At 33.2% G+C, this 72,089-nt stretch overlaps 4 protein-coding genes and 1 long non-coding RNA gene across 9 annotated transcripts; 3 read left to right on the top strand and 2 right to left on the bottom strand.

Annotated features, from left to right (window-relative positions):
- Nucleotides 1–317: 317 nt before the first annotated feature.
- Nucleotides 318–19,673, bottom strand: LOC132726558 (TBC1 domain family member 15-like). 2 transcript variants are annotated; one of them, XM_060711896.1, is made up of 13 exons: nt 19,590–19,673; nt 16,645–16,783; nt 15,518–15,632; nt 15,025–15,100; nt 13,530–13,624; nt 12,928–13,175; nt 10,798–10,901; nt 10,142–10,274; nt 9,083–9,164; nt 8,163–8,253; nt 6,837–6,985; nt 4,599–4,740; nt 318–4,224 (listed from the first exon to the last, which is right to left on the bottom strand). In XM_060711896.1, exons 1-13 carry the CDS (start codon nt 19,634–19,636, stop codon nt 4,107–4,109), a joined length of 1,539 nt encoding a protein of 512 aa, XP_060567879.1. In that variant the 5' UTR covers nt 19,637–19,673; the 3' UTR covers nt 318–4,106. The 2 variants fall into 2 exon arrangements, with proteins under 2 accessions (XP_060567879.1, XP_060567878.1); XM_060711895.1 differs by having other exon boundaries at nt 15,518–15,635.
- Nucleotides 19,674–23,393: 3,720 nt separating this feature from the next.
- LOC132726561 (uncharacterized) lies at nt 23,394–27,401 on the bottom strand. Its single transcript, XM_060711898.1, has 3 exons — nt 27,242–27,401; nt 23,844–25,177; nt 23,394–23,496 (listed from the first exon to the last, which is right to left on the bottom strand). The coding sequence occupies exons 1-3, from the start codon at nt 27,333–27,335 to the stop codon at nt 23,416–23,418; spliced, it is 1,509 nt and encodes a 502-aa protein (XP_060567881.1). The 5' UTR covers nt 27,336–27,401; the 3' UTR covers nt 23,394–23,415.
- Nucleotides 27,402–29,822: 2,421 nt separating this feature from the next.
- On the top strand, nt 29,823–60,381 carry LOC132726568 (uncharacterized). 4 transcript variants are annotated; one of them, XM_060711902.1, is made up of 11 exons: nt 29,823–30,065; nt 33,029–33,213; nt 34,579–34,735; nt 38,366–38,448; nt 44,028–44,220; nt 44,794–44,820; nt 46,885–47,052; nt 50,016–50,099; nt 52,289–52,372; nt 55,303–55,386; nt 56,362–60,381. In XM_060711902.1, exons 1-11 carry the CDS (start codon nt 30,041–30,043, stop codon nt 56,526–56,528), a joined length of 1,257 nt encoding a protein of 418 aa, XP_060567885.1. In that variant the 5' UTR covers nt 29,823–30,040; the 3' UTR covers nt 56,529–60,381. The 4 variants fall into 4 exon arrangements, with proteins under 4 accessions (XP_060567885.1, XP_060567887.1, XP_060567886.1 ...); XM_060711904.1 differs by lacking the exon at nt 55,303–55,386; XM_060711903.1 differs by lacking the exon at nt 52,289–52,372 and having other exon boundaries at nt 29,825–30,065.
- LOC132726563 (uncharacterized) lies at nt 41,000–42,110 on the top strand. The gene is made up of 2 exons (XR_009625214.1): nt 41,000–41,797; nt 41,949–42,110. It is a non-coding gene; the product is annotated as an uncharacterized LOC132726563 (long non-coding RNA).
- A 9,007-nt stretch (nt 60,382–69,388) lies between the features above and the next one.
- LOC132726569 (FMRFamide receptor-like) lies at nt 69,389–70,641 on the top strand. The gene has a single exon (XM_060711906.1). It carries the CDS (start codon nt 69,398–69,400, stop codon nt 70,487–70,489), a length of 1,092 nt encoding a protein of 363 aa, XP_060567889.1. The 5' UTR covers nt 69,389–69,397; the 3' UTR covers nt 70,490–70,641.
- Nucleotides 70,642–72,089: the final 1,448 nt, after the last annotated feature.

The raw sequence follows: 72,089 nt of genomic DNA on the forward strand, positions 1-72,089 counted from the left end.
GGTCCTTTAATACGGGAAAAGATACCATTACCTAAAAATCAAATGTTTCACATGTTAACTAACTGACTGCATATATACTAGTAACCTTATTAAAGTCACATGTCACATTCAATAACGTCACATGTCACCTAAATGACGTCAAATGCCATCTTTCATCGGGACAGTTCAGTGTTTGTCACTTCACAATGAATAATAATGCAAAATCAATGAGATGTCAATCAGGATATTTCGGTCATGTTTACTTGTAAGAAACACAAAAAATAATACCCATTAAACATTAAGTTGATTTAAAACAATGCATTTTTCGAATTGACGTGTGATTTTATTGCCTTTTAATTTTTTTATGACACAAATCAATAACAAGTTTAACAAAACAAAAACAATTATATACAAAAATCACTTACAGTGTTCTTGAATAAAGAAGACTGATAACATTGAAATATGCACTGCTTTGATAATCTCCTTTAAATAAACAAAAGCATGTTTACAACATAAAAAACAATAAATAAATATAAATATAACTTAAAAACAAGAGCACGACATGCAGTATTAACGCTCGTCTGTTAAACATTCTAAGTTCAAAAGGCGCATAACTCCGTCAATACAACTGTCAGAATGATGCCCCTTGTCAAACTGCTCTGCCTTGTCATAATAAACAAGTATTCCAAGTTTTATAATGATAGTTTTAAAAATGTTCAAGTAATGGGCTTCATTAAAGATTTTGAACAACGACGTCGCTGCGATCATGAGAGCTCGACTATTTCTTCAAAACAGATGAGCTAATAAGTTAATACTGGCACCCTGTACCTATAATGTTACATACAAAACGTTTAGAACTGTTAAGAACATGGCCAACAAACTCAAGTTTAAACAAATTATCAAAATCGAATTTAAGAAATATTATTGTTCACGATATATATATGTGCATAATAAATCACTTTTGAAATCTTTCAATATTTTGTTTTCCTGAAATATTTCATAAGATTATCCACATGATACTTTTTTATTGCTATTATAGTTGTAGGCCAATTCATTTTAACTTTCAATAGCCATAAATATCTACCAAATAACTAATTTCTATTCTTCTTAAAAAAAAAAATAAAATCTTAAAATGAGGTATTTTCCAAAATACACACCGAGATCATTTGATTAATTAAACGTTTTGATTATTATAATGTTACCCTGAACATTTACATATATCATGTATATAAAAACTGAATCTCTTGAAAATCTATGAAAAAAAAGGGAGCTCCCCTGAGGCCAGAAAGCCTAAAAAACATAGAATTTGAAATTCTTACAAATATCAAGTAAAGTACTTACAATAGAGAAGTCTTCAAAGGTTATAAAAAATATACTCAAAATCAAACTGATAGTCTATTATTGTGCAATTCCTAGCCCCATTTGAGGCTTTCCATTTCTAGGTCAACATTTTTGGCAATAAAAATGATTATTCCAGTAAACAGGGTGAAGGAATGATAAGAAAATTTCCACACGAGATATTGGTCCAGACAGACATCAAATGGAACACAAATCTCGGGACAATATTTCAAGTCCTGTCGTGTCAAAATACTCCAGAGGAGTCCCTTTAAGAAACTGTAGGAAAGGTCTTTAAACAGAATGTTAATTACTACAAGTTTTTAAAAATTATCTAAAATTAAAATAATGGAGATGTTAAGTATCAAAAATTCTGAGCAGAGTATCTCCTGGTGTAGAAAATCATTATAAAAGAAACAGAAAAATTCTGCACTGTAACATTTTCTCTGCTCAAAACTAGTAATTTACATGTCCTGTCTAGAATAAGAAACCTCTGAATTAAATCACAGCTACAAGACTGAAGTGAAATATAAAACATAAACCTCCTGACAATGTATAATGAACTTGTCCAGTTTTTTAATTAGAAACTGACCATTGTGAGTTAGAGGGATTTCAGAATTTTATCATTCAAAATATTAAGAATGTATTCAGACTGAATTGATGTGCATGGCTCTATACTGGTGGCATTTGTATTTCATGTGCTACTGCCAACCTTAATTCCTTTAATGGACTTGTCCATCGAACCATTCATCACTTTTAGGGAAAATTTCAAAATATGCACAGGCTGAATAATCAACGGGGCAGACCATGATCAGATGGCAAAGAACAAGCCCGCATCATTGGTTTGCACTGGTAGGATCAGTTGCTCCCAGCAGGCTATTTCCTCTCAACTTACAGAAGAAAAATAGCCAAATTTTCATAAATTAGCCTAATTGGTTCATATCAAGTTCTAAGACATACACAATAAAATCAATTCTTCAAAAATGAATATAATTTCGAATCAAAGGCTTGTAAAAAAAAACAACTACTGCCTCCATGTGAATAACTTATCTTAATCAATTAATTATACAAAACACATGGCCAAATTAATAATCTTGTACAAAGCACATGGAAGTTAAAGTAATCAATAATTTTTTATATGGCACAAAGTGGAATAATTATTCTTGTACAAAGCACATGAAGGAATCAATAATCTTGTACAAAGCACATGGTGGAATCAAAAATATTGTACATAACACATGGAAGTTAAAGTTATCAATAATATTTTATATAGCACATGGCGGAATTAATAATCTTGTACAAAGCATGATTTTTTAATCAATATTCTTGTACATATCACATTTAGAAATCTATTATCATATACAAAACACACAGTTGAATCTAGTATCTTTAACAAAGCACATTGTTGAGTTCATAATACTATACAACGCACATGGTGGATTAAGTTACCTTGTACATACATTTAACAAAAAATCTTTTACAAAAAACACATGGAGGAATCAAAAAATCTTGTACAAAGTGCATGGTGGAATTCATTAACTTGTACAAAGCACATAGTAAAATAAATAATCTTTCACAAAGCACATGGTGGAATCAATAATCTTTCACAAAGCACATGGTGGAATCAATTACCTTGTACAAAACACATGCTGATATTGATAATCTTATACAAAGCATATATTGGAATAAATTTCTTAAACATTACACTTTAAGGAATCATTTATCACATGCACAACACATGGTTGAATTCATAACCTTATACAAAGCACATGGTGGATTAAGTTACCTTAAAAACACAAAAATTTTTTACAAAGCACATGGAGGAAGAAATTATCTTGTACAAAGCCAACAACAAGTGTTGGAATTAATACTCTTGTAACTAGAACTGTGTCCAAAGGACACGGATGCCCCCACTGTACAGATGTACTCGTAAACAAGAGCATGGATATCATTCTGTATGTAAGATTTTTATGTGGAACTTTTTATAAAAATCTGCCATTCGGTTTAAGAGGAGTTGCGTTCACAAAATTTCTTTATGGTATATAGTGAAAAAATCAACAAAGGGCCATAATTCTGTTAAATTTGGTCGCAGCAAAAATTCCTTCCTTTACTACCATCTACACATTAAGGTTGTTCATCCCTGGAAGTTTAAGCAAAATCTGCCATCCGGTTTAAGAGGAGTTGTATTCACAAAATTTCTATATGGTATATAGTGAAAAAATCAACAAAGGGCCATAATTCTGTTAAATTTGGTCGCAGCAAAAATTCCTTCCTTTACTACCATCTACACATTAAGGTTGTTTATCCCTGGAAGTTTAAGCAAAATCTGCCATCCGGTTTAAGAGGAGTTGCGTTCACAAAATTTCTACATAGTATATAGTGAAAAAATCAACAAAGGGCCATAATTCTGTTAAATTTGGTCGCAGCAAAAATTCCTTCCTTTACTACCATCTACACATTAAGGTTGTTTATCCCTGGAAGTTTAAGCAAACTCTGCCATCCGGTTTAAGAGAAGTTGCGTTCACAAGATTTCGGGACGTACGGACAGACGTACGGACGGACGGACAAGTGCAACGCTATATGCTCCCCACTTTGTGGGGGCATAAAAAGTACATTGCAGAATCAATTAACTTGTAGATAGTGCATGGTGGAACCGCAAATTTTGTTCTTAACAAAATTTTTGCTGACTTGTTTAACAAGTCTACGATGGAATTCAACAACACATTCTGGGCTGTGTAGTTTTCCCTATCATATGTGAACACATATAACATCAGCATAATTTCTGTGTATGGTCATCTGCGTACAAGAGGAGTGTCTACGATTTGAAAACTATTTTCCACTGTCTTTTTACAGTATCTGAAGAACAGCTGTTCCGACTGCTCTAGAATTGAATCCAGATTTATTTCCAAACTGAAACATATAAAACACATATCATTATTAATTATATTTAATAAAACATTCATCAAATTTTACATCTTATTTGTTACCTGTTGTAATAGAAATCTCTTAACTTAATTATTTCCATTCAGTAATAGACCATTATCACGATAAAATTAACTACATTGTAAACATATGTGTGAAAAAATATAATATGTACCTTATACATACGAATTCCTACATTCAAACACTATCATATTTAAACTTAAATATAACTAAGTTTTAGCTCTATTCTTTTATTTCTTTCAAGTTGTAATTTTTAATTATTTCCATTCAGTCCAAAAGACATACATTTGTACGTGTATAGAATTTCTGACAGGAAGTCTTTCATTGAACAAGGTACTTACTTATTTATACACTCAAACACCATCGCAGCATCGTAACATCGGAACAATTTATCTCTACACGTTTCTAGCAATGCTACACACATAAACAGCTCAAACGTGTATTCTGCCTCCGTATCAATAGGCTCTGTCCTGGTTACGCCACCTGGTGGTCATATATACATATACATGTACAATATCTCTTTATTTTTTGTTTTTGTTTTGTTCTTATACTGCACAAACACAGAGGAGGTCATATGGGGACTTCCCAGTTGTATTAGTGCATTTTTTTTTTAATTTCAGTTTAAGTTTAACATAGCATGAACGCAGTACAGGTCATATGGCGACTTTTCAGTTGTACTGGTGGATATCAGTTGGAGGGGGGAGTCCTCAGATGCCCCTCAGTGCATTATTTTACAAGCAAATTCGTTGAATTTATATCCCCCGCCGAGTACTGGTTATTATTAAAACAACAACTGAAGACATAAGGCTTTATTTATATATTAATCATGGCATAAACAGTAATATTCTTTGAACTTGATGAATATTCAGGGCAATAACAGAGCCATAACTTTGTGTTAAATAGTAAAATCTGGAAATGCCAATGAGATGTATGCAAACTACATAACTAATCAAGGGCCATAAATCTGAGTTATAAGTATCTGACTGGAACAAGGCAACTATATGCACATCTCCTCTTAGTATCCCATAAAGTTTCATTGAATTCCAGCCAGTAGTAGCAGAGAAGTAGCGAGGAAACAAATATTTTTCTATATGGATACTGCATAAGTAATCAAGGGACATAACTCTGAGTTACAGTGTCTGACCCTCACAAGCCGACGATATGCGCATCTCCTCTTGGTATTGAAGGTTCCCATAAAGTTTCATTGAATTCCAGCCAGTAGTTGCAGAGAAGTAGCGCGGAAACGATTTTTACTCTATATGCATACTACATAACTAATCAAGGGCCATAACTCTGAGTTAAAGGGTCTGACTAGAACAAGCCGACGATATGCGCATCTCCTCTTGATATTGATGATTCCCATAAAGTTTCGTTGAATTCCAGCCAGTAGTTGCAGAGAACTACTCCGGAAACGATTTTTACTCCATATGCATAACTAATCAAGGGCCATAACTCTGAGTTAAAGTGTCTGACCCAAACAAGCCGACGATATGCGCATCTCCTCTTGGTATTGAAGGTTCCCATAAAGTTTCGTTGAATTCCAGCCAGTAGTTGCAGAGAACTACTTCGGAAACGATTTTTACTCTATATGCATACTACATAACTAATAAAGGGCCATAACTCTGAGTTAAAGGGTCGGACTGAAACAAGCCGACGATATTCGCATCTCCTCTTGATATTGATGATTCCCATAAAGTTTGGTTGAATTCCAGCCAGTAGTTGTAGAGAACTACTCAGGAAACGAAATTCGGACGGACGGACAACGCCAAAACTATATCCCCCTCCCGATTCCATCGGTGGGGGATAATTAGGGGGCACCTGAGGAGAAACATGGATGTTCAGTTAGCTAGCTTCCTCATATGAAAGAATCTAAAGTTTCTGGCAGGATTTGATCTATATTGGTGAGGGGCAAGTGGTTCGAAGTCTACAACCTTTTAACCACTTGGTCTTGCGCGCCCTATTTTCTTATTTTACATGTGTTTAGTAATTAACATTAGAACAGTTACATATTTGCATGACATTGTGTAAATGTACAAATCAAAGTGAAAATTGTACATGTATGTTACATCAAAGTTAAAATTGTACATGTATACATCAAATAAAAAATTTAACATGTATGTTACATCAAAGTGAAAATCGTACATGCATGTTAAATCAAAGTAAAAATTGTACATGTATAAGTATCAAATCAAAAGGAAAGTTGTAAACATGTATAAATCAAATGGAAAATTGTAGCTGTATATTAAAATCAAAGGGAAAACTGTAAACATGTACATGTATAAATCAAAGTTGAAATTGTACAAATTAATCATGTTACCTTATACAGTCTAATACAATTTGAGGAGGTTATTATACATGGTTAAGTACAATACTGAATTATATTTGAGGAATACACAGCCATAAAACCTATATCGGACTTGGCTAGTGCCTTGTTCAATATAGTTTTAAATTGGACGAGGCACTAGTCAAGTCTAATATAGGTTTTACAGCTGTGTATGAGTTTATAAAGGAGTTTAACTACCAACGATAAGGTAGCTTGTCATAGCCAGGTTAAATATTTAAAAGAGCATTTTACTAACCTTGCCTAACAAACTCTTTCATAGCTTGTTTTCTTTTAGCAGTTTCTGCCTCTATAGATGAAAGCTCTAAATGATGACTACTCAAGATCTCAAACACACGTAGTGAGTCCATAAAACTAAACTCTCTCTTAAACCCAAGTAACAACCATCTGTAATATGTATAAACAAAATAAAAAAATTGAAAATCTATATTTTTGTGTTCTTTAAAGTGGATTGGTCTACAAAAAAAATTCTGAAAATCTAAATCTTTGTATACTCTTTAAAGTGGATTGGTCTACAAAAAATCTGAAAATCTATATCTTTGTATTCTTTAAAGTGAATTGGTCTACAAAAAAAAATTGAAAATCTATATCTTTGTATACTTTAAAGTGGATTGGTATACAATGGACGTAATATTCATTGAACATTTCAAATATTGATTAAAAACAATAGAAATGTATCATTTGGATATCATTTATAAAATACTTCTTGAAAAAGGTTTAAGTGATTTAGAATGAACATTACTGAATATTTAATAATTAAAAAATTTTGTTCCAGAACAATTTATTATCATTTATCTGCTATAAAAATTTATACGCATATCAGATCATGTATCTCACATTTGCCAACAACACCCATATATAATTATTCTATGGTTTGTTGTAATGTCTTATACTAATTACTATCAACATTATAATCTATTGTATAACAGACCTTCCAATATAGACCAATTCACTTTAACAATTGTTTAAAACTTATAAAACTTAAAAGTGCAAATTCCTCTGGAAATATACAATCCTGCCTGAAATATGTACTCACAACTACTTCCTTACATGCAAACTCTCATATTACTGAGCCTTACCATTCATTCCCTTGACAAAATGATGTGGCAAGGTAATTTTTCTCTGATAAATGATGTTTTCAAGGTAACTTACCTATGACAAAAGAGGTTGGTACAGTAACTTACCTATGACAAAAAAGAGGTAGGCATGGTAACTTACCTATGACAAAAAGAGATTGGCAAGGTAACTTTCCTATGACAAAATGAAGTTGACATGGCAACTTACCTGTGATAGTAACTTACCTATGACAAAAAGAGGTTGTCATAGTAACTTATCTATGACAAAAGAGGTTGTCATAGTAACTTACCTATGACAAAAAGTGATTGCCATAGTAACTTATCTATGACAAAAAGAGGTTGTCATAGTAACTTACCCATGACAAAAAGTGATTGCCATAGTAACTTATCTATGACAAAAAGAGGTTGTCATAGTAACTTACCCATGACAAAAAGTGGTTGTCATAGTAACTTATCTATGACAAAATGAGGTTGGCATGGTAACTTACCTATGACAAAAGAGAAGATCACCAAGATCATGTCTCTGAAGATGTTCAAGTAAAGGTGAGTCCATCTCTAATAACAGCTTTCTCACCAACTCTACAACAAATAAAATGTGCTACACAGTTCAGATCCTGATATTTACAGAGCCATTGACCTTGACACAGGTGATATGGGTGATAAAATATATAGCAAATCAATGAATAATCAAGAAGTCTTTAAGTTTAAATACATGTACATTGTACTTTGTCTGTACAACAACTTAACTTAATCATCATCTAAAAGTGAAACATAGAACTATATTTTTTATAAAACAGCCATAGATGATAAAAGTTAGATCATGTACTAGTTTGTTAATTTGTTTGATTGGGTTTTTACATCGCACCAATACAGTATAGGCCATATGGTGACGTTCCAGCTTTACTGGTGGAGGAAGACCTCAGGTCTTATTTCAGGCACAAACGGGCACCTGAGTAGAACCACCGATGTTGCATAAGCTAGCTAGATAGCTTCATCACATGAAAGAATCCAAAGTCCCTGTCAGGATTCAAACCCACAGCAGTGAGGGGCAAGTGGTTTGAAGTCAACAATCTTAACCACTCGGTCAGGCACCCCACTCATATACTAGTGAGTTAACATTAATCTTAAATGACAATTTTACTTCAATTTTCAAAATGTCCTATACAACTGGCGGCAAATTTTACAAACCATTTTTGGGGGCGATTTTAACTCCAACCTTCAATGTACACTGTAAATGTCATTTGGTGTCTTTCAAGCTATACTGATGGAAGAAGACCTCAGTTGCCCATTTCATTAAACAGGACCTTCTTTTAGACAGGTCAGGCTTTAAATTTGTTTATGTGGTTATTACACAAAGAGATGTTATAATAAGTTCATATTATTGACTGAAGTTACTGAACAAACTTACCTATCTTATTTATCATTCCAACTTCAAGGAAATCTTCTTTTATCTTCTCTAAATAGTTATTAAAACACCAGAATGCCTCAACCTAAATAACGTCAACAAAAATTAAAAAAATTACCCTTTTATTTATTTATTTACAATTTTCTTTAATCTTAGCTTAAGATTTACACTTAAGTCATTTTTTTTTCAATGTCAAGCAGAGCTAATTTGACTATATAATTTACAAGATTGGCCTTTATAATTGTAACTGATCAACAGTTGATATTCAGAAATGTTTCAGATGAAATATAAATCTGCCTAAAATATGAAAAGACTGTCGCACTATTTTAAAATTGAAAGTTACAGGTAAATTACAATGGATATTTATAGAAACTTCCTTGGGCCATGCGAGTATGTACTTGTTCATGCAAAGTACATGAAAGTTATAAAATTGAAAAGAATTATGACAAAAAGTTAACTTATTTTGACTTTCACCTTTTCACTCAATAAATACCAGTGGATGGGCATAATGTCACTTTCAGATTTAAACTTTACTTCAGATTCACTTGCTAAACTGATACAACATACATGTAATCACCTGACAAATATATGACAATACATTTGTATATGGCAAAAAAAAAAACCCCACCAGCAATTATGTAATACGAATGCGGGCAAAAACATTTGCTTCTCTAGAAAATATGTGTACAACATGAGCACCATATTGCCATCTTAGTGCAGTAACAGGTAAAGTCCCTCTAAATTTAATTCAAGTTAACCAGTTATTTCACTATGGAGACAATATGTAATGTTAAACTTGTCTGTTTAAAATTCTTAGTTAAAGAGGGGCATAACTCAAAAAGTATTGCCTTCAGAATTATGCTGCTTGTCTAAAAAATGCACCTTGTCATGATAAAGCAAGTATTTCAAGTTGATAACTCTTAAAATGTTTGAACAATGGGCTATATTGAAGTTTTTGCATGATGGCAGTATTGAAGATGTGACGAAAACAACAACAACATCCCAGTTATCATAATTGCTTGACATTTTCCCCGTAAAAGACGAGCTTAAAATACAGCATACCTCAGAATCAAAGACGTACAAGAATCTGGCGAGTATGTCATTCATACCCTGGGCATAGCCTATGTCCGGATGAAATGTTGCATATGTTATCAAAATATCGCGTAACATGGACAGCTGATTGGAGGTAGATTCCCTGAAAAGATACAGAAAAATGTTTACTATTAGTCAGCTACATTTGAAAGCTATTAAAGCACATAGATTTTGCTAATGTTTATATAAGTATTGCATAATTCCCTTAAGCAGACTTGAGTCTGCATAAAATAAAGCTACAAGTTTTCTTCACAACCGTGTATACTAACCTTTTTCCTGGCTACCAAGCTGTACTGCAAAATCATTATTTTTTCGTGGAATTTTTTGTGGATACATCTATCCACAAATTTAAGTTTAATCACATATTTTGTCTGTTGTAATTTTATTTTGCATTAAATTTTTTGCATTTTACACTTTTTGCAAAAGCAGACAACTCACAAATTCAAAAACACACGAAATTTGTCTTTTTTGTTAAAACCACGAATCACATAGTTCATGCCCATGAAATTTAAGTGAATTCACAGTATATATTTGAAATATCCATATACCCTCATAGCTTAACCTGACTCTTAGTTTTTGTTGAGTTTATTAAATTATAAACAATGATGAGAGAAGGAAAGACTTACTTAAAGTATGGCACATCTCTATCTGTTCTAGGAACATCTTTGTCTATAAGTCGTAAATAATTCTTCATTCCCGTAACATCGATCTTACATCGATTCACATAGACCTGTAACAAAACATATTCTGTGTGTATAATATAAATGCTAAGTGAAAGACAACAGAATATGCAAAAACTTATGCTACTTAACAAAATATGAAATAAAAATGAATTGATTCCAAGCATATAACAAATGGTAACAAGAGCTGTCGGTAGGACAGCAACGCTTGACTATTCTTAGTGCTTGATAGTAAAAAAAAATGCTTAATACAGTTACCTCCTCCTGTTTACAGGTTGGGGTAATGATGGTGAACAAGTGTGCAATGTTTAAAAGCCATAGGTCAATGGACTTTGAAAATATTTGAACTATTACAAAAACTATAACGTAAATTCTAAGTAGAAAAAGGGGCATAATTCTGTCAAAATGCTTGATACAGTTACCTCCTCCTGTTTACAGGTTAGGGTAATGATGGTGAACAAGTGTGCAAAGTTTCAAAGCCATATGTCAATGGACTTTGAAAATATTTGAACTATTACAAAAACTTTAACGTAAATTCTAAGTCGAACAAGAGCTGTCAGTAGGACAGCAACGCTCGACTATTCTTAGTGCTTGATAGTAAAAAAAATGCTTGATACAGTTACCTCCTCCTGTTTACAGGTTGGGGTCATGATGGTGAACAAGTGTGCAAAGTTTCAAAGCCATATGTCAATGGACTTTGAAAATATTTGAACTATTACAAAAACTTTAACATAAATTCTAAGTCGAAAAAGGGGCATAATTCTGTCAAAATGCTTGATAGAGTTACCTCCTCCTGTTTACAGGTTTGGGTCATGATGTTGAACAAGTGTGCAAAGTTTCAAAGCCATATGTCAATGGACTTTGAAAATATTTGAACTATTACAAAACTTTAACGTAAATTCTAAGTCGAAAAAGGGGCATAATTCTGTCAAAATGCTTGATAGAGTTACCTCCTCCTGTTTACAGGTTGAGGTCATGATGTTGAACAAGTGTGCAAAGTTTCAAAGCCATATGTCAATGGACTTTGAAAATATTTGAACTATTACAAAAACTTTAACGTAAATTCTAAGTCGAAAAAGGGGCATAATTCTGTCAAAATGCTTGATAGAGTTACCTCCTCCTGTCTACAGGTTGGGGTCATGATGGTGAACAAGTGTGCAAAGTTTCAAAGCCATATGTCTATGGACTTTGAAAATATTTGAACTATTACAAAAACTTTAACGTAAATTCTAAGTCGAAAAAGGGGCATAATTCTTTCAAAATGCTTGATAGAGTTACCTTCTCCTGTCTACAAGTTTGGGTCATGATGGTGAACAAGTGTGCAAAGTTTCAAAGCCATATGTCAATGGACTTTGAAAATATTTGAACTATTACAAAAACTTTAACATAAGTGGTTACGCCGACGCCGACGCTCGGGTGACTGCAATAGCTCTACTTATTCTTATCGAATAGTCGAGCTAAAAAGGGGCATAATTCTGTCAAAATGCTTGATACAGTTACCTCCTCCTGTTTACAGGTTGGGGTAATGATGGTGAACGAGTGTGCAAAGTTTCAAAGCCATATGTCAATGGACTTTGAAAATATTTAAACTATTACAAAAACTTTAACATAAGTGGTTACGCCGACGCCGACGCGGACGCCGACGCTCGGGTGACTACAATAGCTCTACTTATTCTTATCAAATAGTCGAGCTAAAAATTCCAAAAATTTTTAATTTGATATTTTAGGTAAAGGTCATTTAGGATTCGAAGTTATATAACAATTAATCAAAATGAAGATATGGTTCACACATATAATTGTGTTTAAATACAAATAGTCAAGCTAATAGAATGGTTATGACAAAGTATAACAATCAATGTCTGTAAAGAGACGGTCCATTTTGAATTTGAGGCAGTCTATTTTGGTTTTATCACAACCTGGCGGTCATTTTTAGTTTTATTACAATCAACAAAGATTTGAAACAGTCATTTTGGCCCACAGCTACCTCCAGTCCTAATGACCACCATGGTAGGGTAAATTTTTACACACAAAAAAAAGCATATTGAAGATTAACAAATTTAGTAAATTAACTCATACCTGTGACTGTATTTTCATAAATTCTATTTTCTGTTTAGTCTCTTCGCTGTTGAAATCTAAAAATTTACAGTTTTTGGACAGTGCATTGAAATCTGATTCCATGCTGTCGGCCTGCGCGGCTTCAACATTAATACTGAGGTTTTCAACATTGGCTAGAGGGTCACTGGTTTCCAGTGTCGGGCTCTGTAAACCGTTCTGTGGATTTTCTAGCTGGTACCTGGCCACCAGACCTTGCTCAAACTTGGTTGCTTCGAATAAAGGTAATAAAAAGGATAAGCAAACATTTTCTTTCTGACATGAGAAATATTTGAAAACACGACAAAAAAGGTTTTTGAATATCATTCTGTACTGTTAGTATAAATAAATTTAAATGGTTTAAGATGAAAAAAGTAAGAGTATACTTTACAGAAACATTACATCATTTAAGTTAGTGAAAGCACGTTATAGCTAAATGGGGTATATTGTACAACATTAAAAAGGAAAGTAATTCAACAGAATCCATGCTTGAGATATTGGTCTTTGTCAGTTGTGTCCAGCAATTACATACATACAAATACATATCATTATACACCATAGCTTTCATATGTATCTGTTAGACTTACCTCCTGGTTTAGCACTAAGAACTAGTAATGTTTTCCATCTAGACTTCATCTCATTATATTTGACAATATAATCCAATAATAATACTTCCCTCTCCCTGAAATAATCAATTTAACATCTTAAAGGAACTCCACTGAGGTCAAAAAGCCTAGAAACATAAAATTTGAAATTCTTACATAGATCAAGTTAAGCACTTAAAATGGACAATTTTGCAAAGAATAATAAATGAATATGTTCCGAATTAAATTGACAATCTAAATTAAGTGCAATTCTCAGCCTGATTTGAGAGGAAAGCATTGCAACGCTTTTCATCTTTGTGCCATTTTCAAAATAAAAATGACTCTGGGAAAATGTTCTGAAAATTTGTCAAAGAAGATGTTTTTTGTGTATTCTAAAATTTAGGGTTTGTGTAAAAAAAGTAAAATGCAAAATAACATAATAAAAATAATTGATCGCAAACAAAATAAGATTTTGTTGGATTTGGAATTCGGTGATTGATCTATCCATTAAAAAACACGATAATCTGTGCCCCATGAATAATAATGATTATGCAGTATCTGTGCAGTCTGACCAGGCTTTGTACTGCTTAATTTTGAATTTTATTGAAATCCCTTAAAATCTAAATGAACTAGTCCAAACTCCAAGCAGGGCAAGTCCATTATAAAAATTCAGCAGGTCAAGGGTCAAAGTTCATGTCCGTCCAAACATAACAAACTTTATGCAGAGCTTCCATTAAGTTCCAAAATTTGAAAGAGACTGAAAATGCTTGACATTGAAAGTCACATTATATAGGTAAAGAAGGAAAAGCCTTAAATTTTGGAAGTCACAAGTCAAAATCGGGAGTAAATGACTCCCAAACTTCCACTAAAGGAAGGAAGCCCTGACTTTATGTATCAATTTGATGAGAAAATAAATCATAATAGACTTTAATCAACCTGACCTGACTTTCCGATGAGTTTACATTAAAAACAATCATCCACCTATGCAATGAAGCATTATTCTTTTTAAGTTGATTAATATGCTAGCTGTTTTTTAAAGCCACATTATGCCTCAGAATTCCATATTCATTAAATTCTTTAGAAATGTCAAACATTTTTTTATTTAGTAATCTACAAATGGATTTAAAGCATGTTATTGTGATTAACATGCTGAATTTGCAATTATGGGTCTAAAAATTGCAAAATGTAAACAAAGTACCACGGTACTATTTTTACTTCCATACAAAATTCTCATTCATTATAATTATACCAATTGGTTTTGTTATTAATTGCCAACAAAGCAAAATAAGCATACATGGTTAAACTATATGGCAAATGTGATTTTTTTTTCAAACTGTATAAGATACCAAAAATGAAAAAGTTTTTTGAGAAATAAAACTGATAGCACTACTGAAGCATAATGGGCCTTTAGGTCTACAGCCATTTTGTTTAATTCTCTAGTTTTAAGGTTAAAGGTTAACAACATATGTAAATTTTACATCATACAGCAAACTCTTACCTCCTTGTTGAAGAGCATGGATAAAGAGCAAACAAATACTGCCATACTTCTCTTCTAGCGTTCGGTTCCACACCGCCTGAAACCAGTATTGAAAACAAAGTTAGGCATCTGGTGGCAAATGAATTATCATTACATGATGTCTGTCTGGCAAGCATGATATTATTTTATTCAATGAGTTCAATAAATTTAATAATGAACTTACACAAATTTAATATTCTATTTATCACATACCAAAAATAAAGACCATTTGAAGTGAAAAAGAACCATTTTTCAGTGTTGCACCTGTAGTATAATGCTAACATTTAGCACCTCTTAATGCTATGTTTATAATACGCAAATGATGTCACGTCAAAATATATGCACAGCTGTGCTAAAACATTTCTATGGTGTCACAAAAGTGCCACAGCTATGTGATAAAGCTGTAATAGAGAATGCTATTAATAGAAAATATGGCATAGATATACATATGTAACATACAGTATACCAAGTTTACCTAAAAACACGGTTCTCCTCAATAATGACTCATCCACCAGTCTTCCATCTGTATCTATAAATTTCTGGAAATTCTGTAAGGTCAATGGCTCTGTCCTTTGACTTATTGGTGATACCTGCTATAGATAATCATTAATGAAAACAATGGTTATATATCTAAATGTATTTGCAAAGGTTCAACTTTATAATTATTAATGTGAATCCAAAAGTCAAAATTTTGAAGAAGGATAAATTATAATTTTGTTTGTTTTTCAGATTTTTATGCACAGTTTTAACACATTTTTGGCTGTTGATCCACCTACCCAGATTCCCTGGATAACTAACCAGTATTTTCCCAATTTCTCTGCAAGTAACTAGTTATTAATCCCATATGAAGATTTCTAAATCATCAGTAAGAGAAAAAATGTCCAATTAGACTAAATGTTCTGCATCAATGTCATGGATAAATTTTGCCTTGAATGTGGATTAAATGTGGATCAAACCAGTGACCCCTAGATTATAAATATGATGCTCTCTCCATATCATATAGTAGCCTGTAGATATTCCTTTTTATAATTTTGTCAGAGTAGCATTGGTAGGCTTACAATTTGCCATTTTAATAATCTAATTGCATGAAATTTTGATGTGCTCTTCTTTGGATTGAAACATATTAGACTCCATAAATTGACTCTATAATTTCAAGTAAGAACTACTATCATAACTTAAGATTATTTAATATATTAAATGAGTCAAAATATGAAGTTTTACTGAAATTTAGATAAAGAAAAAAAAAATTATATTAAATCAAATAAAAAATAAGTTGTGAAGGAAATAAATGTATTCTTACAGAAGAAATTGGTTTTATATACATGTATTATGTTCCAGCAAAATGTGAAGAAAAATGTTATATTACACAAACATGTGAAGAAAATAAATATATACATGTATCTCTGACAGTAAGTTGTGAAGAATGTACATCATTTATGTATTCTGAAAGTTGTGAAGAAAATCAATATGCATATACTTTAGTAGGTTGTGAAGAAATTTTTCTTTATGTTTTAGCAACTTTATCTACATGTAGTTATGAAGAAAATTGTTGTTTTGCGAAATCAATATATTTCAGCAAGTTTTGAAGAGAGAAAAAAACACCTGATTTTGTATATCTTCTTTATTTGCTTCTGTGTTTCTTGTATTACTTGATGTATCCCCAGCAAGACTTGTTGCAAGCACATCTACTGATCTTACAAACACAAATGAGTCATCACTTTTTTCCCTCCTAATATTTTTCCTGAAACATAAAAAGTCAGAAAATATTTTGTAATGTCCTCCCAGTCATTCTAGCAGTACGAGTACGTGGACATGTAAAGCAGGCATATTTTATTTTAATTCAAATTCTAGAACACATAAAAATATAGAAATCTGATTAAAATGTTAATACTTTTTAACTGTCTACTGGTCGGGGACCATCAACCTGACGCTTTTTAAACATTTTTCCGTACAGATTTCATAATTTTTAACCTAAGAGACCAACAATTTGACACAGTTCAGCAAGGTTCTTCTCCTAACTTAACACACTAGTTTGTTTATTTCTGATTGTATTGACACTTATATGTGACGCTCGACAATGAGGGTATCAAAATTACCTAAATAGCCTTCGATCTGAAGGTAACACTGTTCTAAAAATAGATTTTACCTTATCACCACTACATCACCTGTACTGACTTTCGGACAAGGGATTAGGGAGTACACATTATACATCATGTTAATCAGCGTATATTAACTTTGTTTACATGCAATATTTTAAGATATTTAATACAATTGTAGAAAGCAAACAAGTTGGAAATGGAATTTTGTGTGAAAAGAAAAGGGACACTACACACTGTACTTTTTTAAGTTAAATTTAAACATATGTCACAATCTGCTCTGACCTCTATATATACATCTTTAATTTACACCTTGTCAATAAAACAAAGTTTAAAAATGCAAAAATATTTTGTGTGAGACATAAAATAAAAAACAAATGTATTTTATTGTCTGTACGTAAACAGTGTATGTTAAATCACGGACCTCAATTGTCAATTCAGTTTAAATATACATGCAAGCATGCATGTACGTATACAAATAAATACTAGAATCGGCATTTTTTATTAGGAAAAATAGGAAAAATGCAGAGTTTTGCTTATTCTAAAATTATTAAAGAGTTAAGATATTAATCATTATATAATCTAATACTCGTAGCACTTTGGTGGATAGATTCATGACATCTCCAATCTACGTACGTATTTATATAAAAAAAATTTGTATGGTACATGTATATCTGGAACAGAAAGATGCACTTTCATTTTTAGTCCCAATTTCTTAAAATCATACCATATCATATCACCATTTCTAATTTTGATAAACAGTGAAACAAAAACAAATTGCCAAGCGCCGGCATTTTTCTCAAATGTTGACATGCAGGGAAAGTATTGCCCCGAAAGTTATTTCTTTTTCACCATATCATCTTTATTTTCCTGATGGTTTTAAACCATCTCAATTATGCTTTACGCAAGTTTAACTCCAGGAACATCATTTCCATTGAGAGAAATGTGAATGAAAGTATTCGTAACCATTATGTTGTATAATCTACATGTAGATTAACCAGTTTCCTTGTCCGAAACTTATTGATATGTGGCTATTTTTAGAACAGGCCTCTTATCAGTGACGTATACGATGCTTATCTCAGATTGTTCCCTATTGTCTACACTACAGTACCATGTGTCCGAACAGATATGTACATGACATGATTTAATTCAGATAAAAGCTTGGGTGTTTTTATTTTTTATTTTAACATGATATACAATATTTCAGCAACAAATGCTGACTCTGGTTTTGGATATTCTATTGTTTACACTGCAAATGATTATAGTTGGTAATTGAGGTCAGGCATTTCTTTCTTGACCCCCATTCTCAACGTCAACATTCTTGAAATAGACATTAAAATATTACCATTTACAGAGGTTGAAATAAATTTATTTACTTAAATTTAGAAGCAACATGCATTTACTGTTGATACAAAAGTGACTGACAACCACTGAAGAAAGAAATTACTAAATTAAACATTTTCGGGGCCGTTGGTAGTTGGTAATTGAGGTCAGGCATTTCTTTCTTGACCCCCATTCTCAACGTCAACATTCTTGAAATAGACATTAAAATATTACCATTTACGGAGGTTGAAATAAATTTATTTACTTAAATTTAGAAGCAACATGCATTTACTGTTGATACAAAAGTGACTGACAACCACTGAAGAAAGAAATTACTAAATTAAACATTTTCGGGGCCGTCCGGGTTTGGTGGTTGTCCGGTTTTGGTGGTCCCAGACCAGTAACCAGACCAGACAACATAAAATTAGTACTATGTAATTTGATTGTAGTCTGCACATGTATTATCCAGACATACCCAGGAATTTAAACATCACAAACATCTAAAATTATTTTGGCATATAAACAGGTCTAGGATTTCATGATATTTAGGAACAGTCTAAAGATTTATAGACCATCCTTAATTTTATAGATTTTTCAATGTGTATATTTACAGACATAATGATTGAAAGTAGTAAAAGTTGCATTAAAATTCAAAACCGCATGCTGAAATGAATAAAGTTATAAATTATATGATTAATTGTAAATATATGGTAAATTTCAAAACAATTTGATCACTTACAATTTTTTTTTTCAAAAACTTCAAAGTCATCATAAAAAGATGAAACTTGTTTCATGACCTTTATTTATAAAGTTGCGAATTATAGTTTAAAATAATAAAGCAAATTTCTAATTCATGTCTATATATTTATGGATTGCAAAATCTTTAAAATTTATTAAAAATATTATGGTTTGTCCATAAATCTCACGAAATCCTAGACCTGATAAATTTATGCCATCGCGAAAACTCATTATATTCTACTTTAACTACTACAAAATAAATATCTTCTAATATTATTTATAAAACTTGAATAAACAATTTCAATATTGTTTAGTATGATACATTGTCCTTTTCCATGTAAAGGTTATATCTACAAAATAACTAAAAACATCAACCCGGAAATAAATTACCTATCGGAGGCTGACATCTTGTTTTTTTTTCCTAATCCCTTTACCATACTATTGCTATCAATTTCTCCTTGGTCTTAAAGTACTAAATGTTTTGTTTTGAATGATAACGCCTACCAAACTGAATCAGTCTTTCTGCATTCGCTTTACTAAACTTATTTTCATCACATTTAATATGAAAATGTATTTAATGTTCATAATATAAAAAAAATTATTATCCAGTGACTCTTTATACAATTATTTTACACAATTAATGAAGAGCGAGATATAAGATATACTGTACATATATACTCATGTATAATTTTATAAAATATTAGGCAATGTATGCACAGAAATGTTTCGTAGATCTAATCTTTACTTTTGCCATTGTAAGCTTGTGAAAAATATACATGCAGGCAAAGGCAAAGACAAACCCCGCACGGGCCTCACCTGCATGACATGTTTCCATTAATGTTTCTGCAGCCCGTTCCAATTTAGAGCCAGTGTACGTAGAATTAAAGTTTTACCCAGTTGAAAATAGAGACTTATGAGTCAATTTTTAGCATTGTAAACTGAACTGTTGATCAAATGTTGATTCAAAAATTTGTTTAGAACTCAATTTTCAACAGCTTGTTGAATTTTAAATTAAACGCTCTGTTGGAGAGGAGAAAAAAAGCACAATATTTTCCGGAGCCAACTAGCTGTGACTTACCCATTTTGTGTTAAAATTTTATTCCTGTTTTTTTCTTCTGTTATAATGTTTCTAGGAAGTTTTTATTTTATTTTAAATCTGTGACTTTCTGATTGGCAATAGCTTGGAGGTATATCTTCAAGGTAAAAGATGGCAAATGGCATAAGCCACCACACACACAAACACTCCAAACAATAATGATTGATTTTCTTTTGATTGTTTTTATTACTTTTCTTAAAGGCTAACGTCAATATAAAATTACGTCGATGTTTTGTCCATGTTTAAAGGTCGATACCCGTATTTACCAACACTAATGTCACAGTGTTACGTCAGAACAACGATAGCTCGAAAAATAAGATGAAAATAAGTTGTGGTCAACAAATTGTTGGCTTGTGTGATGTATTAATATACATCAGCAGAGACAGACTTCATCAAGTTCCATCCGGATCCAAATTTGAACGGATGCCGATTTTTTGGATTGGACGAAACTGTCCTTTCGTAGTTTCGAAGATGAGATTGTCATTTATATGACACATTAAAGCTTGCATGAAAGTTCAAAGAAGTGTTTCTTGAAAACATTTTTGTTATTCGTTCTTCCATCATCTAGAATCGGGTGCGATGGCTTTTATCAATATTCTGAACGTCTAAATGGCTCACAATTTTACAGCCGGCACTATATATATATACATGTATATATAAATGTAGGAAGAGTTGACATAAATTTAATTTGATTAGTGCCACAAATGTATTCTAAATGTTGTTAGCTTTTGCCGACATATTAAATCCATTCTTAATGCACTTGACTTCACAATTAAGGTGTCATTTGAATAACTTCTAAAATAATTCATTTCATGCACCTATTTTTGCACTGAAATTATTTAAAAAACACGCGGAAATCTAAATGTAGACAATGAAAATGTCAAGGTTAATGTAACGAGTATTTATTTGCAGGGAATGGAAAACTCAGATGTCTTTGACCTATACAATAACGACGCGAGAATATTAAATCAATGGTATTTTAAAACCCCATCTGCTCTTTTGCAGACGACAATTTTTTGTGATATATATTCGCGAGTGCAACCAATTCATAATGTTGTCGATCTGGCTAAATATTCTGGTCAATGCTACAAATGAGTCATCGTTATTTTTTGTATTATTATGGCTTTTATCACTAGTCATCATTATTCATCACTAGTCATCATCATCATTACGCATATCATTGTCATTCACAGTCATATTTTTGTAATGATTATTAACAACATCATTATTCATTCGTACATAATCCGTATATACATTCATTATAATGAATGAGCAATTCAGTCACGTACGTACGCGCCTTTTTCGAAAACTATACATGCATGTATTCGTATTTTTTTTCATTTTTTTTCCAATAATTTTAAAGGCAAAAAAGGAACAGGAAATCGGCAAATATTTTTAAGGAAAAACATATTGGCTACATTAGATTAAAGTCAATGTTGTGATTGGAACTTCAATAGGGCCTGGAAACCTTTAATTAGAGGTGTTGACATACAATCTGATTAAAATCAGCTCCTTAAGAACGGTACGCTTTAAGAAAAAAGTAGATCTGAACTTTAGTCATATTGTGTTGACATAGTAATGTAAATCAAGTTTTGACATATTCATTTACTGGCTCCTGCTGTGAGCTTCGGCATTTATCATCTAAACAAATTTGATCCGTTCTAATTAAGTCTAATTAAGATTTATATCGTAATAGTTTCAATATATGTGTTTATTTTCATAGGTTTTTTTCACTTGCACTGTCAGACAAATTCTTATTGATTTCACTAGCCCGGATAAAAACTTTAAGTTGCCTGGGCAGCAGGACAGCTCTGATAATTTAGTTTGATGGATGAGAAATTTATTAAACCAATCTGTTTCATATTCTACTGCTGTTTTGAGTGATCGTACACATGTCGGTTGTGTTGTACTTAGTCTAGCAAAGCGTAAACTCACGCTGAATGTGTGTGTTACATCGTCAATATAAAACACTGATCAAGTGACCTGGCTTGATTCCTATCAAGGTCAATTTCTTTGAATAAGAATTTTATTCTTCGTACGTGGCTTTATTGCACAATAATCGTGCAGCCTGAACAGGCTCTATATATATACTGGTTGCTTAGCAACTTAACAATTTTCCTCCTGATATAGATCTACCTAAACTTGATAAATGACAGTTCGAAAACTGGTCTAAAGTAAACTGGTAGAGTAAAATACATTCGCGCCCATGTTCGATGATACTAAAAGTATATTGTTTAGAAAGACGCCGACACCATAACGTCTGACGCATCCCTAAAGATACCGGAAACAAGTACCATTGCTATTTTTATGATATTATTCTAAACTGCTATTTAATCAAGATTGCACCTCTAAAGAAATGAAATACGAAAATGTTCTGCATCATTGATTTAGCCATTACCTTGATAGACCCGGAAGTGATCGATTAGTCATTGCCAAACGTATAAAGCCAGGCACCATCAGTGCTGGCTGACAAAGACTTATACGGCTTCTGTTCGCAGATTTAAACTTCTAACACAGGAACTTGAAATTCTATCAATTGATATTAATGATAAAATCCAAAATATACCACATAAACAGTATTTATACTGTATAGGGGGTATATTTTGGATATTATCATTAATATTGATAGAATTTCAAATTCCTGTGTTATATACTGTATAGGGGGTATATTTTGGATATTATCATTAATATTGATAGAATTTCAAGTTCCTGTGCTTCAAATTTTCATTTTGATACCATTAAAAATTAATAATTGACAGTTCTAATTATGGAAGCAAGTTTCTAGATCATGTAAGAAATTAAGAGGGTATACAAGTTTTCATTTTTGCGGTTATCTAAATTTAAAAAGCCTTCAAAAAGGAAGGGACCCATATGTTTGAGGTTTTTGTTCGATTTGAACTTATATTCGGAAGTTAGATTTTCAATCAAAACCGCCATACTAGGATCAATTTGAATCAATTACATGCATTTAAAAACTATATAAAGCTATATACATATACATTTGTATAGCTGTATAATAATGTAAGATTTTGCACCGATTAAGATTTATATACCATCCATGACGCAAAAAAGATATAAAACAATAGATAAAACCTATATATCTTTCAAATATTTATTTCCCTATTTAAAGAAAGTCGAAAATGAAAAGTATTTATATCCAAAGTCCTTCTTCTGGTCACAGTGCTCGGCTAATGCTGGTATCTGAAAATACAATAAATAAATAAATGAATAAATAAATAAATAAATAACCAAACAACAAAGAACTAAAACCAAACTAATAAACAAGTAGTAAGAAAGGATTAAATGAGAAAAAAACAAGTGTCCGGAAATTTTCACCACAATCAGGCTTTCTGACAACATTAGACATACATATTTGAAATGAAAAAAAACAACAATTGATTAAGAGAGTATAATACAAAGCTCTTAACTACAAAAAAATAATATTCGTGACGCTTTGTGTTCGTGTATAAAATCAGTTGCTGGAAAATTGTTCAAATGCATTAAAGTTATACTGATAAACATCAATCAGTAGTATGCAAAGAACTCACGTTGTTTAAGTCGAAGTGTAGATCACTCTTTACGTAGATGTTCATGATACCAAACAGTTTATCATCATCGTCAACCATATCGTTGTCGTTAGTAGTGTTGTCAGCAGTGTCATTCCTTGCTAATGAAATATCTACTTCGTCTTGTTCTTGAAGAGCCATGGCTTCGATGTTGACAATATCGTCATCCGATTCTATATCTAAGATATCTAGTGTATCACCGTCTGACATTTCATCAATTGCATCTATATCTATAATTGTTGAATTAACTAATTCAAACGTACCCGGCTCGATATCAGCAAAAGTATTGTTGTCCTTATTGGCTGCTCTATCTACAATTGTATCAGATGACATTGGGCAACATCGGTCTTTGTCTAAAACCTCTCCAAATAAATTGAAGTCTGCTACTTTGTTATCTTTATTGATATCTATAACTAAACTCGCTGGATCGCTTCCGAATACATCCTCTAGTAGTTTGTCGTTTAATCTCTTCTCTGTAGTTGCTGGTACATCTTCGTCAAACATATGAGAGCCTCGTTTTGAGATTACGAATACTTCATCCAGATATACATGCATATCTTCTGCGGGTGGAAAGCCTATTGGCCGAATGCAATTTTCTTTATAGGCACCTGATTCTTTATCCATTGCAATCCCTAACATTTCATTTTCATATGCTTTATCAATGGCTTCAAATGAAATTGTCCTCTTTGCTTTTAAACTTTTTTCGTTATGTTTATACAAATAAATGTTCATATTTGGCTCATTTAGGTTTAGATAATCAGAGCGTGGTGAAGTAATTCCGTCAATTCCTTCTTCGTGCCTTGGTTTTCGCCGTAAGTCACTTTTGATATCAGATGTGAAAAATTTCCTTATCGTCGATTGAATAAATTCATCAGTGGCAGCAATGTCGCATTCGATTTTTATAGATTTGTTTTCTTTCAGAAGATTCGTGTCAGATATTGTATCCGTAGCATTTTTGATTTCCTTTGGTGCCTTAACCATAAGGTGGTCATATAGCTTAGCCAGTTGTCTATCGATCTCTTTCATACTTGGGAATTCTCTCGAAAACCTTTCAGCACTTTCACCTACAATCTTTTCAATAGCTTCACTTTTACTTGCTTTCAGGTCTTCACCTTTGTTTTTTCTTTGATAACGAGCATCTGTGAACTTTCGGGTGGCATATTTCACTGAAGTTTTCAACTCCTTGCCATTCTTCGCAACGAACTTCTCAATAAATATACCACATTCGTTTCCTATACCAATGTGTAATACGGCTTTGTCGAACGTCGCACTGATTGGAATGATGACGTCATCATTGTTTGGACTAATGAGGATATCTGTAACAAGAAAAAAATGGAATTTGTAAAATAAACTCAAAATTTTAATATAGATTTGAAACTTCTTTGATTTAACACTAACATTGACGACAGATAATAAAATGCTTTCCAGTGTTTTTTCTCGAATCGAGATGTACTTTATAAAGCGGACTGTATAAGATGGTCATTTTTTTCCCAAATGTACCTAGAAATTAACGTTGACTGTAGAAGAGGGCAAATGTTTCTTTATTAACCTAGGGATGAACTCGTACTGTATAAGAGAGCGAATGTTTCTATATATACAAAGAAATGAACGTGGACTGGAATAGAAGGCTTATGTTTATATTTATACCATAGAACGCACTTGGACTGTATAATAAGGCAAATATATTTAGACATACCCAGAATGAACGCGTACTGTATACTTATGATGGACAATGTTTCTATTATATACCCAGAAATAAACGTTAATTGTATAAGAGCGTCAATGTTTATTTATATACCCAGAAATTAACGTTGACTGTATAAGAGTCTCAATATTTGTATATATATTCCCAGGAATGAACACGGACAGTGTAACAAAGTCTTTGTTTATCGATATAGCCAAGAATTACATAATTATAATATCAAATTGACCAATGATTGTTGCAGAAAATAAGTGCCAACAGATATACCAAGCAATCGCGTAAATATGCGGACGCTGATTGGAGGAGAGAACTAATATTTCCCATCCAAATATTATGTTAGTTCGAGAACAATCATGTCAGAGTAGGAAACTTTAAAGCATTTTCAGAGTAGGCATACGTAAGCAGAAACCCTTTTATGCAAATCTTTTTTTTATTTTATCCAAAATATAATAAAATATCAAAACATGTTTATATGTACATGTTCAGAACTATACATTATTTAGGGGAAGAGATCTGTAAGCGCCCGGATAGCTCAGTCCTCAAAGCCGCTGGACGGTATTCCGCGGGGCTGGGGTTCGAGTCCCAGTCAGGCTGTACATTTTTCTCACCCTGTGACATTTGGCGCCCAACATGGGGCCGTGCCCGCTTTACTCTAAAAGTATTTTTTTAAATTTTACATTGTTTCCAGAACCCGGGAAAAATTCGGGGGGCGAATTTCAATATGCGAGGGGGATGTCCCCGGTTTTTAAAAACTGTTCACTTTTTGGGAGAAGATGTTTTTAGGGGCCCGGGATACTCAGTCCTTAGAGCCGCGGAAGGGTTATTCCGTGGGTTTTCGGGTGCGGGGCCCCGGTCAATTGCACATTTCTTTTCCCCCCTATGACATACAAGGGTACCAGGGCTTCCCCCAAAAATGCATTCAATTCCCCTTTTTCAACTGCGTGCCTGCGTGTGTGCATGTGTTTGAATATATGTACCCAAACAATTATTAGTACATCGAAAGAAATATTACATTTCATACAACAATTTTGTGGTTGAGAAAATAAACAATTAAGAATTATTGATTGATATTTTTTAAATTATTCATTTTATTGTTTCCTCTGGTATGATAAGTTGAAATTAAAGACCTTTGTGCAACTGTTGCACTGTTCTTTGACTGAACGATGTGCATACGTGCGTGTCTGCGTGCGTGTGTGTGTTTGAATATATGTACCCAAACAGTTATTAGTACATCGAAAGAAATATTACATTTCATACAACAAGTATGTGGTTGAAAAAATAAACAATTAAAAATTATTGATTGATATTTATTAAATTATTCATTTTATTGTTTCCTTTGAATAATACAGTCTGGTATGATAAGTTGAAAAGACCTTTGTGCACTCTTATAAGTACAGTCAAAATTATGTATCGTAAAAAGCTTGGTATCATGACTAAGAAAATTTTCATAAAAACTCTCTCATGTATTTTGATGATTTTATTCAATGACAAATTTATATTTTTCATTTAATGTATTGAATATCGACCACAAAATTGTTAAGAGAGGGTCATGCTAAGCAGGTGTTAATGTCCTTATAAGTTTTTTTGTCAAATCTTCTCATCCAAAAGTGAAATGAAATGCAAAAATAAACTTTCTTTTTACAATAATTATAATCATTCAGATATATAGAAAATCTACCTTTAAATGTGCTTTCCGCTACACGTCGGTTGTCAATTGCCAAGTTTTCTTCCATTTTGCAGATGTGGTGTCTCTTATTTGCTTTTAATTGCATAAATATTTGTCTGCACTGTAAGTGTGCGACATTTTAATTGCTGTAACTACGTTCTGCTTGTTACGTCACAATCAATTGATGCGCCGTCCAATCATATTCAAGCATCGTGTGACGTCAAAACGTCTTTACGCAACAGACGTTATTTTGTCAAGCGGTGAATCAGTACACATTTTGTTTTAACTCGTACTTTTAACTTACACTTGTTTGGGTAGCAATTTGGGAAAAGATATTTAGTTTTGGTAAAAATAATTCTGTCAAATGTTTAACCCTTCATTAAATTTATATCTATACGTGTGTATATCGAAGCATGATGAAAAAGAACATATTTTTCATTTTCTATTTATTCAAAAAATTTTTTTAAAAAACATGGGACAAGAACAACGACAAAAATTATTTTCATCCACATATGAGTATATAAATATAACCATTTGAAAAGAAACTTTATTTGGATTGCTAATAACAGTAACTGATGGATATATTTCCCAAAACATTTAATTGTCGTGCAGGTCTGAAAATAGTTTCAATTTCCCCGAATTATTACGAACTTAGTTCACTTACGGACACAGTGTCACGTCACTCATGCGATATCATTTGAATTGAAAAAAAAAACACATTTTCGACAGAAATGTCACAAATCTATGATGCAACATGTGATAATAGCATATATTGTAGCAAAATGTATGATTGCCGTATCTAAGTATATTATCTATAATTCTACGAAAGGGTAAATAATTAAGGAATCTCTATTATATCAATTTGTAGAGAGTAATTACCTTTTATTTTAATTGTAGTTCGAAAGTGTCAGGATTAACGTGTAAAAGATCTATAAAAGAGCATGATACATAAATATACTCTCTGTTAGAGCGCGAGACTTGTAATCTAGACATTGTGGGTTCGATTCCCGGGCTGGCCAACTAAAATTACTTAATTACCAGTCTTTCGGATGAGACTTTAAATCGACGTCCCGTGTACGAATGCTTTAACACATGACACGCTAATAAAAAAACAAGGAGAAGCTTCTGGAAAAAAAACATTTTATATAGAGAAAGAACAAATCGCCGGTTCAAAAAAAAAATCGACCATGTCATGCCTTAGTTATATAGATTTAAAGAAGAACTAACACAATTTGTTATCCTCAAAGCAACGGAATCACACACATTGTGTTATAGCATAAAATTTTGGCTCCAAATAATGGTGTATTTTTTTTAAAGAAAATATATTCACTTTATATATTCTTAAAGAATAAATCGCCAATGCAGAAATTTAGCGACTACACCTTGCCGTCATTTTTGTCTTCCATTAAATATTTGAGCCTTATATATATATTGGTATAAAGAAGATCGTCTTTCAAACAGAATTTGTTTTATCTATTTGAAAAACCCTTCCACATTATTCTACTGGATCACCTATTCTTCTTATGAGTACGTATAGCGTTCATTTTAATACGACTCACTGTAAATGACATAATTTTTTGTAATTACGTGTTTGTTTATATCACACAACATCTTATAATCTCGTTTCATGAAGTTGTTAGACCACTGTTTTGTGCCCATTATCTTTGAAAATTGTGTGTTTTCGCAGACTATGCCATTCTCAAACTATAAATGTATGTGTATACATCATATAGATCTAGTCTGAGAAAACACAAAATTTTCAAAGACAAACATTTTTTATAGATTTATTGAAATCAGTTGCAATGATTATAGTATTTTTCCTGTAAAACATTAGTTTTCTTTATGAATTTTACATAAAAAAGTGTTTCATGAATATGGAAATTAATTTAGTGGTGCAAGGCCTATATAGGGCAGCACGAAATACCCAAATATACCCAAATACACCCAAATATACCCAAATATTGCCCAAATATACCCAAATATTGCCTAAATATACCCAAATATTGTCCAATTATACTAAAAATAAATGTTTTATACTAAAAAAGTGCTGTTTTAATCATGAATACAATATACACTTTCACTAAGATATAATCAAACATACCCAAATATACATTTTCCTATCATTGTGTTTTGAACCAAGATACAGTATATGTACTCCATTAAAGCTTTTTTTTTAATAACATGGACTTCTTCCTCTATTATGATATGAAATTTCAACAAAATTACACCTTAAAAATGTAAGTGTAGACAACAAATATCATATCTTGAATTAAAATTGCATTCATAAAGAAGCGATATTGTAGATAAGCAAATGTCACAACTTTATTTTCTTACAACATCTTAACTGCCCATTTCAACGGAATGAATGAAAGTTATAGCAGGCTTAGTCATGTCATTTTATAAATATTTATTTATTTCTCATTATAATCTATATTTTATACAAACAAAAATAAATATTGCTATATTTGGGTATATTTGGGCAATATTTGGGTATATTTGGGTGTATTTGGGTATATTTGGGTATTTCGTGCCGCCGACCTATATATTCACTTGGAGTATGGTGAAGCAATTTAGAAAGCCTTTTTCCCCCGATTGCCTTATTTTTATAATATCATTACATTTTTATTTTATTTGTGAAGATTTCAGTTATTCCCCGATATAGGTTAGCGTTTATATTAGATTCACATTTATTTGACCTAATACCTACCTGCATCTGGATGAATGATGTTACGCAATTGAATTTTATCCAATCAGAAAAGAGGAAGCATTCTCATCCAAAAAAGTAAACAACAAGACATCTCGACAGGAAAAATGAAATTGTCTTTGGCAATAATAGGTAAATTTAGATAATGAAATCATGTTTGTCGCGTTTTCATTCATAATCATTTTAATAAAACAATATTTTGCAAGTTTGGACCCAACTGTAAAACTGTCATGCTGACTTTTTAATAAAGCCTACGAACTACAAATAATTTTATGAACACATGAACCAAAACCCAAGACCAGGATACTGACAGTATCTATACTGGTTTCCAAGCAGTATCCGGCCCCTAGCAGTTTTTCAGCCTTTTATCATTTTTATCAAGTACAATGTACTTTTGCCAGTAAACTGTATAGCATTTTCTTCATCAAATCAGAGAGACATTCGTTTTTATGAAACACGGCAGTTAAAATAGTAGACTACAGCGTTTTCTGTTTTGAAGTTTTGCCTGTTGTTACGTAAGAAAACTTCCAACATTTTAAAATAAGTGACACCTGGGGAATTTTAGCTTGATGCCCATAGGCAATAACTGAGACCCTATTCTGTGTAAATTAATTCTTATGAACAATACATATTGCAGACCTACATGGAAACGGTCTGGAAGTTCTATTTCCTTGATAAAATCATCTTAACATTTCTTACTGGTACTGAATTTTAATCAAAATAAAAAAAGGTCGGAAAAGCTGCTATGAAATTTTGCATAAAAGTAATAAAAGGTGTTACATTTCAGGCCTATGTAAAGTAAAAGAGCAACAATAAAATCATGGTAATGCTTTACAGGTACCTAACTTTGCTCTGTCAGTCTGCGAAAAATAGGCAAAGCCCGAGCCCCAGTCTTGTAATATTCTGTTCGGGCTAGCATAAAATGTAGGGAGAGTAGTCCGACAGTCTAGCAATGTTTTGAGATAAAAAAAAACAGAATGACTGAGGGAAATATTGAATTTTTCAGTGTACATATTGGCACAAAATTTTCAGGAATAATTTATACATAGAATCATTTACGCCTGTTGTATTTATTATGATTGAGAGGGATATGCATATTGATTTTTTTTAGTAAGCTATGACGCTATAGGGGTAAGCTAAATCATGAAATCATTTGACCCTTGAACTTTGTCTACTTTACACTTCGGGTCACATTAGAATATTAGAAATAGATTTTAACTAAGTGATATCACTTTCCATTATTTTCTCTACATTTAAGTAAATTTGAAAAACCTGGCCACAGCCAAAACCTTTTGTTACAATTTTTGGGCTAGTTGAAATTGGTTCGGGCTCTATGATATTTTGATGGACAAAGCCCGAATGTCTTTGACCATAAAAGGTTTTTTAGTGCAGACTGCTTTGTTAAAGTTTTGTACTTGTCCATAGACAGATTTTTATTTTATTTGTTAAAAAGTGCGATTTGGAACGGGAAACTACTAGGAAACCAGTAAATAAATTATAAAGTCCAAAAGCTAATGTCTATCCGCGCATATTTCAAACTGACCAACATTATACTAAGCATCCAGAGCTTCTGGATGATTTTTCACTTCAAACAAACTATCAATAATATAGTTGAAATAAATCATAATCCATGTAAATGTTTTGTTTATCTGAATGATATAAATGAGAAAAAACTGTTGTGTATAAAATATTATCTTTTATCCATAAGAATTAATGAATAAGGCATTATGGCACATGCAGTTCATGCAGGTCCTGCTTACATATTCATAGATTGAGGAAGCGTTGAGAAGGTTTTACTGTTGAGACCACTTGTTGTCGAGTCCACTTGCAGTGAGCTTGACTTAGTCGTCACTTTTGGCGTACTTTTTGATTTGTGCTCATGTGCGTCAGTCAGTCTGTGCGTTCAGATTTTTCTGATCTAATTTTATAATTTACCCATTCTTTGAAGGGTTACAAAATAATTTAATATAAATGTTCACCATGATGAGGTGGTGTGTCGCACACAAAACCCAGGTCCGCAACTCAAATGTCAAGGTCATACTTGGGGGTCAGTGCAAAACCAGTGTTTTGAGTGTACCTTTTACATGTATGGAGGAATTTTGATATAACTCGGGAGAAAAATGTTTTCCATAGTGATGTGGAGTGTTGCACGAAAAATTCAGGTATCTTTGGCAAGGATCAAGGTCACACTTAGGGGTCAAAGCTCAAATAACAAATTAAAACATTAATTTGCGAGTATAACTTCTAAATGCTTGCATGTATTTTAATATAACTTGGCGCAAATGTTCACCATGATGAGTTGAATTGTCTTGCCCAAAATGTAGGTCAAGGTCACAAGAGGTCAAAGGTCAAATAAGAATATGAAAATTTTGTTGTTGACGCTTTGATGTATTATGCTTAGTGGTCAGAGGATATGAAATCTTGAGCCCACTTGCGCTAAGCTCGAAAATATTTGTCAAAATGGCTGTTTGTTGCTTGTGTTTAGGGCGTGCATCTGAACTTGTCCATCTACATCGAGGAATTTTCAAATAACATGAATTAAGTTTTTTTAGGCTCAAATTTTCATCATGAGACTTCATGTCATGCACATGAACCATGTCACCAGGTTAGAGGTCAAGGTCACCTAAGATGTTGCAATGCTTGGGTATTAAGAGGATGTGTGGTGCACATCTCACCTATGTATACATTTTTCTTCTTGATCTGAAGCTTATAGGTTCTGGTTTGAATTAAGACAAACAGGCTCAGTTTGCTCGTTGGCATGTCTTATTTTAATCTTAACAAAGAAAATATTGAAATTAAATTTTTTCTCATGAAAATTTGTGTAAAAATGTTTAGAAAATATTTAAAAGTTGACAAAAGTGAGGTGGGCAGTTTTGACTGTGGTTTTTCACATATAAGTCATTTGTCTGAAATCCAGGTAGGTTACAGAACATCCACTGGGTTCTACTAAGGTGCCCGATTATGCCTGAAATAATGCATGGTGGGGCACCTGAAGACTTCCTCAACCTCCACCAGTGATACTTGAAAGTCACCATAATTATTACCTTTACAGTGTTGAGTGATGTAAAATCCAACCAAAAAATTGATATTTTCAGGTGTTTGTGTGTTGTGTTTGGTGAAGACAGTCCAGACTACTGAAGATCCAGCTCCAGCCTGCCAATTCTGGAACAAGTTAGCCTACAATCTTTCACATGCATCAGAACAAAATGGGGGTGTTTTACAATTTGCCTGCAACCATACGTGCAACAGTGTCTCGTGTAGAGGACATTTCAAAGCTCCGGTAAGATATCATATCATCTTATTTTAAGTAGTAAGCCTACAGATGAGTAAAATAAATGTTAAAGCTGCTTGCCTCCAGATAGATACATGTAAGCAAAAATATTTCAAGAACAATTGAATTTGAGAAAAATGTACTTAGATAAAACGATTCAAGTAGTAATTAACATGTTCAATGTGTTCAATGATTGATTTTGCATTATTTATCACTATATTTCTGCTGTGTTACTAATGCAGTAAGGGCTGTTTTTTTTTGGTGTATTTTGACCTCAATTTGGTAATTAACGTGGATTGTAGGTGCCCTTTGCAATGTGTAAATTACTTCCTTTGTTCTCACAATATTGAACTTTTAAAATAAAATACATTCAAAATTTTCATGAAAATTAGCATGAATCTGGAGGTGTGCTGCTTTAAAACAATCAGGGTCTGAGGTTTAAAAGAAATTCTCTTAATCTCAGGTATTTGATTGGTCAGAAACTGCCAAAGAATTTATACGGACCAATAAAAATCCTGAGATTTGCGACAGAATTGGGAGAAAGATTTTATTGCCTCAAGTCCAGATTTTAGAAAAAATTTATACAAATTTAGATATAGTTAGAATATGTATTAATGATCATAATCCAGGTATAAATTTGAATGTATGAAGAGGAGTTTGATAGAGTTTACTATATAATAAAGTATATTATTGATACATATTTATCGCAAAAAATCCAACCTTATTTAACTCAGTACTAGTTGGTTTCAGGAACAGATTCCAGAGTAAAGCATCCTATACAATTAAACTAAAACAAGTTCTGTATAAACAAAAACTCTATCCTGTTAGTTACTAATGGAGAATACCTTCTTTAGCTAGGTTAAATTGATTTGTTCTTCTTACTTGGAGCAGTTGTAAAGTTTTCATAAGAAATTAATGCCAATCTACCAGCATGCTCCTTTAAAGGACAAAAGCAATGACATTAGTATTATATTCTTTAGTAATTGTAGTATTATAATAATTATTAAATGTAGAGTTTAATACTGACACTATTGTGTCTACATTGAATTATGCAATATGATTTAATCTTTTCTTTTTTTGCTTTGGCAGCAGTCCATAATTAAGCAGTAAAAAATTAATGTATACATTCAATATTTATAATCACTAGTTAGTTCCAACCACTTTAGCAATAGTTGGGACATAATCAGTTTCACTACTTGTAATAGGGTTTGTAAGCGAACAGCATGGATCCTGATCAGACTGCGCGAAAGCATTATGTTGGTTCTGTCATGGTGTGGCTCATATATCTTTTTTTTAAGGGGATGGTGAATTGAGGGCCCTAATCATTATAACTATCAATAAATTTTCTTACAAACTGTATTTGTTTTATTTCAGCCGGTGTTTTCTTTACATTTCGAGGAAGATTTATGTTTTGGATTGAGACTGAACCAATGTTCAAGCCCATTAGCCTTGGACTATTACATCATTGTACCAAATAGTGGAGTTACCAACTCTGGCTCTATTTCTCACAATGATTCATTCGACCTTCCAGGTAGTCTTTTGTTTAATTGATAAACTTTTGTTTGATTAAGTTAACTTTTGTTTAATTAAAAAAAGTTCTGTTTTATTTAAAACCTTTTGTTGTTTTTGGTAATCTTTTGTTTCCATGATTATAAGACTTGATATGGAGTCTTGAATCTCTTTTTTAGGTTTATAAAGGTACTATGTATATATCTGTTGCCTGCAGTTTGTTATCCTAAAACGGCAAGTTGGACTTTTCTGAAGTTCTACCAGTGCCAATGGCATCATCTATAATAAAAGTACAAAGTACAATACAAAGTACATGATTTGGGCAATTACATAACAATTACTATAACTTCAATTTTTCCAAGGTACATGTATTCCCCTCTTCAGCTCCTTGAAAATGGATATGGTTAACCTATTAACCAGCAAGTTGGATGATTGAGCTGCGTCATGACAAAACCAACATTATAAGTGAGTTTGCGACTAGCATGGATCCAGACCAGCCTGCACATCCCTGGAGTCTGATCAGGATCCATGCTGTTCCCTTACAAAGTCTATAACAAGAAGAGATTCATCAGAAACTGATAGCGAACAGTATGGATCCTGATCAGACTGCGCGGATGCTGGTCGCAAAGCCATTATGTTGGTTTTGTCATGACGCGGCTCAATTAGTTCTATTTGTTCTAATGATATCATAGTTTTCACACTTATTTATCAATACAAAGTACATGATATTGCCAAGTTAATATATACTGACAAGTATATGATCCAGCATTTTGTGTTTAATAAACACATTTTTAGCTCGACTTTTCTATGAAAAGGGGAGCTATCCTACTCGCCCCGGCGTCGGCGTTGGCGTCACACCTTGGTTAAGTTTTTCGTACCACCCCACTTTATTTCAGAAGTATTACAAGTATGGCTTTGAAACTTACCATACTTGTTCACCATCATAACCTCCATCTACAGACAAGAGTACATAACTCTGTCAAGGTTTTTGACAGAATTATGGCCCTTTTTTGACTTAGAAAGTGTATTGAGCTTGGTTAAGTTTTTTGTACCACCTCACTTTATTTCAAAACCATTGGAGGTATTGCTTTGAAACTGACCATACTTGTTTACCATCACGACCTTCATCAACAGACAAGAGGACATAACTCTGTCAAGGTTTTTGACAGAATTATGCCCCTTTTTGACTTAGAAAATACATTGAATATGGGTAAAATCCACTTATTGCCTTAACCCTTTGAGATATTGCTTTGAAACTTTTAATGCTATTTCACATCATTACCCCCATCTGTACGCAAGAGAAGGTAACTCTGTCAAGGATTTGTTTTAAAAATTAAGGCCTTTTATCGACTTAGAATCTTGGTTAAGTTTTTAGTACCAGTCCACTTTTTGACTGAACTGTTTGAGATATTAATTTGAAAGTTGGAATACTTGTTTACAATCATGATTCCCAAACATGTCCAGGAGAAGGTAATTCTGTCAAAGATTTTATTTGAATTATGGCCCTTAACTGTCAATGTTTTGTATTATAGGCAAGCACTAAAAAACTTAAAAATCTAAAAAAAATTCATTCCTATCCACTTGTTCACTTTACCATAAATTATGTCATATAAACATTGCTGTAATATTCAAGGGTATCAAACAACTAGTTATTTTTCTCTTTTTGTACTTGAAATTAAAATCAGTAGTATATGCATATTTCACATTTTATCTCGCCTATTTGATTGGTGGACAAGTGACCAGCTACAGTGTTCAAGGGTATCACACAATTCAGTAAAATAATTCTTCACTAAATATCTTAATGCTCATGGCCATTGTTCACTTTAAAAATACAGAGATTCTTGTATTGCCTTTTACTGCAAAAACTTTTTTTATTGGCAAGCAATAAAAAAGTCGAGCGCGCTGTCTTACGGACAGCTCTTGTTGTTTGAGTTTTGAAAAACATGTTGTTTGCATACTGTTTTAAGAACGAGTGACACATGGACCAGTTATCACTAAAAGGTTAAAAGCCTACTTTAAATAGCAAGCTAATATTTTGTTGCATTACATTTTAAACAGTTTGCATACAATATTCATGTGTGTTAAATTACAGAGACTCTCTATTTACAACTCTTTCAAATAGCTTCCGTAATATTGATGATGCAACATGATTTTCCTTTCATAGATTTTATAAAAGTTTCTCATTTATATTGTAGCTTTATACCCTTTAATAGAATTTCATAGCATATATTATACATATATCAATGATGTGTACAGGTTGTGACAAGAGTTGTCTTTCTTTTTATTGCATGACTAATTTTAACAAAAACAATATGCATACAATGATAATGTTTTTTTTATTTATAAACAGACACTTAGCAAAAGGATGTGTAATATAAAGAAGTATGCATGTAATGGTTAAATTACTTACGAAACAGGGGATATCATGTGATTAGATTATAATTATATACAAAACAGTTATATATACATTTTCTATACAATATATAAACAACATTTGACATTTGGCCTAAAGTAATAAACAAAAAATCTCAATCAGAATCTCAAATTTTGTTAACCTTACTTAATTTCTTAAATGGACCAGTTAATCTTGCAATCTGGACAAAACCATTTCTCATTTTAAGGGAAGTTTTTGAAATACCGTTATGTACTGACTGGACAGTGAGCTGGTCTTGGTCTGCACTGGTTGAGGCAGGTTAAAGGTCATGGAAGATTTCATGGTTAATATAAAAACTTCGAGCTAATTTTGAATCAATTTAAAGTAAAGTTGTTACTTTTGAAGAATATATTGACCAACACTTCCTTATGATTAGCAAAATTAACAAAATACTGAAATTTAAAACTTTGAAAAGACTGTTCTTGAAATCTAATAAGTGTCTGGGCATGCTATTTTATCTTCCTGTTTGCTGTTGCAATTATGTACCGTATTATTTCTAATTAAATTTTCTGGGTAGCATGCATTTTTAGCTCAACTATTATAATTATATATTAGGGAGATAATTCTTTTTAGCCAGATTTCAGTGTCTAAGTTTTTTTGTACCGCCCCACTTATTGTCTTTAACCTTTGAGATATTGCTTTGACACTTTGTAGGCTTGTTAGTGACCATCTTTCTGATACTGTCAAGCAAGAGAACATAAATGTGTCATTGACAAAATTATGACCCTTTGTTGGCCTGAAATTTTGGTTATTTTTTTGTACCAACCCACTTATTTCCTATACCCTTTGAGGTGTTGTTTAGAACCTTTGTACATTTGTTAGCGACCATTATTTCCTGGTAAGTCCTTATTATAGTTGCAGATGCTGTCTCACGTACACCTCTTGTTTTCAAAGCATTATATTAATAAGAGATATATAATTTTTGCTCTAAACAATTGTAGTAAATTATAATAAAAAAACCTATTTAACTCATTTGTGATTTTCAATAAAATAAAAAACTTTTACAATAAGAAATTTCTTCCGGAAAAATAAGGTACAGGGTGCTTATTAGAAGGAGGCATTATTTGGGAAAAATGCGGTATCTTCCACAATTTTGAATGGCAAGTAGGAAAGATAACTATGAAAAATTCAATTTTCTTTGTTCTAGCATTTATCTCCCTTGTTTTTACTTTGAAAGTTGATAATTGTTTAATTTATAGAGAATTTTCTGTTTTACAGGTCCAGAGGTTTATGGCATCAAAAGTACAATTGTGGTCATAGTAGAGATGGTGAGAGTAAATGCTACTGCCATCAAATTTGGGGTAGGTAAACGTTAATATGATATCCCTGAATCTTGTGGCTATAAATATATGTTAAATGTGTACTTCTGTTCACAGTATATAATTCAACTGAACTTGTTGCGTTTATTTTCACAGTTTGAACTGTTAAAGTTTTGGGTTCTAAATACCCTTCAAATAAAAAATTCTAAACATTGTTGCATTTGGTAACTTTTTTAGCTCGACTATTCGATAAGAATAAGTAGAGCTATTGTAGTCACCCGAGCGTAGGCGTCGGCGTAACCACTTATGTTAAAGTTTTTGTAATAGTTCTAATATTTTCAAAGTCCATTGACATATGGCTTTGAAACTTGGCACACTTGTTCACCATCATGACCCCAACCTGTAGACAGGAGGAGGTAACTGTATCAAGCATTTTGACAGAATTATGCCCCTTTTTAGCTCGACTATACGAAGTATATGGAGAGCTGTCCTACTCGCCCCGGCGTCGGCGTCTGCGTCCAGATTTTAGATTAAAGTTTTGGTGCAGTAAAATATTTTTCACTATAACTTTGTCATTTCTTAAGGTATCAACTTCAAACTTCAAATATATGTTCCTTATCATCAACCACATCTTATGTGACAAGGTTTATAACTCTAGCACCAATATTTTCAGATTTATCTCCCCTTGAACTTAGAATTTTCCTTAAAAAATACTATTTTTTACTGTTACTTCTTTATTTCTTAAGGGATCAACCTCATACTTCAAGTATATGTACCTTATCATCATCCCCATCTTATGTGACAAGGTTCATAACTCTAGCACCAATATTTTCAGATTTATCTCCCTTTGAACTTAGAATTTTCCATAAAAAATATTATTTTTTACTGTTACTTATTTATTAGCTCACCTGTCACTTTGTGACAGGGTGAGCTTTTGTGATCGCTTTTCGTCCGGCGTCCGTCCGGCGTCCGTCCGTCCATAAACTTTTGCTTTAAATGACATCTCCTCATAAACCGCTGAGCCAATTTCATCCAAACTTCACAGGAATGTTCCTTTGGTGGTCACCTTTAAAAATTGTTCAAAGAATTTAATTCCATGCAGAACTCTGGATGCCATGGCAACCAAAAGAAAAATCTTTAAATATCTACTTTTAAACAACCCTAAGAGCTAGAGCTTAGATATTTGGCATGAAACATCTTCTAATGAGTGTCTACCAAGTTTGTTCAAATTAAAGCCTTGGGGTCAAAATTGGCCCCGCCCCAGGGGGTCATAGATTTTCCTATATGCATATAGTAAAAACTTAAAAAATCTTCTTTTAAAAAACCCAAAGAGCTAGAGCTAAGATATTTGGCCTGAAACATCTTCTAGTGAGTGTCTACAAAGTTTGTTCAAATAAAAGCCCTGGGGTCAAAATTGGCCCCGCCCCGGGGGTCATTGATTTTCCCTATATGCATAGAGTAAAAACTTAAAAAATCGTCTTTTGAAGAACTGTAACATCTAGAGCTTAGATATTTGGCATGAAACATCTTCTAGTGAATGTCTACCAAGTTTGTTCAAATAAAAGCCCTGGGGTCAAAATTGGCCCTGCCCCAGGGGGTTATAGATTTTCCCTATATGCATATAGTAAAAACTTAAAAAATCTTCTTTTACAGAACCCAAAGAGCTAGAGCTAAGATATTTAGCATGAAACATCTTCTAGTGAGTGTCTACCAAGTTTGTTCAAATAAAAGCCCTGGGGTCAAAATTGGCCCTGCCCCGGGGGGTCATTGATTTTCCCTATATGCATAGAGTAAAAACTTAAAAAATCTTCTTTTAAAGAATTGTAAGAGCTAGAGCTTAGATATTAAGCACGAAAAATCTTCTAATGAATGTCTACCAAGTTTATTCAAATGAAAGCCCTGGGGTCAAAATTGGCCCCGCTCCAGGGGGTCATTGATTTTCCCTATATGCATATAGTAAAAACTTAAAAAATCTACTTTTAAAGAACCCAAAGAGCTAGAGCTAAGATATTTAGCATGAAACATGTTCTAATGGGTGTCTACCAAGTATGTTCAAATAAAAGCCCTGGGGTCAAAACTGGCCCGCCCCGGGGGTCATTGATTTTCCTTATATATGTATAGCAAAAACTTAAAAAATCTTCTTTGAAAAAACCCAAATAGCTAGAGTTTAGATATTAAGCATGAAACATCTTTAAGTAAATATCTACAAAGTTTGTTCAAATAAAAGTTCGGGGGTGAAAACTGGCCCTGCCCCAGGGGTGTCATTGTTTTTAACTATATGTGTATAGTAAAAACTTAAAAAATCTTCTTTTAAAAAACTCAATGAGCTAGAACTTAGATGTTTAGCATGAAACATCTTCTTATGGGTGTCTACCAAGTCTGTTCAAATAAACAAATAAAAGCCCTTGGGTAAAAATTGGCCTGGGGGGGTGGGGTGGGCTATATACAGGTGAGCGACCTCAGGGCCATCATGGCCCTCTTGTTATACCCCCGCACAACAAAGTTGTAAGGGGGGTATACTGGAATCAGCTTGTCTGTCCGTCCGTCCGGCCGTCGGTTTTTTCTTGTCCGCCCAATAATAAGATTCCTTTGACCTTTAGTCTTCATATTTGGCATGGAGGTTAGTCATGATTAGTAGATGACCCCTATTGATTTTGAGGTCACTAGGTCAAAGGTCAATGTCACTGGGGCCTTGACTTCAAAAAGCTTGTCCGCCCAATAACTTAAGATCCCTTTGACCCTTAGTCTTCATATTTGGCATGGAGGTTAGTCATGATTAGTAGATGACCCCTATTGATTTTGAGGTCACTAGGTCAAAGGTCAAGGTCACAGGGGCCTTGACGTCAAAAAGCTTGTCCGTCCAATAACTTAAGATTCCTTTGACCTACAGTCGTCATATTTGGCATGGAGGTTAGTCATGATTAGTAGATGATCCATATTGACTTTGAGGTCAAAGGTCAAGGTCACAGAGGCCTTGACTTCAAAAAGCTTGTCCGCCCAATAACTTAAGATTCCTTTGACCCACAGTCTTCATATTTGGCATGGAGGCTAGTCATGATAAGTAGATGATCCCTATTGACTTTGAGGTCACCAGGTCAATGGTCAAGGTCACAGGGGCCTTGACTTCAAAAAGCTTGTCCGCCCAATAACTTAAGATTCCTTTGACCCACAGTCTTCATATTTGGCATGGAGGTTAGTCATGATTAGTAGATGACCCCTATTGACTTTGAGGTCACCAGGTCAAAGGTAAAGGTCACAGGGGCCTTGACTTCAGAAAGCTTGTCCGCCCTATAACTTAAGATTCCTTTGACCCACAGTCTTCATATTTGGCATGGAGGTTAGTCATGATTAGTAGATGACCCCTATTGATTTTGAGGTCACCAGGTCAAAGGTCAAGGTCACAGGGGCCTTGACTTCAAAAAGCTTGTCCGCCCAATAACTTAAGATTCCTTTGACCCACAGTCTTCATATTTGGAATGGAGGTTAGTCATGATTAGTAGATGATCCCTATTGTTTTTGAGGTCACCAGGTCAAAGGTCAAGGTCACAGGGACTTTGACTTCAAAAAGTTTGTCTGCCCAATAACTTTAGATTCCTTTGACCCACAGTCTTCATATTTGGCATGGATGTTGATCATGATTAGTTGATGACCCCTTTTGATTTTGAGGTCACTGGATCAAAGGTCAAGGTCATAGGGACTTTGACTTCAAAAAGTTTGTCCACCCATTAACTTAAGTTTCCTTTGACCCACAGTCTTCATATTTGGCATGGATGTTGATCATGACTATAAGGTGACCCCTATTGATTTTGAGGTCACTGGGTCAAAGGTCAAGGTCACAGGGACCTTGACAAAAAAAAAGCTTTTCTTCTCAATTGCTAAAGAATGTCATGTCCGCAATGTATTGATTTTGACATTTTCACATTTGAAGCATGTAGAATACATAACTTAGTAATGCACTGGCTTAGTAACCTCAGATTTGGCAGGGAGGTTGTCCTTGAGCTCTAAATGGCCACTGTTGATTCTGACAAAGTGGTATGCGGGGGTATTCATGCCATGATAGTGGCAGTTCTAGTTTCTAAAGGGATCAACTTCATACTTCAAATATATGTACGTTATCATCATCCACATCTTATGTGACAAGGTTCATAACTCTAGCACCAATATTGCAAGAATTATCTCCCCATAAACTTAGATTTTTTTACTAGAAAAATGTTATTTTTTATTATAACTTTTTTATTTTCAAAGGTATCTACCTCAAACTTCAAATACTTATTCCTTATCATCAATTACATTTTATGTGACAATGTTCATAACTCTTGAAGCAATATTTACAGATTTATCTTTCTGAACTTAGGATTTTCTTTAAGAAATATAATAACTTCTTTACTTTTTAAGGTATCTACTTCAAACTTCAAATATATATTTCTTATCATTACACAAATGTTGTGTGAAAAGGTCCATAACTCTAGCATGACTATTTCTAGAATTATTCCCCTTGATCTTGGAATTTTTGTTAACAAATGTTATTTTTTTACTATAACTTAATACATAATTATACATAATTGATTTTTCTTTCATAGTTTTGTCCTCCTTACTGCATCCAGTATTTTATTAGTCGAGCTTCGCTGTCTCCTTTGACAGCTCTTGTTTGGCTTAGAATTTACGTTAAGGTTTTTGTAATACCTCAAATATTTTCAAAGTCCATTGACAAATGGGTTTTGAAACTTGGCACACTTGTTCACCATCATGATCCAAAACTGTAAACAGGAGGAGGTAACTGTATCAAGCATTTTGACAGAATTATGCCCCTTTTTCGACTTAGAATTTACGTTAAAGTTTTTGTAATACCTCAAATATTTTCAAAGTCCATTGACATATGGCTTTGAAAGAAAATGAAATTTTATACTGTTTGACAGCTTAATAGGACTCTTTTCAAGGCCTATAACTGTGACATGGATTTAAAAAGAAAAAAATTCCCTTTTGTTAATTTAGGAAATTTTACATTATCAAGGCTTTCTTACTATCAAGCACTAAGAATAGTTGAGCGTTGCTGTCCTACCGACAGCTCTTGTTTTGATTTATAATTGATTTGTCATGAAGAAAAATGATTAAAGATTGTCTTTCATTTTAAAATTATGGCAATATTCAACTCATTGGTAACTGTTCCGCAGAACTTCAACAGATCCTCTTAAAGGTACTTCACTGAGGTTTTTTTACCTGATTGGAGTGAAATAATTTTTCAAGATTAATGTTTGATTTGATGTAGGTCTAGACCAATAGCTTGTGTGCAAAATTTCAGATCATTCTCTTACGCTGTTTTTCCAGAATAATTATTCCATTTGTTAAAAAATGACCTAAATTATTGGAAAGTGTTGCAATGCATTTCACTCAAAGTGGGCATTGAATAGCATAAAAATACAATTTTCAATTTATTTTGGAGAATATTTATTAATTATATTGCAAATCTTCCTGTATTGATTGCCTCAGTTGATTTATGTAAGAAATTGAAATTTTATGTTTTTAGGATTTTGGACCTCAGTGGAGTTCCTTTAACAATCAGTTTAACTCAAACCTGATTCCAGTCCGTATTTTATCCAAATCATACAATATTTTTTTCTCAGGTGAACACAAATGTGAGAGCTAGTTTAGGAGGTTTACCTGGCTTTGAAGATAAGGAGAAAGTTTTGCCGGAAATGTACATTATTGTGCCACCCTGCACAAGTGGTTCCAAAGCAGTAGGTCCATTTGAAACCCCATCAAGTTGTGCTCCGTTACCAAATATATCTACGCAGAAACCTGCTACTACAAGGAAAGGTAAATAATCTAGGAAATAGGAAATCAGACAATGAAACAAAAATAAATAGGTGAAAATAAATAGATGAATACTTCCATGGCTAGGTGGTTATGTCGTTGATTTTAAACTACTTGTCAATCACCACTGTAGATTCAAATCCCGCCAGAGACTCTGTATTCTTTCATGTGGCGAAGCTATCTATCTAGCTAGCTTACAAAACAAGCTTGCGCCTGAAATAAAGCCCTCCACCACTAAAACTAGAAAGTCGTCATATGACTTTACTTTGTTGGTGCGATAAAAACATTCCACCACCCCCACCCCCCACCCCCCCGAAAAAAAAGAAGACTGCTTGAGCCTTTTCATTATGGGTTAACCTTGATATAAATTTGAGTTCAAATAAACAGTAACATAATCACAAAAGCCCAGAGTTATGAATATTTGCAAAGCATTTGTATGATAAACCATACATTATTGTACAGCAATGAAAGAGAAATTGATACCTCTGTAAGTCAATATGTATAATAGTCTTGATTTTGTTGCTAAGTGAATTTATATATAAATATATGTATTTTCTTCTCTGATTGTTTTTGCAGGGGTAACAACTGTAAAGCCAGTAAAACGTAAGTTTTTCTTCAGTTTTTTCAAAAACCTCTCCATGTAAGTAAAACTGTTATCTATTGTTGGTGACGTAAACTAGCCAAACGCACTTCTATCCACAGAACTTACTGATAACTTATCAAAATCTTCTAAAATATAATATTAAAGTCTGCAGACTCTAAGAATCCCTTTAATGTTGGTAAAAAAAATGGACATTTGAGCTGCGTCACAACAAAACCAACATAGTGCGTTTGCGACCAGCATGGATCCAGACCAGCCTGCGCATCCGCGCAGGTTGATCAGGATCCATGCTGTTAGCTATTAGTTAATCTACTTGTAATAGTGTTGGTAAGCAAACAGCATGGATTCTGATCAGACTGCGTGGATGCGCAGGCTGGTCTGGATCCATGCTGGACGCTAACGCACTATGTTGGTTTTGTCATGGCGTGGCTCAATTTTATATTTTCCATTATGATATAAAAACAGATCAAATCATAAATTTTCATGACATAATTATGTTAAGACCATGTACGACATACAAATGTTCAGTTGAAATCTTATGTCAGATGGCACATTTATATTCCTCTATTTTTTACACCATTTACTAAAAGAAAAAAATAAACAAAAAAATCCACACCATTTCACAAGGATCAACATGTCAATATGTGAGAATTTGTCACCTTAGTGCAATAACCGGTTTAGTCCTTTGAAATTTAATAGGAGTTAATCATTCATTGCAATAAGGTGACCAATTATGCACCTGGTTTGACAAGAAGATAACATCGTGTTTGTTTCTTTTTAGCTCACCTGTCACAAAGTGACAGGGTGAGCTTTTGTGATCGCTTTTCGTCCGTCGTCCGTCTGTCCTTCGTCCGTAAACTTTTACTTTAAATGACATCTCCTCATAAACCACGAAGCCAATTTCATCCAAACTTCACAGGAATGTTCCTTTGGTGGTCACCTTTGAAAATTGTTCAAAGAATTTAATTCCATGTAAAACTGGTTGCCATGGCAACCAAAAGAAAAAAACTTTAAATATCTTCTTCTAAAAAACCCGAAGAGCTAGAGCTTAGATATTTGGCATGAAACATCTTCTAGTGAGTGTCTACCAAGTTTGTTCAAATAAAAGCTCTGGGGTCAAAATTGGCCCCGCCCCAGGGGGTCATTGATTTTCCCTATATGCATATAGTCAAAACTTAAAGAATCTTCTTTTAAAGAACCCAAAGAGCTAGAGGTAAGATATTTAGCATGAAACATCTTCTAATGGGTGTCTACCAAGTTTGTTCAAATATAAGCCCTGGGGTCAAAATTGGCCCCGCCCCAGGGGGTCATTGATTTTCCCTATATGCATATAGTAAAAACTTGAAAAATCTTCTTTTAAAGAACCCAAAGAGCTAGAGCTAAGATATTTAGCATGAAACATGTTCTAATGGATGTCTACCAAGTTTGTTCAAATAAGAGCCCTGGGGTCAAAATTGGCCCCGCCCCGGGGGTCATTGATTTTCCTTATATGTGTATAGCAAAAACTTAAAAAATCTTCTTTGAAAAAACTCAAATAGCTAGAGTTTAGATATTAAGCACGAAGCATCTTCTAGTAAGTGTCTACCAAGTTTGTTCAAATAAAAGCCCTAGGGTCAAAATTGGCCCCGCCCCGGGGGACATTGATTTTCCTTATATGTGTATAGCAAAAACTTAAAAATCTTCTTTGAAAAAACCCGAATAGCTAGAGTTTAGATATTAAGCATGAACATTTTCTAGTGAGTGTCTACAAAGAGTTTTCAATTAAAAGCCCTTGGGTCAAAACTGGCCCTGCCCCAGGTGTGTCATTGTTTTTAACTAAATGTGTAAAGAAAAAACTTGACCAGCTAGACCTTAGATATTTAGCATGAAACATCTTCTAATGGGTGTCTACCAAGTTTGTTCAAATAAAAGCCCTGGGGTTTAAACTGGCCCCGCTCTGGGGCCTATATACAGGTGAGCGACTTCAGGGCCATCATGGCCCTCTTGTTTTTTATTTTGTTTTTATATTTCCAATGTCTTATGTGTATGAAAAAGAAATAAATCATTATTATCTTTTGTTTTTATAGGTACATACAAAAGTTGTGAGTTGGGAGTAGGGAATTGTAAGAAGAATGAGATGTGTAAAGTAATATCTGAAAATCCACTTTCACGAAATGGGATCTGTGTTTGTCAACCTGGTGTAGGCTATGATGCTGCCACTGGTGCGTGTAGAGCACAGAGTACAATATCACCAGGTACATTAACCTACGTACAAATTCTATGATATAAGATTCTTGAATAAAAACAGCGCACACATGCAGATATTCATTAACTGAAATAAAATATGCGTAAATGGGTAGATTCTAGTGATCACACACTGTTGTTGTTGGTGTTGCACGTTCTTCAATGTTCGTGACTCAGAAAATAATGTTACAGCTTAATTCAGTGACAGCCCCATTAGTCTATTATCAAAACATAACTGTCAAAGACATCGCAATAGCATGTTGAAAGCATGGCACAAGTAGTGGTTTCCTTATATGAAATACAGATAACAGAACACGAAGTTACTGATTAAGATATATAGATACTTTATTGCAGGATTCAGGCTAAAAATTTGTTCATGTGCTCCTGCAAATGTTTATGCATTAACACTATATTCTAGTGTTACAACTCAACTCTTAGTTTAATGTTTCATTGCAGAATAATTGAACATATTAGCCGTGCCATGACAAAACCAACATAATGGGTTTGCAACCAGCATAGATCCAGACCAGCCTGCGCATCCACGCAGACTGATCAGGATCCATGCTGTTCGCTGTCAGTTTCTCTATTTGTTATAGGGTTTGTAAGCGAACAGCATAGTTCCTGATCAGACTGCAGGCTGGTCTGGATCAATGCTGGTCGCAAACGCTTTATGTTGGTTTTGTCATGACACGGCTCATATTTTTATTTGGTCTAGCATTTCCTGAATTGTTTCTGTATTTCTTAATCCTAGCTTGGCTGAATTTTTGTGCCCCCACGTTAGTGGCGGGCATTTAGATTTACCCTTGTCTGTCCGTCCTTCAGTCCGTCCTTCTGTCTGTGCGTCCGTCCGTTCACTTTTGTGTCGCATGTAACTCAAAAAGTATTTGACCTAGAGTCATGAAACTTTACAGGACTGTTGATCAGCATGTGTAGTTGTGCACCTGGGTATTTTCGTCTGGATATATTAAGTATTTTCAAAGTTATTGCCCTTGACTTAGTAAAATTTTGCAATTTTCAGCCTTGTGTCGCATGTAACTCAAAAAGTATTTGACCTAGAGTCATGAAACTTTACAGGACTGTTGATCAGCATGTGTAGTTGTGCACCTGGGTATTTTCGTCTGGATATATTAAGTATTTTCAAAGTTATTGCCCTTGACTTAGTAAAATTTTGCAATTTTCAGCCTTGTGTCGCATGTAACTCAAAAAAAATTTGACCTAGAGTCATGAAACTTTACAGGAATGTTGATCAGCATGTGTAGTTGTGCACCTGGGTTTTTTCGTCTGGATATTTTTTGTATTTTCAGAGTTATTGCCCTTGACTTAGTAAAATTTTGCAATTTTCAACTTGTGTCGCACGTAACTCGAAAAGAATTTTACCTAGAGTCATGAAACTTTACAGGAATGTTGATCAGCATATGTAGTTGTGCACCTGGGTATTTTCATGTGGATATTTTTAGTATTTTCAGAGTTATTGCCCTTGACTTAGTAAAATTTTGCAATTTTCAACATGTGTCGCACGTAACTCAAAATGTATTTGACCTAGAGTCATGTAACTTTACAGAAATATTGATCAGCATGTGCAGTTGTGCACCAGGTATTTTCGTCTGGATTTATTTAGTATTTTTAGAGTTATTGCCCTTCACTTAGAAAATTTTTGCAATTTTCAACTTGGATTTGACATAGTCATTAAACCTTATGGGCAGGTTGCTCAGCATATTTTAGATTTGCACTTGGGGTTTCGCTTGTGGATTTATCAAAAATTTTGTAGAGTTATTTCCCTTGGCTTAGTAAAAAGATTGACAGAACAGTGGCGCGGTGGGGGCACCCGTGTCCTATGGACACATTTCTAGTTTTAGTTGACTTGTCCTGCTTCCATATTTGTGACTGTCCATTAACAATTTTGGGGATGACAAGTTGGAAAACTTTGACAGGTTACAGCATAGAGCCTGGGTAGACTGCAAGAAAATGCAAGCTGGGCAGGCCTGGCTCTATACTGGTGGCAACGTCTAATCAGCATGGCTGAGTGGTTAACGCTTTAGGCTATTAAACTTAAGGATCTCTAGCGGGGCAGGTTCAAACCCATTCAAGGGCAAGCAGATTTATTCCTAGAGCAAGAAATTTTATGCTCATTGCTCAGTATTGATTGGTTCCAGGAACAGTGTGTGTCTGTAAGCTCTAAGCTAACAACTTTCTACACACCCCTTGTGGGGGAGGGGGTTGCCTTTGTGGGTTGAGGCATCAGAATTGCAGCCACCTTTTAACCCTGCATGAATGTAAAATTTGACTAAATGGGTTGGTATTACTGAAGTTCAAGCATCTTTTTGCTCTAGTAGATAAGGTGGTTTTTGACCACTTGTGTTACTTTAAGTTTGTAACACCAGAGGTTGGCCAAAATCATCTTTCCTGTTTCAACACCATGTGACCTATACTGTGTTGATAAAGGGCTAATCTGATTATCTCATTTGTTTACAGCAGGGTTTACTGTGTAAGAAAATAACTTTGATATGATTAGAATTTTTAAAGAAATGTGATATTTAGGGTTTTTTTTAAAGCAGCACGCCTCCCGATTCACGCTAATTTTCATAAAAAAATTTGAAAATGTATTTGAATGTAAACTATTGTGACGTAAGCAAAAGGAAGCAATTTATACATTATGGATGGCATTTACAAACCATGTAAATTACCAAAAAGTGGTCAAAATATGCCTACATAGCCTTTACTGCATTAGTAACACAGTAGATTATCTAGCTGTAAATACTGAAAAATCAGTCATTAATTGCATTTAATATGTAAAATATTACCTGAATCTTGAAACTTTTTACTTTTCCTTACATCTTAGTACATTTTTCTCAAGCTTGATATTATTGAAATATTATGACTCATCTGGAGGCATGTAGCTTTAAAAATAATTTGTCATGATCAGATAGAAATTTGTAGATTGATGATAGATACTATTGGGATTATTTTCTTGTAGATAAATCAACTGTTACGAAACCTTCCGCACATCCATCTGTGACAGTAGCTCAGACAACAAAAAGCAAGAAGGGAGGAATTAACAGTGAGTTCTTTTGATACTCCATGTACTCTGGGAAAAAGGTTTCAGTGTAAAATGTTTTTGACCTGTTCGTCTGTCCAGATGTTTGCAGCTTTGTGTCCATGTTATGTACATATCTTTCAAACTTGTTATGTACATATCTTTCAAACTTGTTATGTACATATATTTCAAACTTATTATGCACATATCTTTCAAACTTGTTATGCACATATCTTTCAAACTTGTTATGTACATATCTTTCAAACTTGTTATGCACATATCTTTCAAACTTGCTATGTACATATCTTTCAAACTTGTTATGTACATATCTTTCAAACTTGTTATGTACATATCTTTCAAACTTGTTATGTACATATCTTTCAAACTTTTTATGTACATATCTTTCAAACTTGTTATGTACATATCTTTCAAACTTGATATGTACATATCTTTTGATCTTGTTGAATGAAATTCAAACTGTTTGGCAGAAATAATGACCACATTTAAAAAAAACATTTGCAGAACTTAGGTTTTGACTTCTTTGGAATAAAAGTTGCCTTGCTTGAAAGATATGTGCATAATAAGTTTGAAAGATATGTGCATAACAAGCATGAAAAATATGTGCATACTTTAAAGCATTTACTTTAAATAAACTGATATATCAAATAAATATCTTTAAAAGAAAAACTATATTGTTTCTATAATCCTATGGTGGTTTGTTACTTAGAATGTTTCTGTAACCTGCCACACATGAATATTGTATGTAAACAGAGTAAAATATTTATATTCCAAGAAGGGTTTTAAGCATTTATCCGTAATTTCATGCATGCACCAATTCCTATTATGAAAATACAGTTGACTCTCGGTAACTCGAAATCCAAGGGACTGGGCATTTTACTTCGAGAGAAATGGAATTCGAGTAACGTGGAACTGCCGCCATAACGTTGACATTCGTACATGTATATACATGTGCCTGATTAAATGTGCAAAGAAGTAGGTTTGTTATTGTTGATAGCGGCAATGCTGCAATATGTAACCGTTGAAATGACGGTAAATCACTTACAACTACAAATTATATTAAACAAAAATATATCATTCAAAATTTAATAAATATATATTAATAGTGAAACATATACACACAATTATATTTGATTTAATTGATCATCGGACGAAAACGAAAGTAGCAACTATCGTGAACCGGAAGTACAAATAAATGTTTGCAAAATGACGGAACATTAATTATACAAATGTCATTTACGTTGGTAACACACATCAATACCTAGGCTGTTATTTGACTAACACCCGTCAGACTGGCAGGATTCAACTTTCTTAAAGAAATGTAATCAAATTTTAATTTAGTTATCTAACTGTTAAAACCAATTAAGTGCTGAAACGGATTAAAGCCACTTATACGACGTGTTAATAATACATATGATGACCGGCAATTAAAAAATAATTACTATGAAACGTGTAAATCACGAGTGACAACATCACACCAGGATGTCGCCGACCTTTGATCAGTCGGCTGATTTCACACTTCGACTAATTGAGATGAAAATATGTTGGACTTTCATTGACGGGACCAAATTTTCTTTTCGACTAAACAGGAGTCTCGGTAAGTCAAAATTTGACCTAAGCGGAGTTAAAATACAAAGATAAAGAAGGAAATTTGACGGGACTTTAGAAATTCTTCGACTTACGCGGAATTTTGAGTAAAGCGATTTTGACTTATTGAGAGTCAACTGTATACCAAAATTTCTGTCACAAAAATATTTTTCAAAAAAATTACTTTGTTAACTGGGAACAAATATACAGGTTTGATAGACTTTTACATGTTTTAGTCTTAAGTCTCAGGGCTTAGATATTTGGCTTTTAGCTTTGTCTTGTGGTCACTACAAAAGTGTTTTCAGCCATTGCCAATTGTGTCAAAAATGGTGCAGTCCTGTCAGTCACTTTGTTTTAAGTTAACATAGTTACAAAGTTATATAAATCATGCCCCTGGCGTCAATATCTGCCCTGCCCGGTGATAAAGACTTATATTGCAAAACACATTTAAGTATACTTTTATAAACTTACAATGCCCGTAGCTTACATATTTTGCATGTTGTATTGCCTTATGGACCTCTACAAAATTAATCAGTTTATTTGCATCCCTACCATCAAAAGGTAATTTACAATGATGAAATTAATATAGGGATTTTGTATTCTTGTAGCGAATACAACTGTTATGAAACCCTCTGCACGCCCCTCTGTGACAGTAGCTCAGACAACAAAAAGCAAGAAGGAAGGAATTAACAGTGAGTTCTTTTTGTGACTCCAAAAAAATGCCTGCATGTAATGTTATGCACCGGGTCGTTTGTCTGTCCGTTGCAACATTGTCTCATTTTATTAGCTCACCAGAGTACAATGTCCTTAAGGTGAGCTTTTGTTATGGCCCATTGTCCTCTGTGTGTGAGTCCTTCAACAATTGCTTTAAACAACATCTCGTTCTAAACCTTTTGGCCAAATTTGTTGAAACTTTGCAGGGATGTTCCTTGCATGAAGTTCTACCAAAGTTGTTGAAAGAAATAATGTACATATCATTCAAATTTGTTATGTACATATCTTTTAAACTTATTATGTACATATCTTTCCATCTTGTTGAATGGGACTCATACTGTTTGGCTGAAATAATGATAATATATTAATAACAATGTGCACAACTAAGGTTTTGGCTTTTTCAGATTAAGATTTCCCCTGCTACCGAAGTCACTTACTTTTAATAATCTTATTAAGGGAATGTAGCTTTATTTAATGTAATGTCTTTAAAAATGTAATAAACATAAAAATTATGTTGTTTCTATAATATCTTATGTTTGATTTGTTGCTAAGAAAGTTGCTGTCCTCTGCTACACATAAGTATTGTACTTAAATTGAGTAAAATATTCCAGGACAAAATATTGTGTTTCTATTTAACAAGAATTGCAACCCCAATTTTCTTTTGTTCCTCTTAATATCTTTTTATAACAACATGCCTAGTTTAAAGGAATTCTGTTGAACCAGTTTTATATTTTGCCTATATGTCTATATGAAAACTCCCAAAACATTCCTTAGATATTTGGCTTCTAGCTTTGTCTTGTGGACCACTACAATTTCTTGTGGACCATTACAATGTCTTGTGGACCACTACAATGTCTTTTGGACCACTACAATGTCTTGAGGACCACTACAATTTTTGTGGACCACTACAATTTCTTGTGAACCACTACAATGTCTTGTGGACCACTGCAATTTCTTGTTGACCTCTACAATGTCTTGTGAACCACTACAATGTCTTGTGGACCACAACTTCAATTTCTTGTGGACCACTACAATTTCTTGTGAACCACTACAATGTCTTGTGGACCACTGCAATGTCTTGTGGACCACTACAATTTTTTTGTGGACCACTACAATTTCTTGTTGACCTCTACAATGTCTTGTGGACCACTCCAATTTCTTGTGGACCACTACAATGTCTTGTGAACCACTACAATGTCTTGTGGACCACCACTACAATTTCTTGTGAACCACTACAATGTCTTGTGAACCACTACAATGTCTTGTGGACCACTACAATTTTTTGTGGACCACTACAATTTCTTGTGAACCACTACAATGTCTTGTGGACCACTGCAATTTCTTGTGAACCACTACAATGTCTTGTGGACCACTCAAATTTCTTGTGGACCACTACAATGTCTTGTGAACCACTACAATGTCTTGTGGACCATCACTACAATTTCTTGTGAACCACTACAATGTCTTGTGAACCACTACAATGTCTTGTGGACCACTGCAATTTCTTGTGAACCACTACAATGTCTTGTGGACCACTCCAATTTCTTGTGGACCACTACAATGTCTTGTTGACCACTACAATGTCTTGTGGACCACTACAATGTCTTGTGAACCACTACAATGTCTTGTGGACCATCACTACAATTTCTTGTGAACCACTACAATGTCTTGTGAACCACTACAATGTCTTGTGGACCACTGCAATTTCTTGTGAACCACTACAATGTCTTGTGGACCACTCCAATTTCTTGTGGACCACTACAATGTCTTGTGAACCACTAAAATGTCTTGTGGACCACCACTACAATTTCTTGTGAACCACTACAATGTCTTGTTGACCACTGCAATGTCTTGTGGACCACTACAATGTCTTGTGGACCACTCCAATTTCTTGTGAACCACTACAATGTCTTGTGGACCACCACTACAATTTCTTGTGAACCACTACAATGTCTTGTGAACCACTACAATGTCTTGTGGACCACTACAATTTTTTGTGGACCACTACAATGTCTTGTGAACCACTACAATGTCTTGTGGACCACTGCAATTTCTTGTGAACCACTACAATGTCTTGTGGACCACTCAAATTTCTTGTGGACCACTACAGTGTCTTGTGAACCACTACAATGTCTTGTGGACCATCACTACAATTTCTTGTGAACCACTACAATGTCTTGTGAACCACTACAATGTCTTGTGGACCACTACAATTTTTTGCGGACCACTACAATTTCTTGTGGACCACTCCAATTTCTTGTGGACCACTACAATGTCTTGTGAATCACTGAAATGTCTTGTGGACCACCACTACAATTTCTTGTGAACCACTACAATTTTTTGTGAACCACTACAATGTCTTGTGAACCACTACAATGTCTTGTTGACCACTGCAATGTCTTGTGGACCACTACAATTTTTTGTGGACCACTACAATTTCTTGTGGACCACTACAATTTCTTGTGGATCTCTACAATGTCTTTTGAACCACTACAAAAGTGATATACATCATTGCCAATTGTATTAAAAATGGTCCAGCCCTTGGAGTCACTTTGTTTTAAGTTTACATGGATCTGAAATGTAAATTGTCTTAAAACAAAATTATAATTCCTAAAGCATATAAAATTGGCTTGAAGCATCACAATGTGGTCTCCTACAAAAGTTATATAAATCATGCCCCTGGTGTCAATATTGGCCTTGCTTTGTGGTCACTTAGTTTTTATAAAGACTTATATTGGAAAACACATTTAAGTATACTTTTGTAAACTTACAATGCCCATAGCTTACATATTTTGCATGTTGCATTGCCTTATGGACCTCTACAAAATTAATCAGTTTATTTGCATCCCTACCATCAAAAGGTAATTTACAATGATGAAATTAATATCAGGATTTTGTATTCTTGTAGCGAATACAACTGTTATGAAACCTTCTGCACGCCCCTCTGTGACAGTAGCTCAGACAACAAAAAGCAAAAGTGGAGGAATTAACAGTGAGTTTCTTTTGTGGCTCCAAAAAAAAAATGCCTGCATGTAATGTTATACTCCTGGTCGTTTGTCTGTCCGTCTGTCTGTTTGCAATTTTGTCTCATCTTTGTATCTTTTGAACTGATGTAAGGAAGGTTATGTTTAAATTACTTGGCAGAATTATGTACTATATTAAGGCAATGTGCAGATTGTAAGTTTGGGCTTCTTTGATTCTAGGTTGCAGGCATTATGTATGAATTTCATGACTTTTTGTCCTTGTTTGGAATTTATTGAAGCTAAATGAAATTAATTACTACTTAGCAGAAACTTTAATAGTAATGTAATTAGACGATGTGCAGAAATGAAGTGTCCACTTTTTCTCCCAGTGGTCACTAACTGCTAGTTTATGTAGACTAACACAGGAAAGCACCTTGAAATCTTTAAGCCAAGAGCTTAGATATTTGACTTGTAGCATTGCTTTTTTTTAGACCACTACAAATGTGATATTAATCATGCTTTGTAATGCGAAAAAATGGCCCCTTATTTCAGTCACTTTGTTTACATAGACAACATTCTTCTACAAAATTATAATTCCCAAAGCTTAGATATTTGGTATGTTAAGCATTGCTTGTGGTCTTCTACAAAGTTTTATAAATAAATACATATATAGGAAAAAGGGGGGCTCTAAGGCACAGTGATGAAAGAGGTTTCCCATAGTTTATTTGCCTTTTACATAGGCAATGAAGGGAGATTTCCACTGGTGAACTAAAACTAAATTTTCTAAAAGTTTGCATTATTAAAGCACTTTATTTTTGGAACAAATTTAAAAATAAATAAATTAGGGAATGGTGCATGTCTTCCTTCATTTTATCTGCTTACATACTTAATTTTTTAGCACAGGTAAGACCAAAATAACTTATCGGTTCTGTGAATTTTTACTATAATTCTGTTAGAGGGCCATAGAAAATGTGATTAATGAGAGCTTTAACTTATTATTTCAGTGACGGCAGTTATCATCGGTGCAGTCTTCGGAGGCCTCTTGTTGATTGTTGTTGTTGTCAGTATAATCGTCTTCCTCGGTCGCCGTCGACGACAAGCCAACTATCGCGGCAGACACCAGCTGCTGTCGGATAATGACGATGATGATGACACAAATGTAGTGATATAAATAGATGAAAGGGAGACAATTTCTTATCAGAAAGCCTGTATAGTTTCAGAGAAATCCTTATGATTTAAATTAGCTGAAAAAAATACTTAAATGAAAAATAGAAGAAAAACGGTTTGAGACTACATTATTTCAAGTTTTGAATATTTTTGCCAGTCATTACAAGTTTTTACCTATACTTTTGAAATTCTGGTAAAATTTGAACACCAATCTTGGTGTAAAAGCAAGTTTTGTACAGTTTTTTTTTACGTTTAATCATGTTAATTAAGATACTGTGAATAATAAACACTTCTTAAGGACATAATTTGTTTCAAACACTCTTTGAATCTGTAATATTAAATTTTGAACACTTTTCTTGATATTATTTATTTCTTAAGGAATCTCATTTTAACTGCATGTTTGTGAACAAAATTTGAACACTACTTCAGGTTTTATAGAAATTCTGATTATACCTAAATTTATGAATTTTTGAAATTACAACTTGTTTTGATCTTGAACCGTTTTACTTTTTGAACTCTGTACTTACAGTTTATACAATTTGAACACATTTCTAGAAGGTATGATTAGTTTTTTGAACACAGGTCATTTCTGTAAGTTATAACATTTTTTTTGAACACTTCTTAAGTAACAACAAAATGTAACACTTTTTCTTCAAGTTATAACATTTTTCCAAACATTTCTTGTAGCTGGAACAAACTTAAAGCATTCCTTGAATCTATAATTAGGTAACTTATTACAAATTTTAAACACTTCTTAAGATACAACAAAATCAACACTTTAAGTTATAACTTGTTTTAAACATTTCTTGAAGTTGGAACAAATATTTGAACATTTCTTGAAGCTATTACTAGTTATGAAAACTTTTTTTGTAAGTTATTGCAATATTTTTAAGTAAGAGCAATATGTGAATTATTATTATTTTTTTTTTTTTTTTTTTGAATTTGAACACCTTTCTTTAAAATATTGCTTGTTTTGAATTCTTTCTTTGACTTTAAATCGGCCTTCAGCTTTTTTTTTGTTGGAAAACAATTTTGTGTTGTTTTAAACTAAGTATTTCAGTAGCTCTATCTTGGAAAAATGCATCATTTCACTGTAAAAGCATTCCCCGAGAGCTGTTTATATCGTGACAGTGGCCGTCGTTTCTAAAAATAGAAGATCAGAAAAGGAATCGTCCGCTTTACTAATTTACATATTGAGAGCCGACCAGTAGATTAGAAATATCAAAAGATTTCCTTATTGTACTTTAATGAGGGCAAATTTCATTTTATACCTTAATTCTTTTGATTTGACAATTATATGAAATGATTTATCTAAAATTATAACGTATTTAACCTTTAGAAAAGCTGAAGGCCGCTTTAAAGGGACTCCACTGAGGTTTTTTGACATGATGGGACTGGAAATAATTTTTTGAGATTATTACTCCATTTGATGTAGATCTGTACTAAGAACTTATGTGCAAAATTTCAGATCATTAGTTCGCTCCGTTTTTCAAGAATAATTATTATAATAGTGAAAAATGACCCAAAATTGAAAAATTAAACGCTTTTCAATCAAATCGGACTGAGAATAACACAAACATACATTGTCAATGTATCTCTTGTATATTTCTTAGTTATATTTAATTTATTATTAATTAGGCTTATCAACATCAGTGGAGTTCCTTTAATGAAGATTAAATTATAACACCATAATGCTCACATGATGAATTTGACATTCCACGGAAGAAAACAGATTATTCAGGAAAAGAAATAGTTGGAATTTTCTATTTATAGACATTCATATTGTGTTGTTGTTATTTTTTCTTGTACTGTTCTTTACCTAATTTTTGTATAAAATACTCTTTTCCTCCTTTTTGTAGTTAGTTTATCAGTCAGTGCGTTCTATGAAATAGTGTTGGTATTTTACTGAAATTGTAATTTAAAAGTAATAATTTGAATTTTGTCTTCTAATTTAGATTTTGACTGATTGTGTAAAATAGATTTTTTCCTTCATTTTTTGTAATATAGTGAATGTGTGAAATTTAGCTTTAAAAGCATCATTGTATGATTTTCAGGGCTGCCATTAAAATGTTTTCTCAGGCAGTTTTGTTTTGAAATTGATGGGTTTTATCACCTACAACAAAGGATGTTTTCTATGTTTTGAGTGGATATTTACAGTAAAATTCCTATTAAACGCCCACGGGGGCTCAACATTTTCCAGAAGGGGGGCTATTACTACACCATATTTTTTCCTAAATCCAAAAATCTTTGTAAATACATTTAATGTTAGCATGTGTTGGTAATAACATTAAAAGGTGTCAAGGTTTTGATGTTTATATGATACATTTTTGTGTTTACTAAAAAAATATAAATTATTCTGAATGATTTGAATAAAGTTATGGATTTACTCATGAGTTCAGCACTGATGAGTAGGTTTTTTCCTATCAAATAGCCTGGGGGTATCAGTGGGTGGGGGGGGGGGGGGGTTCTTTATTAGGGAAGGGGCGTTTATGAGCAATTTTACTGCATATCATTTTGGCCGACATCTACTTTCTAATGGCAGCCCTGAGTTTGGTTTGATTTTATATGGCTTATTATTATTTTTCTATTCATATTCATATAATTATGGTAAGGACCATTTTATTGAACAAGTTTGATATGTTGATGTAAATTTGAGACAAGAGCCACCTATATTGTACTATGGTAGTCTAATTTATTCTGATTTTAGTCGTTGCAAATGTTTGTTCGTTTACAGAATCTCAGAGGTGAATGTTAGAGTTTTAAGAGTGCAGGGCAATACTAATGCGAAAAGGTTGATAATAGTTCAGGGCAATATTGTTGTGAAAAGGTTGATAATAGTTCAGGGCAATATTGTTGTGAAAAGGTTGAAAATAGTTCAGGGCAATATTGTTGTGAAAAAACAGATGGAGGTAGAGAGCGAGGGACAAATACAGGGAGGAGAAAAACACATAGAATCAGTTCAGGGCAGTACTGTTGTGAAATATCAGATAATTAGTTCAGGGCAATACTGTTGTAAAATATCAGACATAGAGTTCAGGGCAATATTGCTGTGAAATGGCAGATAGAGTGTTCAGGACAATATTGCTTTAAAATAACAGAAACAGATTTCAGGGCAATATTTTGATGTAGAGCTCTAAACTGAGACGTTGGTTGGGGTACTAAGTTTTGAATCCTGTTGGATCATGGTTCAGGTCATTTATGCTCAAAATAAGGTTTTTGTATGCTTCTTCATGGTTAGACCATGCTTGTTTGTTAAAGGAGCAGGTTTTGTGTCACCAACAAACGTGTTCTTAACTTAATTGATCAAAGTAATTTTGTGTGCAAAGATAGAAGATTAAAATCCGAATCTCAGTGTGGAATGAAATTCTTTCGTAGATATTTTTTGTGTATTACTCATACAAGTGATTTAGGGTGTTTTTGTAATTGTTTTTTTTGGGGGGTGGGTGGGTAGGGCATATTTTTTTCTATAAGATCTAGATTTTTTTTGTTATCTACTGTATAGCTTGTCTTTCACAGTATTTTTTTCATCTTTGTTTTTTTATTATCTTTTTCTTCCTTTTATGTTACCTACAAACCTTTTGTTGACCAGTTGAATGATCAATTCATTATGTTGTACATTTATTGTAATGTATGTGTTTTTCTCTTCATTAAGATATTTGTTTTTTGTTTCATTAAGATATGTGTTTTTTCTTTTTATTAAGATATGTGTTTTTGCATCTCATTAAAGTATGAACATATGTTTTTGTCCTAAGTCCTAACTTACTATCCTGTACATAATTTAGAAATTTCTCTTGATGCATATAATTGGAGAAGAATAAATATTGTATTTTCTTTTACATTATATTTGATTGTACTATCGGATGGTGTTTGTTCTCATACCACACCATTTTTTTCACTGAACCTTTTTAAGATATGGCTTTGAAAACACGAAAAAATATTATGAATGAATTTTAAGCCTTTTTCTATGTCAGGATACATAACTTTTGTCTTGGAAAAATCATCCCCCTTTGTGACTCACTATATATATAGTCTAGTGTTAACTTTTATTGATGGGTAGCTCTTGAACATCTATTTGAAAAAGAAAATTTTAGGGGGAGGGGATTTTTATCTTTCAGCTTACCCTATTACAAGTAGCGAAACTGATAGAGAACAGCATGGATCCTGATCAGACTGCATGTTGGTTTTGTCATGGCGCGGCTCAAATTTATGTACAGCATTGATATACTGTAATAATAGATCTGATCATAGACTTCACTACTCTTGCGATGATTATACTTATGAAAAGCATATCGTGCCCTTAGTGCAGTAACCGAATAAGTCCTTCTAAATTTAATAGGAGTTAATCAGTTATTGCATTAAGGTGACAATATTAACCCAACACAGGTAATGTACTATCAATTTTTGTTGGTGTGTTAATTTATATACATGTACTGTATAATTGGATATTTTGCGTGTCGAAAAGTTAGCGAATTTAAAATTCCAAACATTTCGCTTCAAGAAATATTAGTGAAACTTGCGAAGGTAGAATTTAAAGACAGGTTGGTTGATATTTATGCTAGCAGAAATTTTAGCGATTGTCTTCAATTTGCGAGATTCGCCAATATTTCCATGTCGCTAACATGTGTTATACATTTTTCGTGTTATACAGTATTGTAATTTTTTTTATGACACAAAGATTTAAGCATAATATTTCATTTGTTTGTTTATCAATAATTATTTGTGAATCTGCACTATAGTAACAGAAATACAGTTATTAAACTAAATGGTCACAATCATGCTTAGCTCAATCGGATGAGCATCAGATCTGTAATCCAGGGGTCGCGGGTTCGATCCCTCGGCGGATGGGAAATTTCTCAGTGACCTTTGATGTAGGTCATTTTTATCTCAATGCTGAGAAGTCATATGAGATTAGAAGCCTGTCACTTGCGGAGAAATAAGAAATTACTGGTTAGTAATCAAGAAAAGCAGCTTCGGTGGACGGTATAAACATTAAAATATCACCCAAAATACATTAAAATCGGCATGAAAACCAAACTAACATTAACAATTTTAAAAAATGAAAATGTTAACAGTCAAGTGAATATTGTAGTTGTTTAAAAATAGGATAATTCTTGTATTAAGTGTTTGTTATTGTTTATATATGCATAAATAGCACACCACTAGATGAGTTAAATGTACCTTCCAAGTCATAGATTGTAAGACAAATGTTTTTATAATTCTAGAAATATATAAGTGTTTGAAGGGATGCTAATGGCCGAATATACATCTGTATAAAAACTCAGGTCTGGCTTGGAATATACTAAAAATTTAACATGTTTTAGATATACATCTTTTAAATTTTAGAGCTGGTTTTAAAAGGCACATTATACCTCAGAAATGCATTTTTTTTTAATTCTTTCAAAATATCATATACGTGTTTAATAATGTTTCAATAACAGATTTAGAGTATGTAACATGTAAGGTAGTAGCACTAAGCATGGTAGTATTTTGAATTTCTTACAAAATACTAATTCACTATATAATACCAATTGTTAACAGTGCAAAAACAGCAAAAGATAGTTCATGTATATGGAAAATTAAAATAATTTTGTGGAAATTGTAACAAGATGCAAAAAAAAGTGTTTGGAAACTAAAATGGACAGCATTTCTGAGACATGATGGGCCTTTAAACATTTGCTCATCTGACAAAACAAAGTTTTATTTTATCTTGTTTTATATGAATATTAAAGCTGCACGCCTCCTGATGAATGAAATACATCTTCCAAAAATATCAGTATGTATTTTCAAGTTTGGTAGAATACTGCAAACAATTGTAGTGACGGCGTGACAGAGTTGTTACAAAATACTGGCTACATGTGTTTCAAACCCCGTAACGAGCAAGAAACTTTATATGTACTCATTGCTCAACACTGTTAACTGAAGAAAAAGAACCTACAGAATTAGACAAAAATAATATCTGTATAAACTGAACTCGTAGTAGATGTAAGCATTATTTTTCCATGAGCTTTTCAGTCAAGTATTTTCTACGTTTTTCGGTCTAACTAAAAAGCGTCCAGAAGAAAATAAGTGCCTGGTAGAGCCGGGACTTACATTGTTTCTTAACTTGTCAATCTATCAAATTGTAGGCAGATTTTTTTTTACTTAGAGCCTCCAGATTCATACTAATTTTCATGAAAATTTTGAAAATTGCACATTGCAAATGGCACTTACAGCCCATGTTAATTACACAAAAGAGGTCAAAATATGCAAAATTTGCCATTACTGCGTAAGTAAGGCAGTAGAAATATGGTGAAAACTACTGAATAATCGGCCATTTATCACAAATAACGTGGAAAAAATATTTTATCTTCAGTCTTTTACCTGAATACATTTTTGTCAACTTTGATTTTCTTGAAATATTTTGGCTCCTCTGGAATCATGCAGCTTTAACGTACAAATTATATCAACAAAGAAAGACGGGAATTGACATTGTTTTGATAGAAAAATAAAGATAGAAAAAAAATAACCGTATAGTTGTAATGAAACTTTTCTTGTTAGTCCCCTACCGGTTTAACCGGAGGGGACTTTAGGTTTACCCTCCGTCCGTCTGTCCGTCTGTCTGTCTGTCCGTCTGTCTGTCCGTCTGTCTGTCAGTCCGTCAGTCCGTCCGTCCACAAAACTGGATCCCGCGATAACGCAAAAAGTACTGAAAATATTTTTATGAAACTTGATATATGGATAGATGGCAGTATGGAGATTATGCACGTCTTTTTTTTTTCTTCCTATGTTGAAAATTCTGGTTGCTATGGCAACAAATAGTCTGAAAATATGGCAAATTTAACACATAAACTGGATCCAGTGATAACTCAAAAAGTACTGAAAATATTTTTATGAAACTTGAAATATGGGTAGATGGCAGTCTGGAGATTATGCACATCTTTTTCTTTTCTTCCTATGTTGAAAATTCTGGTTGCTATGGCAACAAATAGCCTGAATTTCAAGATTTCTGATTTAAATTTTTCAGCTTTTTCACTATATGTTCTTTATTTCTTAAGGTGTTTACTTCAAACTTTAAATATAAGTTCCTGGTCATCAACCACATCATATGTGACAAGGTTTATAACTCTAGCACAAAAAATATCAATATTACCTCCCTTGAACTTAGATTTTTTATGAAAAAAAAAGTTGTCTTTTTTAAATAACTTCTTTATTTCCTAATGTATCTACTTCAAACTTCATATATATGTTTCTTATTATCACTCGACATTTTTGAGAAGGTTAAATACTCTAGCAAGACTATTTCCAGAATTATGTCCCCCTTGAACTTAGATTTTTTTTGAGAAACTGGTATTTTCACTCCAACTTCTTCATTCCTTATAGGATTTACTTTAAAATCCCACATCGTAATAATATGACAAGGTTGTATAAACATAATTTCCTTACTAAGCATGGAAACTTAACACATTACTGTGATATAGACAAACTTATTTTATTATGTTTTGTGGTCGATATTTTCAAATACAGACTTCATCCTCAAATTCATTATAAATGGCAATACACAGGAGTGTATGACAATTAAAGAACTTTTTGAGGGACCGGTAGGGGACTACTGTATTGCCCGCAATACTATCAAATGCTTGTTGATTTTGTAAATATTTCAATTACACATTTATTTTTGTAAGGGTGTGATAAATTTGAAATTGATTTTGCTTTATTTTTGGTAACAATATTTGTTCTTGTATCATATAGGTGTGGACAGTGTGTTACTTGTGTAAGGGGTGTTTCATAGATTTTGTAAATATTTAATAACTTGTTTAATATTTTAAGCGTTGTTAAGCAGTGAAATAAAATACATACATTTAGAATTGGCTTCCTCTTTATTTACTATTCAAACTCCTACCCCATGACTAAAATAATAAATTAAAAAGCTTACCTTTCCAGAAAATTCCAGCTGTACACGGACATACCTTAATTAATTAACGCAATTTAACCATGATTTGAGAGAGGAGTAAAGACCTTATTGCAAGATTTAGTTTATGGTCCAAGACAAAAGTCCCTACTTACGAAGTCAAGTTCACATGAACACATTCGTGTACGGACTATCACTTTGTCCACACCGTACAATCAAATGGGCAGACAGCTGTTCAGCGTCCACAGCTGTACCAGTATATACATGTCGGCGCGGGGAATGCAATTGACGTACGATAAGTATTCATCTATTGTTGTCATGCATTGAAGGATTTTAAAATAACTTGGTACAACTGTCTTCAACATGAAAATGTAGTGTCGCGTCTAAGGCTCATGTCTCTACCTAAAAGGTCAATGTCACACTTAGAGGTTGAATCCGGACTGTAACTGTGTAATTTTGTTGTGTTGCAAGTTTGCTATGAATAACACAATAAGAACAATATTAAGCAATTAGTTACTTTTATTGTCTTTTCTTTTCGTAATGCCTTTCTGTAATACTTACATAGCCTTTCGGGGGGCATTCATCACTTTTGCGTGAGAGTTCTTGTTTTTAGGGATAGGGGCGTTGGTTGGGGGTATATGAGACTATGAGTTCATACGTATCACGTGCATATGCTTGTTTATAAGAATGTCTTTTTGAAAGTGTCGTACTATGGTCTATGTAAATACCTCACAACTTGGTTGAAAACTAGACAATATAAGGACAGATTATAAAAAGCAAATGATTGAAAATTTAGAAAACTTACGAAATAGTTAAACAGTTAAAATATATACAGTAGTAGAACAAAAAAGTGAAATTGATAAAGTTTATTTATACTATATCACTGTTTCACCTGTTTGGGACAAGGATGTTAAGGCTGTGAATCCACCATGTGTGTTTTTTTTGTAGTCTATTACAACATGTACAATATTAATAGCTAATTAACTGCTTAAGACCCATTACTCCTCAGAAATTCTATCATTTTTTATTTTTTCAAAAAATTTCTATTTTGGTATCTTGTTTCAGTTTCCCAGTAAATGCTCATTTGCCATATAAATGAACTATCTATGCTTCTTTTGTTTTGTTTTGTAGGCAATTGGCATAATTATAGAGAATTAGTAATCTTGTATGATAAGTCAAAAATGCTACTAAGTTCACATTTTGCTACCTTTACGACACATTACTGCACATTGAACGCTACATGTTTGACATTTCTAAAGAATTTAATAAATACGTATTTCTGGGGCATAAAGTGCCTTTAAAATGAACAGAAACATTACTGGAATATGTAAGATCGCTGAAATTGTTTATATCAAAACTGTGGCTGTTCATTCTTTTTCGGCACTTCTTAACGTGTTTATCCGACATTACTGTATTTGATATTGAATAGATCTAAATAATATCAGACGTAGAAGATAATTATGAATTTCACTTATTTCTTATATTATATATATTCTAACTGTTTAACTATTTGACATATTTATGATATAAATAATCAACGGCCCGGTAATGAATATGGCGGACTTTCAGACAAAAACAAAATAATAAGAAACTTCTTGCCTTTCCCTTATTTACGTAACATTTCAATGAAAGTCCTTAACCGAAATAAATGCGAACAAAACATGTTATGACATAATCAAAACATGCCCTAAAAAGAAAATCATGGAATTGAAAACCTGAAGCCTCGACAAAATCCGGATATTTATTTCGTGTGAATCAGAAATTATGCCTGGAACGAAGTCTGTTTCTTTATTTAAATTCTGTGAACGTTTAATCGGAAATGAAAGAGGTCTTAGCAGACGAGAAATTTATGCCTCGTACATGATTAATAATGTTTTTCTTGGCTTCCGAAAAACACTTTTGTGAAGTAAGTCCGCTAAATCTATAGTTAGTGCAAAAATTATTCATGTTAGGCGATATGAAATGAAAATGTTTTGTTGTTTTATTTTATTATTTTTTTTTTTTTGTTCTTTTTTTTTTAACTTTATTATATGTTAAATACGAACATTTTAAGACACAACATAATTGCGATGAAAATCGTGGTGGTGGTGGTCGTTGTTGTTTTCCGGGTCACCGCAGTGGGCCACTTTGATGTCCCCAAAAAGCACAGTTCAGCCACCGCATCATTCCTGGGTAGGCAGTTTACCAGATGAGTACTAGGTACCTTCACTTTCGCAAATGGCTGATAACTTCTGTACATGTCAGAGCAGAGGTACAGTGCGAATGACCTTAGAAAGGATTTCATGATCAATCGTAACGAAAAATGAATCGAACCCGGACCGCCCAATCCACAGTCCAACGTTCTACTTATTGTGCCGATCGGACGGTTATTGACTTTTTGTGGCGGAAGAAGGACTTTTGATATTTTTATAATACTGCAAAGTCTGTTGCCTTGTTTTTCATTGGATACTCGTGAGTTTACACGGCTGCTGTCAATATATGAAGCAATTTCTTTTCCTTTTTCTCTTTCTTCTAAAGAGAGTTTGCCATATAATAAAAACATTTTATTGATTAGTGAGTGTAGGCTTTTAACATTGACTCATACAGACTCATAAATAGTTCAATTTTATTTCGTCGAGAGATTTTAAATCGAGAGAGAAACTAGTGGTTAAGGTATCTGTCTTTTAACCCAGGGATCATGTGTTCGAGCCAGATTGGGGACACGACCATGATTGCACATAAGAGACCGGTACTGGTTAGTTCCAGGAAACGGACTCCATAAGTGATTAATGTAGGCTGCAAGAACTTGTTTCGCAATCAAACTAATAGAAAATCAAGCTAGAACAGATCGCATGCGTAGCCTGCACGTTGTGCCAAAACATTACTAGATGACAATTTGTTTTATAACTGTTTTTTTTTCTTCTTTTTTTCAATACAATGTTCTAGTATTTAACAATCTATATCTATTTTTTTACGTCTGGCCGATAAAACTAACGATGATGGAGAATAATAATTTCGATGTGTCAATGGTTTGTTGTTACGTTCATGACGGGAAACCGATTTCCGATGTTACCTTTACTTACTTGTCAAGCTTGAATTACAACATCACGTCGGAAAATGTTTACTAAAGTATTTTGTATATTTCACTTTTTGTATTAAACGTCGTTTTTATTAAAATTGAGGTTGATATATCTAAGATTTATGATAACTAAAGTTTTCAGAATGATTTAAATGATTCCGGTTTAATACCGGACAGTCGGGGTGAAGGACAAAACGAAACTTTATAGTTCCATTTTAATTTTTCCATTAACCTTGTTTCAGAGCCTTTAGAGTTCCTGTAAATAAAAGATTCATTTCTGAAAAAAGTTCAACCAACTGGGAGCGGGCACATTTCCTATACGTCTCTATTTTATTTAACGTATTTTGAACTGTTTTTGTTTTTGTTTTGTTTGTAAAATTTATGCAAACATATCAATTTTTATCTTTATTTTCTGTGTCTGTTGCTACAGCAACCACTTTTCTTGACGTAGCAACAAAAATAGCATGGGTGTTATTGCAATAAACTTTTTATTAAAATTATAATATTTGCAACAATATAGATTGTTTATATCAAAAGTAATTTCAGAATACAATTCAATCAGCTTCACTTCATTTCACTCACTGGCAGACGAATGTTTAAATAAGGACGGACATTTACCCCTTTCAGGCTATATATACTCAATGGACTTGTCCATTTTCCAATCTGGAACATCTCGTGGAACATTTATACACAAAAGTGTATTGATAGAAATGCAAACAGTGCAGACCAAGATCAGACAGCATGGATGGATGTGCCCACTTATCTTGGCCTGCACTGGTCGCATGGTTGAAACTTATTGCCCGTCAAGGTTAATAAGCATTCATGGACTGACCGAAAAGAGAATTTTAAATAAGTCACAGTGTAAACTTAGCTGTCTTTTTTTTTTTTTTTTGACTTTGATTTTGATGTCATTGAATAAGAGTGTCCATTTGAGTTGAATTTATGATGGATTCAATTAAAAGATATCGAACCCTTATGAATCGGTAAATATCGGTTTATGTCGGGTAAAAATCGAAATAAATACGAAGCAGCTCTCGCCTGTTTCGGCAGTTTTCGTTACACCTATTGTTAGTTGAGAGGGTGTTTCCACTGTTACATAACTTTAAAGAATGCCAATATGGCGTCTCACAAATATGCTCCGTCCAGCCTCATTCAGGAACATGCCATTATATTGTTTTTCGGCGTGGGGGGTTGGTAGCGATTTGGGACCGAAAGCGATAGGTTAATTTCCCTAGGTCAAAACCAAGGTACAAATGTAGTTGTAGGGCCATTGGTAAAACTGACAACTGCAACACATATTTTGGAAAGTGGAGCAAATAACGTTTCTAAATACCAGCAGTATAGATATTTTTCCACTTTTAAGTCGTTATAATGCTATTTGCACACGTCATGCCTTTTCCTCATTGATAATTCTAAGGATGATTACAATCGATATTGAGATGTTATTTTAAGATTTTCCTGAATAATATTACAATTTGTCTAACTCTCGCAGACGGTGCTTCGTGATTTTCATTCATTGTGAATATTATAATTACGAAACAATAGTGTTCTGATACCGGTAGATGGTCGTTGTCATTCTAGGCATTTTTTCAGTTTTTAAATAACCAGCAAAGTGTCTGCAGCGATGATTTTAGTGTTTCTTTATGAACGTTATAGGAGCATAGTAGATGATAAACATGGATGGCATATTTTAAAAAAAATTTGCAATAACTATTACGAAAATATGTTAAAATTAAGAAACAATAAATGATTGACATTTTCTTTTGTCTTGAAATTTATTTTATCCGAATAAAAAAAATTATAATGGATAAAAATACTGAATGGAAAAGCCTGTTGGTATGCATCTCACGCAAGACAAACATTCTTATACGGAAGTACTCGCAATAGGATATTTTCACGTGTTAATAAGCATTTTTATAAGTGACCAATGTTTGCCGAAATGAATGCGACCGATTTACCAGAAAGAACAGCTACTAAATACATTTGGATGATATGTTCGCCAATACTCTTAATATTTGGCGCATTTGGAAACATCCTTTCCGTAGTTGTGTTAAATCGACCGCATCGCACGCGGACGTCAACGTCCACTTATCTTACAGCGTTAGCTGTTTGCGACCTATTTGTGTTGATCGTCGGTCTACTGCGGCAGTGGGTCAGGGCAACATTTGACTTTGATATAAGGAACATGAATGACAGTTTTTGTAAAGTGCATTTCTATCTTGTAAATTTCTTGCTACAGTTTTCCTCATGGATTTTGGTAGCGATCACCATTGAACGGGTTAAAAGCGTGCGGAAGCCGCACATGGCTAAAGTTGGCTGCACCAGAAAGCTTGCCTCTTGGGTACTTTTGGCGGAAGTCATTGTGCTTATGGTGTTAAACGGACATTCTATTTTCGGTGTTAAAATACGTATTGTGAATGACACGGAAACAAACAGCAGTGTGTGTAGATGTGAGCCGGACAATGAAAATGATACATACTCACGTTTCATGTACTACGTATGGACGTGGATTGACTTCGTCATTGTCTTCTTCTTGCCGTTCCTAATCTTGATGACAGCTAACATACTAATTATCATAAATGTGAAACGAAGCAGACGATTCCAGCGTGGCCTTATAAACCACACTTCACGACACGCCCTGAATGCCCCGCAGAAACCTCTGATTCCGATGACAGCCATGTTGTTGACCTTGAACTCTGTATTCTTCGTCTGCGTTGGCCCTGTCAACGTTTATTCCATCGGGCAGTTTCACTGGTGGCCAGAAGAAACTGAGGGACATACATTAACTGTTCAGTTACTGTTATGGGTCATTGTTAATATTTTGATGTACACAAACAACGCTGTTAACTTTTTATTGTACATCATGTGCGGATCTGAATTTCGAACGGAAGTGAAGGCTATTTTCCTCACATGCTGTCAACGGAAGGCCGAACAAAGCCACAAACAGGTACGGAACCCCGCTAAACTAAATAATCAACAACATTCAACAAACACATCGTTCGAAATGATCAGTGTTTGACGTTAATTATTACTTGTATCAAGTTGAATGAATGAAAATTATAAGTTTTTGTTAATTTGACATTTTGCGAAATGGCAACAAATTGACACTATTTTGCGAAAATGAGATCGAATTGACATGAGTTTGTGAAAAAGAGTGAAACTTGACATAATTTTACGGAAGTAAGAAAAAGTCGACATAGTGTTGCGAAATTGGCAACAAATTGGCGTAAGGTTTACAAGAAAAGAACATTTGACATAAGACTTTTTTTTATTTTTCTTCTTTTTATTTAACTATTTTTTTATTTTTATTTTTGTAAAATGAGAACAAACCGATATAATTTTGCAAAAGTAAGAACAAGTAACAATATTTTATGTGAAAATGAAACAAATCGGCATATTTTTGTAAAAATGGTATTTAAGTGGCACAAATTTGTATAAATGACAAAAAGTCGACATAATTTTGTAAGAATTGCAAAACGGCTGGGCATATTAAAAACGGGAAAGTGATAGCTATTATTCACTGTAAAATGTATTTAAAATACAATGGACATGTATGTATACACATGTATTCAATGTGAAAGACTTTGTACATTTTATGTAAACATATATTGATTTTGTTTACGCGCTCTTTGCTTCAAACATTCAAAATAAAATTTACTCGAATTGTACAGAAATATCTCTTACAATAGTATCAACTCTTACAATAGTATAATCTCTTATAATAGTATTTACTCTTTCAATAGTATTATCTCTTACACTAGTATTATCTCTTACAATAGTATTAACTCTTACAATAGTATCAACGCTTACAATAGTATTATCTCTTACAATAGTATTATCTCTTACAATAGTATTATCTCTTACAATAGACATATATTCATTTTGTTTACGCGCTCTTTGCTTCAAACTTTCAAAATTTAATTTACTCGTATTGTCCCGAAATATCTCTTACACTACTCGTAGTATCAACGCTTACAATAGTATAATCTGTTACAATAGTGTTATCTCTTACAATAGTATTATCTCTTACAATAGTATTATCTCTTACAATAGTGTTATCTCTTAAAATAGTATAACTATTAACTCTAACAATAGTAGTATCTCTTACAATAATATTATCTCTTACAATAGTGTTATCTTTTAAAATAGTATTAACTCTTATAACAACGCTTTCTCTTACAATAGTAATATCTCAAAAATTTCCTCCTGGCTGACTACAGGCTTGATAAAGAATGAGCATGGAACCAAAGCACTTACTTAAATCTGAGCATTGTCAGACGCTTGCCTTTAGGTTGAATCCAATATTTTACTCGAAGTTAGTTTTTTGTACAATATTTTACGTACGTAGGTATCATGATGTCATTTTGGTTGATATGTTGTAAATATAGCTTTACTGATTTGTATTAAGTCACACATATAATACTGCACCCCAGTAAACTATTTTGTTATTGCCAATTAAAGTACTTTAAACAATAAGGTAAAGCATTTTAAAAATATTTCATACAATAGTACTAATATTATAAACACATGTATATAATAATCATTTTTCTAATTAAGGTTCATTACTTTTTACCAGTACCGATGTTTCTAAACAATTAATTACAAGGATATATTTTATT

Source organism: Ruditapes philippinarum, unplaced genomic scaffold (assembly GCF_026571515.1).
Source record: "Ruditapes philippinarum isolate M1 unplaced genomic scaffold, ASM2657151v2 ctg955_1_1_1_1, whole genome shotgun sequence".
Taxonomy (NCBI): domain Eukaryota; kingdom Metazoa; phylum Mollusca; class Bivalvia; order Venerida; family Veneridae; genus Ruditapes; species Ruditapes philippinarum.

What these genes read in the sequence shown, in the direction of transcription:
- LOC132726569 (XM_060711906.1), top strand. Translation starts at nt 69,398, where the DNA reads ATGTTTGCCGAAATGAATGCGACCGATTTACCAGAAAGAACAGCTACT.
- LOC132726568 (XM_060711902.1), top strand. Translation starts at nt 30,041, where the DNA reads ATGAAATTGTCTTTGGCAATAATAG. An exon ending in TGATTCATTCGACCTTCCAG is followed by an intron (nt 34,736 to 38,365) that starts GTAGTCTTTTGT and finishes TCTGTTTTACAG; the next exon opens with GTCCAGAGGTTTATGGCATC. An exon ending in CAAGAAGGAAGGAATTAACA is followed by an intron (nt 52,373 to 55,302) that starts GTGAGTTCTTTT and finishes GTATTCTTGTAG; the next exon opens with CGAATACAACTGTTATGAAA.
- LOC132726561 (XM_060711898.1), bottom strand. Translation starts at nt 27,335, where the DNA reads ATGCAATTAAAAGCAAATAAGAGACACCACATCTGCAAAATGGAAGAA. An exon ending in AGCGGAAAGCACATTTAAAG is followed by an intron (nt 25,178 to 27,241) that starts GTAGATTTTCTA and finishes TTCTTGTTACAG; the next exon opens with ATATCCTCATTAGTCCAAAC. An exon ending in TACACTTCGACTTAAACAAC is followed by an intron (nt 23,497 to 23,843) that starts GTGAGTTCTTTG and finishes TTGTATTTTCAG; the next exon opens with ATACCAGCATTAGCCGAGCA.
- LOC132726558 (XM_060711895.1), bottom strand. Translation starts at nt 19,636, where the DNA reads ATGGTAAAGGGATTAGGAAAAAAAAACAAGATGTCAGCCTCCGATAG. An exon ending in CCATGCTCTTCAACAAGGAG is followed by an intron (nt 13,625 to 15,024) that starts GTAAGAGTTTGC and finishes TGATTATTTCAG; the next exon opens with GGAGAGGGAAGTATTATTAT. An exon ending in GAAAGAGTTTGTTAGGCAAG is followed by an intron (nt 4,741 to 6,836) that starts GTTAGTAAAATG and finishes TATGACCACCAG; the next exon opens with GTGGCGTAACCAGGACAGAG.